This window comes from Glossina fuscipes, unplaced genomic scaffold, assembly GCF_014805625.2.
Source record: "Glossina fuscipes isolate IAEA_lab_2018 unplaced genomic scaffold, Yale_Gfus_2 303, whole genome shotgun sequence".
NCBI classification, from domain to species: Eukaryota; Metazoa; Arthropoda; class Insecta; order Diptera; family Glossinidae; genus Glossina; species Glossina fuscipes.
The window spans coordinates 1,270,191-1,342,279 of NW_023998646.1; the positions used below are offsets into that span (position 1 = coordinate 1,270,191).

The following is a 72,089-nucleotide window of genomic DNA, read 5'->3' on the forward strand; positions in this document are numbered from 1 at the left end:
AATTTTACATTTGTGTGCAGTTCTTTATTTCGATATTAATTGGACTGAAATAACAATGGTTCATCTATAAGTTCGTTACATTTGGGGAACGCAAGCATATACCCTTTTTTTTGCGAAATACCACTCAGGACTCGCCAGGAGTTAACGTATGTTGTCTTTATTTTATATGTTTTCTACACCGAGAAAAAAATCTAGGACGCCAGTGAAAAAAATTTTCCACCGAAGTCCTGTCACGCTCGCCATGTAGTGAAAACACTTATTACTTATTTTGTTTATAGATTCTTTATTGATTATATAAGTATTTATTCTTAACTTTACTTTTTAGTTTTTCTTCTTAGTTTACTTCTGTCTTTACTTTGTACGTTACTTCTGAGTTTACTTCTTCTGACCTGACTGAAGTGTGGTCAGTATAATAAATTATTACGCTATCTTAAGCAAAATAGTACAATTAAACTAGCTATTACTAAACCTACATGCAATATGTGTTATAGGTAAATTGGGTTATCTTAACTAGGTTATTGCTGGTGTTGCATTACGTTGAAATGTGCAGAATTGATCTTAACTAGGTTATTGCTAGTCTTGCATTGTGAGGATATATAATAAAATGTAAACTTAGCATAAGTTATTGATAAAGTGGTAGAGTGCGATAAATCGATAATGCTACAGTAGGCACCCATTTCTCCCTATCAGTAGTTATAAGATTAGACCAGTCTCCATACGAGGCGAATTTTCGGCCAAGTGAGTTTGGTGACTGCTATTTTGCTAAAACGTTATACGAAATGGTAATTTATATGGGGTTGTAGGGGATACGTTCCTAGCTGACAAAAAAAAAAAGAAACCGTGAATACGGAATGGTAATTTATATGGTATTATGAGGGATACGTTCCTAGGTGACAAAATAAAAAAATCAATATAATTGAAGTTTTTGAACATTTTGATTAATTATCTTAAAACTTAGGCAATGGTTTGAAGAATTTTGTAAGTTTCTCTTGCTTGGGAGTTTTTAAAAGCTCCTTCAATTCAAACTGATACGCACCAGTCGCATTACCAATTTGCCTCTTAAAAATAAGACTTCGTTCCATAGTCGGATCAATGTTCATAAAGAAATCGCCAAGCTCATTTGCCATTCCTAAAATTTCACTAAGACTTTTCAAATTATATGTCACCTTTCCAGTACTTGTTGAAGCCTCTTCTTCAATGGGCGGTTAATTAAACATTTACTCCAGTCAAATCTTCATTCTGCGATTCAAGCATTTCCTGAATGTCACTTGATTTTATCTGCTCGAACGCATCTCGTTCTATTCCATTCGCGATTTCGGCTATGTTTGGAGTCAAAGTTTGAGCTCGCACAGATTTTTCGTCATTTTCCGCAGTCAGAGTAGTCCACAGTTTTTTCCAGCAGGACTTCAATGTGTGTGGCTTCAGTTCTTCCAATGATTCTTTTATGTTTACGTTGCATTTTGCTATGTCAAATTTCTTCCAGCATTCCATAACATTCATATTAGGATTACATTCTATATTAACCAACATGATATTGGTTCGTCTAATGTAATAGAGCTGAAAAGGCCTGGATTATTCCTTGGCCCATAGTTTGAAGCAAAGCCGTCGTGTTGAGAGGTCAAAATGTCACTTTTATGTTTGGATGCATAGTTTCAAGTTCGCGAGAATGACCTGGCGCATTGTCCAAAACTAGAAGTGCTTTAAAGTCTAAATTTTGCTTTTTTAAATAATTTTCAACTTCAGAAACAAAACAATTCCAGAACCAGTCACAAAAAATTCGCGAATAAAGAAATTTATATCCGCGAATATGAGAATTGGGACGCATTTTTTTAATCCGCGAATGAAGGAAGCGCGAATAAAGAGCTTTTACTGTATTAGATTATATTGAAAAGTCTGGGCTGTTTTCCGTGGTTTCGACCTTCTTTTTGTAACTTGCTCTTTTCAAATAATTCCAAACTGTAATGTGGTTAACATTTAGCGGCTCCGTTACCGCTCCAGACAGTTTGCGTGCCTGTCATGCTTCATAAGTTGCAAAATTTGATCGACTTTCAGAGTCCCTGCGCTTCTTTGACATATCAATTTTCGGAACAGAATTGACCACTCCTGGGTCCTTCGTTCGCTTTATATATATACCATTCTCATTAATTAACCTCCGTCACTACCCTGATCTATTGACGATTGCGTACGTGGGCGTTCTACTAAATTTGAGGAATTTAAGAATTTTGTGGCATATAATTCCCCGATTTTTTCATTTTGAACTTCTAATAAGACAACGCTTTAGGTATGCTCGTGTGTCAATTAAGAAGGCAAAAAAAAAGTGATGAAGAGGTGTTGAAGTTGATTGACTGTCAAACTGAAAACAGATGCTAATGCAAGCAGAGAGATCGTCTGCAATGAATTAAGAAAAATATTAGAAAATCTTGGAAGAATCCATTAAGTGTGAATATATAAAAAGCTTTGTTCGGTACACTGCAAAAATAAAGCAAATTAAAGATTTATGAAATGTTAAGAAAAAGTATAGAAGAGTCTCCATCATTGCTGGAAATATATTGTTTCATATTACTGAACGACTAAAAATTTATGAATTTTGTGCATCCTCCATGCCATCATTTGCCTGGCCAACTGATATTCATCAATGAGTAGTTCGAGCATTATTTAAAGCAGGTAACTCAGTGCAGAGGATAGGATTTTAATTTTTCAAATTTTCTTTTAAATTTAATAGTTATTGTTTTTACAGTACAATTTATGAAACAAGCTATAAACGACAGAAGCGCTTCCGACAGTGTATCACGCACATCGTTACTATATTGTACAAAATGATTTTCTTTTTATCCTCTGTTTATTATCAAATTGCTTTTATTTAACATCAAAAAATGAATTAATTATTAATTAAATTTATTTAATTTAGCTTACCCATTAAATTTTTTTAAACTAATTTTTTTTATTATAATAAATTCTCATTCCTTTTGTTAATTAAATTAATTAATATGATGTATTTCGATTATATTTGACTCCTTTGATCTTGACTGGTGAGGTGAGATAACTCGCTTACACACACTTACACCTAAAAACCCAGTAACATTGTATAAATTCTGTAAATTCTATAGGGCAATTAATCCCACCATTTTTTGGCGAGCTAGCCTAATTTACTTTCCCGTGCCATTAAAATATGCTACAAATTCTCTTTGGCACCTACCGCAAATGTGTATGAAAATAATTGACTCCTCATTAAATGTACACAAGATTTATATACATATCGTTAAATCTGCCACTGATGTCAATCACAAATAAAAAGTAAGAAATGCTTAAGAAAAATATTTAGTTTAATTAACATTTATAAACGTCCACAAACTGGAATGATAAAATGTTAAAGTGATTCCAGCTACAATTAAAGAAAAGAAAAAGGACGTTAACATATGAATACAATCATGCAAGAAAATATAAATCACAAATTCTTTAAGTCAACAAAACCTTAAACAAAATCTCCACTGTTATCTAGTATCCCTGCAATTTAATGTCATTGGAAACTCTGTGAACTCTTATTAATATCATTTCTAAAATACACAATGACAACAATAATACCACAAAAGCATAAAAAACCTTAGTTTCAACGAAGTTTTTTTTTGTTTCTATGTTAACTGCCATAATTTAAAACATACGTTATAACATTTTACCATCAAAAATGTATATGAAGAACAACACCAAACAGTGAAACCAATTATTCGAATCCAGCAGCAAAGCCATGTGTAACCGAGGTCAATATTATAACGCCAACATTTTTTGATTGAAGGAACTTCAACAACCCGTACACAACATTGGTGCCAACAGGTTATGTATTCGATTTTTGTTCTATTATGAGTATTATGAAGTATTTATTTTTTTATAACATAATTATTTATATATGTATAACATAATTATTTCGATTATTAGTATTTAATATAGTATATAATATTTCGATTATTAGTGTATAACAGTGTAAGTGATATGAACACTTCTTTTGCTATTATAAAGGAAAAACAAGTAAAAAAGAAAATATCACTATATTTTAACGAATTTAAACGAATGAGTGCAATAATAAGATAAAAAGTGTAGTAAATTCTGTTTAATTATGAGAAGAAAGTAGGCTTTGAGGTGTTCTCGGATAAAAACTTCGGGTCTCTCCAATGCTAAATTCTTGGCGCCGAAAGAAAAGGTTAGAATTTCGCCCGTCTGATAAAACGGCAACCACGTGCAAATTCTGTGGTATAATCATTCTAGTCCGTGAACAATTTATAGAACACCTCCCAAATCTAACGAACGAGCCAGCTACGACACGATTATCTCAAAGGAATCCGTTCCTTTTCAAGTGGCGACGAAGAGTCGCCCTAAACTTTGCGTAAACAACAGCTTTATACCTCGGAGGACTAGCAGGAAAAATTTTATTTTGTTTCATATAAAAATAGCGCCCAACGTTAGACCCGAACCAACGTGGGGCATCTCTAGGAGGATGATAGGTAACTTGTGCCGCTGCAGATAAAATCTAAAATTTACTATTAATTATCTACAACATAAGTTTTGGCGCTTGTTTCCACTAACTTTTGTTGTCTTTTTTTCTTCTGAACTTTGGAAAGATTTTTCGTTGATCAGCTAAAGAAAATTCGTTGGCTCAAAAGCCACTGAAGTTTTAGACATTTCCGTGAAACTGCATATTATATATATGGTTGTATCCTGTAATATTTGTTAACAGATACAAACCTCTCACTCGTAAGAAAATCATTCACATTGGAAAGCGTTTGTTATGGTTTCAGGCTTTTTTTTGTTAAGGTGGAGGAAAGGAGATAAAATTCAACAATAGCAAAAGAAAAAGTATATAAAAAAATGGTAGAAACACACTTTTAAATAATCGTGTGACTTGCACTATTTATTTATAGGTGCTACGATCTTCTTATCTTCAACCTTCTTACATTTGATGTCACTGAATAAGTGCATTGAAAACTTAAATGACAAAATGTTAGAGAAGAAAAAGTATAATTGCGATAAAAAGTTTAAACGATCAAATGAATTTAGAAATAAAAAAAGGGGATTTGGAAGTGAAAATTATTAAAGAAAACAATAGAAACAAATTAATTTAATTAAGTAGAACGTAAATAGAGTATAAAGAAAACAAACTTTCTGGAATGATACATCAAACATGCTCATATTTGCAATATTACTATAAATAATAGTTCGTAAGTTAATAATTGACATTTAGAAGAGAAAACTGTATGAAAATTTTGGTCACTTGTAATAAGCTACAAAATGGAAGTGTGTAAAAGAAAAACATTTGTTTGAGAATAATTGTTTCAATTACAATTTACACACTTAAAAATTGGTAAATTGGAATAAAAATTGGTGGAAGCACTTAAACATTTAGTCTAGTTTAGTTTAAACATTTTGTAACGTCCGCGAGTAAAATTCAGGGGAGGGGGTTGGTCAGTCTGCTTTTACCGCAAGATTCACAATAACGGCATGCCGTTATATGACATCGCGTGATTTTGCGGTTTGTTCCTTCTCTTTGGCAAGAATAGCGGCTAGCCGCTAGGTAGCAACGCAAAAGAAAAAGAGAAAAAAAAAGGAAAAAATAAATCATGCGAAGAGATTAGGTTTTGCCTTAATTGATTTTTGTCTGCTAAGGGGAGTCGCGTAAGAACAGCCAAACAGCGCAACATCGTCAATTCCGCAGATCTTTTTCAAATCGCATCTCAAGTTATAACTCTAAAATAAAAACTTTGTAAAGAATATGTTTAATAAAAATATAAAAAGAAAAAAACACAGTATGTTGTAAGTTATAGACGTTTTTACACATAACAAAAACAAAGTTAGTGGCACCTAAGAGGTATTGTGTCATAAACGCACGTACGAGCAAAAATGTTTTGATACAGTACATACACGAACAGTTTGATCTATTTACCATATGAGGCATTGAGCGAGATAAGAGCTGAGAAAATTTCGAAATAAAATATTAAAGAAAAGGAAAAAAAAAGGGGAAGAAATGTTTTAAATAACTCAGGTGAAAAGCGGAAGGATATATCTTTGTAATAAGAAAAGAAAAAAAAAGAAAAATGTATAAGAAAAAAGGTATACGGAATTGGTGGTACTACAAAACTACAACGAAAAAGATAAGCCTAATACGGCATTGAGTATTTGTTAATAACATTCTTAAAAAGAAAACAAAAAAGAAATTTTCAAGAGAAGAGAATTTCAAAGTTTTTCTACTGCTTTACTTTTCTTTCTCTTATGGTTTGAACGAAGAAGTAAACAAATGAAATCTAACAAATATTAAGATCAGCACTTTGTAAGAAATATAAAAAGACACGATATGTGTATATGTGAATATAATTGCAAATATTAGACGACCTTTTTACCATTACTCAGTCATTAAATGGACATACTTATGTACATGTTGAAAGAAATAAATAACATATATATTTATATGGGTATATAAATTAAATACCCATACCCTTAATTACAACTAACAGCACTAAGTGATCCAGTTTTTTTTAACACATATAAGTGCCTTTATATCATTAACGAGAAACAAAACGAATCAGAAGCTTTCTGCTTTGTAAAATTGTCAAAATTTGTAATAAACCAAAAAACAGTGATAATAAAATACTTGCAGTTTTATTACTACGGTTTGCTAGGAGCACGTATGTAAAACGGAACACAAAGCTATCAGTGAATTTGCCCATGAAATGAATCAAGATATGAAGAAGTGAAACATTCCAAAGAAACTAGCATACTTAAGGTGAAAAACTAGGAACATTTACAACGTTTGAGAAGAATTGCTAATGAATTGATTCTCGAGCAAACATGTAAAAACAAAGAAAAGTTGTAAAAGAAAAGCTGGAGGGTGTTTTAAAAATATTTGATAAAACCACTGCTTATGACCACACCATGTTCTGTTACTACCACTGAAAAAGGTGCTTACAGGAGGAAGGGTAAGAAAGCGTAGCGGTTCTGTTCGTTTGGACAAAATGCGGTAAGGGCCGGGGCTGCTACTGAATAAGGAAAGCGCAGGTATTTACCCTCTTTTTTTTGTTGGTATCTGTTTACATATGAACCGCGATGAGCGGCTAAAGTGAGCGTGCTACCGCAATAGCTAGGTGAGCGCTTGAGGAAAGGTAGGGGGACATTAGACGAATACAGATGGACGAAGAAAAGACCAACGGATGACGTCCCGGACAGACGACATAATTGTATAATGGGCGTAGAAGGCCTTTTGTTTCATTTTTTTTTATTTCTTTTTACCAGTTATTTTGGTTTTATTAATAGTTAATGTTTCCTTTTGTGATGCGGAATTACGGGCCGGGTGCAGCTGCCCTACCGATCAAGAGCTAGGTCGCGATACCAAAAAAATTGCGTTACAAATGGCGCCCAACGTGTGGCCAGTTAAGCGGTTTTTTTTTTCAGACTATACCATACAGCTGCACACGTCTGTACCGCTCGCGCACAAAAATTAAAACATTACAATTTTAGTGATACAAAGAAAATAGAAAAGAACGTAATATACAAAATAAACGCAAAAATCGTACTTAAGAACAAAAAGATAAGAACAGAAAAGAAAATGTACTGAAAATTCAGTGTGGAACCTGCTAAAATAACATAGACCAAAGACGAAAATTCAAAACCAAGCGGTCACTGGATTAGTATATGTCTTCTTTTTTTCTTTCTTTGAAAGTTCAAAAACAATTTTTGTTCAAGAAAAAAAGGAAGAATCTTAATACAAGAAAACAATTGTACGAAGATCTTCTTGCTTACAATTATTAATACTATTAATAAATCCCTTAACGTGTAGCCGTTTGTGGAGTGTCCGTGAGACAACAATTTAAAACCCCCCATATCTTCTGAACTAACTAGCTCAGCAATGACGAGTGCATCCCTCTCTACAGCCTTCCGTGGCACTTAAATGTGGCCCTAAAAATGATCAAGTCCCGAGTTGAATAATTAGACAGAGAGTGAGGACTTTACAGACGTACACGATTGTCGTGGAATCTTTTAATTTTTTATTCTTTTTTTTCTCCTTTTGTAGTTTTCACTGAACATAGATTGCTTATTTACACCATGTACTGTGAAAACAATAATAGGGTGCAATAGAATATCGGTGAGAAATGTTTACAATGAGTTCATATGACACTCATTGTTTATGAAACTTTATGTTTGTTTACTTTACTTATAAGGGTGATTCGTCAATTTGTGCTTTTTATTAGGATGGTCCTTAACTCTTCTCCCTTTAGAACCGATTGTCCTCAATAGAGATTAAAAATACTGAATGCCGTTGAACTTCAATAGGGTTTTATGAACCTTTCGATCCACAGTTCTCAAAAGTGTGTCGTCGGATCGGACTTGTTCCATTATTGAGTTATTTACTATTGTTTTGCTACTATTTTTCCTACTTTTACAGGCTAGGATTATGATCATTATTGTGATCCCGATTACGAATCCCCAGGTTGAGTATTGGTGGATAAAGGGCTCTGTCTGTAGATGCGATATTAACCTGGTATTGTTGATTTGAAATTCGTCTAGCATTTGCAGAGAGACGAGACGTTTGCGCTTCTTCTCTTCAGGCATTAACTGAAGTATGGAAAGTAGTGCTTTTTAGGTGGGTATTTCCTTGAATATGCAGGTCTTTCCATTAACACGAATTGAAACGTTATGGAACCTTATTAGGAACGTTCCGTTAAGGAGTTGTTGTTCCGTTTCTACCTCGAGGGTGCCGGAAAACTCGTTTACTATAATTACACCGGGAGATGATTCATCTGTAATCGGAAAGTGCTGACTGTTTACAATATTGCAAATGGGTTTTTTACTATTTACTAAGTTTGGAATACAAGTAGTGTTTGTTATGTTAATAAGGTCTTGCCTTTTATAAACAAATAGATTTTGATATGATTAACATTTATTAAGTATCCTGAATATCTCGTCCTTCGACTTTATGATGATTCGTGATTAAAGACCAGTAGCCATGTTATCATTTCTTTTCACGGCTTTTAGAAGAATAGTTTCGTACGAATTAGTCAATATTTTTATTTCAGATAGATTTAATGCCTCTTCTATTGTTTTAAATAGTATTTTCTCTCTATTTATTGCTCCTATTGATACCTGTATTTCCTCCTCAGATAAAATAAGTGAGTTTATTACTGCGGTCTTGGCCCAATGTAAGGCGTGGTTTATATTCTCCAGTTCCGCTTTAAGGTTTTTTACTTGGTATTGGGTATCGGAAATTAATTTTTCTTTATTATTATTTTTTCCAGATTTAAATTCTTCTAGCAAGCTGTTAGTGATCTTGGTTATATTGTTATACCTACTATGTTTCAAGGGCTCGGGCGTCGTAATAAATTTTCGATTTGACCCATTTCATGCTTGAGATAAGGGAATAGAGAGTGAACGCTGTTGTTGTCGACTATCTTTCCCAATTCAGTGATTTTTGTTTCGTATTCGTCCAAGTCAATTACGTGGATTAATTTGAAGTTTCCAGTTTGTATCCGTGATTGTCCGGTACGAATGGGTACTATTTGTGATTTGGAGAAGTCCAAAATTTGTATGTTACCGCTAATTATCCCAATCGAGAACATTAATACAATGGGTTTTACCATAATTGATGACTCCTTTACCTTCTATCCGCTTTTCGATCCTTTGTTTCCAGTTGCTGCAGCCTTTGCTCCTTCGGCTTGGCTGCTCCTCGGACTGGTGCTGCCTTTTGGTGATTTCTACTTGGGGGCCTTGCCGCTTACGGTGCTGCTTGAAGTCGACCAGAACTTACGACGGGTTTCTTAGAGCTTTTCTTATCACTTGAAATTTTTAAATTTTTAGTTTATTTTTTCTCTAAGTCCTTTTACTTATTAGAACTTCTGAATTTTGTTTTATAAAATTATTGCTTATTAGAACTTTTGAATTTTATTTTATAAATTTATTATCTCTTTTTTTTAGGTTTAATAGAATTTATTTTCGCTTAATTTTTCTTTAAATTTGAAACCCTTCGATTAAAAGTCTTTTACCACCGTAGTCCGCAGTGTCCCGGTTCTTCCTTTTCTGGAAAACTGCTCGGGCGCCAGTTATATAAGTTTTTTTTATTTATTTAGGTTTATTGGGTTTATCATTTCTTTCTTTTGATTAATTAATTAAAACACAATATTTTCATTCCCTATTTTATTTAACTAATTTTATTTTCAGGAACTTTGGTGTTACAGCTGTTTGCAGTTTGGCAAAAGACTTTTCTTAACCAACCATCTTAGAGGAAACCTCGGGTTATCCAATTATCGACAGCCAGCACTTATGTTTATAGTAGGGTGCAATAGGATATCGGTGAGGAATGTTTACGATGAGTTCATATGACGCTCATTGTTTATGAAACTTTATATTTGTTTACTTTACTTATAAGGGTGATTCGTGAATTTGTGCTCTTTATTAGGATGGTCCTTAACTTATATTATTATCAGAAATTTAAGAGGTTTATTTGCAGCAATGGAAAACATCCACGTAGTCGTTGCATTTGCCTTTAATAAATATCGCAGCAGATGCTTTGCTTTATTAAAATTTATTTGATTGCGCTTAACATTTTTACTGAAAGGAAGCCTATTTATCGCAACCAATTAATTTGATTTGATTAATATATTCTCTCTAACTAGGGCACTAATTATGTATGGAACTAACTTCATTTCATTTTTGACAGACAAAAGTGCTAAAAACGCTCTCTTAAAATTGTTGTTTTGACTTTGTATGAGTTTTTTACAGCTGGGGGTAATCACGTAGTTAAAAGTTAGAGGTAATCATATAAAAAAGCGACAATCGCCAAGGGAATCTAATTATGTGGGAAAATTTTCTAGTGATTGTTGCGAAATGCGCTCTCTTAAATTTGGCAGTAATAAAGTTGCTCTCACTGAGAACAAATTTGTGTTATTATTGAGTATAAGCTAGGCAAAGTTACCAAAAATCTTTCTTTTTCTCTGCGTTTGTAAAAAAAAAACAGTTGCAAAGGAAAAATACAAACAGTTGTTAGAAATTGAATTATTAATTCAAAAATTTATATAAATTGAAAAAAAGATAGTATGTCCGAAATTATATTTGCGAAGGAAACGAAAAAAAAATTTGATAAAAACAAGTATAATTTACTTTTAAATATCAAGGTAAACTAATATTATTATTATATTTTTTCTTTTTGGATGTCGAATTAAGATGAAAAATAATCTAAATATAATCTAATACAAATTCTACATCTTTTTATATTCATTCCACTTTGTTTTGTTTGTTATTGTTCTTATTAAGTAGTTTGTTTATACAATGCAAATAAACGTCAATTTGGCTCTCAATTTTTACGTTTCTTTCAGTTACAATGGAAAATTCGAAGGGAAGTATTTGAAACCTGGCAGCGATAGTACCTGATAAGCCCCTTAGCGATAATCGATTATCTCCCAAAAAAAGCCCGGCGATAATCATCTGGTGACATGATTACCCACCGAAGCTAAATTTTTCATATATGATTACCCCCTGCATTCATAAATGAAAAAATCTGTAATTTTAAAATAGAATACATTCCAAACAGTACTGTTTACTTAAAGACAACTCAACCAACGCAAAATATTTGAGATATGTCAAAAGTAAGTAAATTAATTAACATTTTTTGGTTTTTTACTCCGATTGCCTGATTAGTAACCTTAATTCGTCAAAACTTATAATCAATGCTGCGTCATCAATCTTTGCATACGACATCAGTGAGCGCATAAAGAGAATCTGCATGTCCCAGATCATACGTTTTGTCTTTACTTTAGAGTTGTTGGGGTCTGGAGGTTCTCAATAGCGATTTTTAGTTAAGCATTCCATGCAGCACCCTTGTTCTGTTTGTATCTTCTTGCTCAGAATGTAAAACCACAGAAAGGTGTGCTAATTTAATAGCTTTGCTTCTATTGCATTGAATGTTGCATTGAAATACTCAACAGAAGTACTATTTTTGTACCCTACACCACTTGTGGTATAGAGTATGTTAAGTGAGTGCGTAACACGCATGTAACACGCAGAAGGGCTTAAGATAGACTCACCTTTTATTGTATCGATCGATTCAGAATCGTACTCTGAATTGATTTAAGCCACAACCTTCCTGTGCTCAAGCTACAGCTTGCAATTTTTAAGATATTTTCATGAAATTTGGCATACTGATGTGTTTTGACCCAAGGACGGACATGGTGCATCCAATTTTTCGCCACTCCCCATATAACGCCCTATTTTGAAATATCATTATATGGGAATGGGAAATGGGGCATTCGAATTTTTAAAATTTCTCGGCGAACGTGGCTAAGTAGTAGTAGTTCGGCATTCTAAATTGGTATGAAAATTTTGGACATACTGGAGCAATTTTAAATACCCTATCATATAAAAAAATTAAAGACAAAAAAGTATAATTTTCAATGCTTTATGATTTATGATTATATCATAATTGTAATTCAACATAAAACAAGTAAGAACATTATAGTCGAACAAGGACGATCACTAAATACCATACAATACATAGTCTAACACAATTCTTACTTTTGTTACCGAGCAATATAAAGGCATAAAGGCGTTCAAACGTTTACGCTTGAGCTTGCAAAATGCGGAAATTCAGGACTCAACTTTTGCAGCGACCGCAGCTTATTTTCATGATGGCGTAGACGTTTCACTAGAGCTCTCCCAGTTGACGCCAATAAGTGCGATAATAAGATCCAGCATATCTTCTACACTTTCAAATTGAATTGTAATGAAATAAGATATAAGGAATAACAATTTTATTACCCTATATAAAAAAATCAAACGATTAAATCGTGCTCGATAGGTCCGCGTATACCTTAACATCACTCGTTAGGGAAGATCGCCTCTCGTTTGCTCGTCCTATTTTCCTTCTCAGTATGGCTGACGATGAGTGCAATAGTGGAGACCTAACAGGCATCAGCGTCAGAGCAGAAATGTAAACTGACTTCCTCTGTCCTAAATAAATGCGGACAACGGCGAGTGCAAAGGTAGAGACCAAACACTGTCGGGATAGAAATGTCCCTAATCTTATAACAATAAGATTCTAAACTAAAAAGCAATTGTAGACGATCGTCTCCACTTTGTGGCTGAGTATCACCTTACCTGTATAAGGCCGGTCATCAGTATTTGTATTCGAATACAAGTGCATGACATTCTAAATAAAATGATCCTTCTTTAGACCGCCAAGACGGGGAAATGCTTATAAATGAGATGAATACACGGTCCTAATATTAAGTATGTATTCATGGAGGTTTCCAATGAGTATTATGTGTTTACGTATTGTGAGGACCCAAAGTTGTCCCCCGTTTTGGACACACGGGTTCTCCGTAAATAAGCTAGAATAAGAATAGAGTAAGCTAGCATAAGAATAGCATAGGCATGGCATAAGAATAGAAAAGACATAGAATAAGAATAGATTAAGAATAGAATAGCCTAATTTAAGCGTAGGCTAAGGATAGGTTAAGAGTAGAGAAATAAAATAGGTTGAAGGGAGTGGCGTTTGAGTCTTAGACGTAGGAAGTCGACGTTCAGCGGTGAGAAAAGAAAGTAAAGGGTAAGTGAAATCTACAAAATAAAGACCCCTGCAACCAATAAATATTCTTGTAATTCCTTCCCTGGGCCGCTGAGCTGCCCCAGCCATAAGGAAAGGGACGAAACGTCCTCACAGTATGTATGGTGTAGAATAAGCACTGGACTTTTACATCAAACTTTTAAAAAGTACCTTAAATCGTATAAAAAATTAACAAAAACTACGCTATTTAGTGGATCTAGACCACTGGAGTTTTCATGAAACTACCGGCGGATATAGCGATAATCAATTAATTAAAACTGATTTGGCAAAATTATGGATAAATTGCGTATGAGTTTGGAGAAAATGAACAGGGTAAGTTTTTATATTTACATATAGTTTGTAAAGTAAATATAAGTTTTATATGTGGTATAACTATAATAATTCGTGATTGTTGTGCGGATATCCGAAGTTCGTGATTGTTGTGCGAATGTCCGCAGCTAGTTGGTCCCCAATCAATTTTTTCTGCAAGTAATCTTCTACGTCTTTCAGTTCTTTTTTCAGCTCTGTCCATATGTCGATGCTGATGGTTCCCCGATGGAAGACGTATGTGAACTTCGTAATTATCGTGGTTAAGTCGCAGATATTTTGCGCTTTTCCATCATTGTCTTCAAATTCTTCGTTGTCGATTGCCGCTTGGAGTGCCGCGAACTGCACATCGCCCATCGTCTGCCTCGAAAGGGCTAATCCCAATGTCTTGCTGTAGGCCGGCATACAGCCTCTCCGTTGCCAGCAAGAAGAACTGCGCGGTCTCATTTCTGACACTATCGACAAGACATTGACGTCAAAATGGTTTTTGTCTTCCCCCATTTTATTTAGCATTGCTTTCACTAAATGGGGATAGTGGTACAAAAGCCGGATGCAATGTGTGCTGCCGTCTGCCCGCTTTCTATTGTATACGTTGTTTTGAAATATTCGGGTATGCGGTATGTTTGCTCGATTTCGATCGCAGACGACCGCCCTCACGTCCAGCCCCATCTCTTCAGCTGCTTTGATGTTTTCTTCCAACACCGGCCCCATTTTCTGCTGACTTGTTGTGCGGGGATAATTGTTCAGCAGTACGTTGAATGGAGTGAGAAGACTACGTGCTGCGAAGACCAACACACTTTGGTGTTCCATTGTCTTCGTTTTCTCACCCTTTTCGAATCCATAAAATTTTTCTTTCGCCAGACGGATATCTTCTTTAGCAGCTTTTTCACGTGATAAAAGTCTCCTCATGGTTTTAGCTGCCTGCTTACATCCCAGCTCTTCAGCAGACCATACACATACGGTAAGAGCGGTATGGGCCAACCCTGCCCCAAGTTTTTTGAAAGCATCTCTGACTGTTAGTAAAGTCCTTATAAACGCATTCTGAATAGTTTTAGTAAATTTTTAGAGACCTGCCGTTCGATTTTCGCATATTTTTGAATATTTGGTGTTAATTTTTACATATATTCGTACAGGTGGTTTATAAAATTAGCAATCTTTTATTTAATTGTATGAAAAAACAGCATTTATCTTCCCTTAAACGCATATTTCTTGGCTTACCCTGTATGGCGCGATGATTGCTTTGATATAATATATGTTCTGTATATGGGTGTACTAAGCATGTAAAATATTTGTATATATATGTATTTGTTTTGCACGGGAAAACAAAAACAGATGGAGCGGCAAAATGAGGTGTGCCCGAGTTTGCACGTCACAAGTTGTTAAAAAAAAAATGCATTTTAAAACACTTTATACTCTTTATAGATAAATGCTTATGTTAATGCGTAAATATATAAAATAACAACAAAAAGACAAAATTCAAAGTTTAAGGTCAAAATAAAAATACTGAATGAAAATTTAGTCGGCTTGATCTGAATTTTAACTTTCGACTTCACGCGATCGAGTTAACTAGTTCTTTTCCATGGCCAGCTGTAATTTGCTATCACAAAACGGCCTAAAGTCATCTTTAATCTCCGCTAACGCTTCTTGACTTTGAAATTTTTTTCTCATCGTAACGTTGACTATATTTAACGTGCCCCCGAAGAATATTTTAGAGCTCAGAGCTTTTCCAAACTTTTTTATGCTCCCACTTTGGTTTCTTACTTGGCCTCGCAATATATCATGTTATGACTTCTAAACATTTATAAAAAACCAACAATTTTACGTTACGATTGCATTTACGGCTGCGTGATTTTGTTTTTATTTACGTTTGTATGGCTTCGTTACTTTTGTATCGTTCTATTTTCACGAATTGAATTTCGTATGATGAAAACCATACATAACACTCAACAAAATGGGTTTCAAGGAACGCCTTCTAAATGAAAGCTAACTAAAAGATACATAATCAGGGCATAGACTTCACAAAACTGCTTTTCCCAACTTTTACAGCACATAAATCAAATTTTATACACTATATTGTATGGTATTTGAACTTTAAATCTAGATCTTTTATTGTAAATATGAAAATTAATGGTGTAACCTCTGCATACTTTTTGTATGCTTATTATAAACGGTTCATATGGATGAAAGATAAATGTTACCAACTCCCGCTGCGACATTCTCAAACCAGAGTCCTCAGTTGCTCTCTGACCATTTTTGAATGAAGTTTCCAAAAATAACCGAAATTTAATATCGTTAGCGATGCGATCTCTAAAGCATATAGGAGTTAATATGTTAACTTTCGGCCTTTCCCATGCAGATATTAAACGATCATCATAATTAAAAAGTGAATAATCCAAGTAGGGACTCGTAGAGAAACTTTGCGAAGTAATGGGTAATGTTGAGTTAAAACGTGAAGCAGCTTCCAACTGACCGCCCGGTATTGACGAAATTGCTCTAAGGAAGAACATCTTTGCTTTAAAAATTCTTTGATCTTCATCAGTAAGGCACTTACAAATCAAAAGCAGCCCGAAAATAAACGTTGTTGTTAGGAGAAGATGACGGTAACTGATTTTGGAGCGATCGAACATTACGAAAATCGTCACAAAAATTGCGCAGAATGTATAGTAATTGGACAGAGTTTTTAGGAAATATTTTTAAAATAGTTTGTTCTGAAATATTGTATATTACGTATAATGGAAACGAGATTTTATTTTTATTTAACGTATCTGCCGAAGATCGCTCTTCTGTCAATAGAGTTGGCCGACTTTCATAGCGCATAAAGATATTGTTATTGTCCAGCAATTGCATTTTGGAAATTAACATCCGTTCAACCTTAGAAAAAGGAAACGTTTTAAATGTAGCCCTTCGACTAGTATTTGCTTCGGAATGCAGACGTTCTGCTATATGAGACTCATGATAATTTAAAAAGTTTACAAACCTTCCAATAACAGGCAAATACTAAATTTGTAATTCCATTTATAACAATTTATAACAGTTGTCGCATTGTCGTAACTAAGTCGTTTTGTAACATTGTTGTGTGTGATAGAAAACTTAAAAATGGCAAGACACAGGTACAATTCAAGCGTGAGAATTCACGCTTTGCAAATATTAACATGTCGATTCCCCCACCCCCCTTCATATATTTAACATTTCATGTGTGTTCGTAACTTACGTGCGAAAAATTGAAGTAAAAATCCTTCAGCTTTTTCAATCTGATCGATTTGTCTTCAGTTTCCATTATATTTCGATACATGTATGATAATATTTTTTGTTTCAGATGTGACAGTGGCAAGGTATCAAAACTCTCAGTGCTGATATGATAAACACAGGAACTTGGTTGTTGGGTACTTAGAATTCTTTCTCGGTCCAGATCACTTCCAAATGGTCCCAAGGTAAAAAGGCGTTTAAATTTCCCGTTCGAATCTATTTGAGTCAAATCTATGCACTGGCGGCAGTTTGATAGGATAGCAAGAGTATGCTCATACACCGAAACACTACGATTATGTGACAACATAAGAGAATCGTCGTTATATATTAATTTGTCGCTAACAATGCCTGACTTCAAATTCACTAAAAAAAATGTGTAATTGAAGTGATCTATATCATCCCATAAGTCGGCATATTCCACTAGTCTTTTAAAAGAATCAAACGAAGAATATGATTCGGAAACAGCCGCCAACAACACAAACGTACCGTCTCTAAAAAATGCACTGAACTCCCTATTTATATGTGATTTAAATGGTCCACTTTGTTTTACAAGCCGTAGACAGTAAACTCTTTTTAACATCCGCTCAAAGATGCACTGTCTTATATGTAAAGAGTAAAGGCTACTATCAGAGGCAGTAACACACTCTCCTTGTTGTGTTAACAGCAAATCCATAACATAACCGACACCTAGAAGAAGAAAAATGCTAATGAATTCAGTGATTTCTACTCAGAAATTCGAATAAAAACCTGAAAATGACCTTGATATTTGAAGACTTCCAAATGACACTGATCATAGGAAAAACCGAGTAGTAGTTGACCATCAGGAGTAAATTTACGCAAATATACTAAAGGCTTATCCACATTTTGGATTGTTAACGATGGCGTTATGGATTTGTAAAATTCTCTTTGATAATTAAGATATTGAGACGCTGAGGGATGACGTTGGCCTCTAGGATGCCAACCAGAAGCGCGATTAATTAAATGATGGTAAAGATTCTGCGATATCATTTTTATTTTTGTTTAACAAATGGTGGCAAAATTTGCATTCTTTCTTCTTTCCCTTCTTCTTCTTGAATATTCAGCGAGTCAATGATAGATGATAGCCCTGGTATAAAAAAAGGCGAAATGTGAACACAAAGTTTTTCAGTCTCAGATGACTGTGAATCGAGGTTGATTTCAGGCCCGCTTTGGGTTAACATCAGAGTCTTCTATTTGCTTGTTGACGTTAGTAATAGCCTTCAAGTCTCGCAAGTGTTGCATCCGGCATTATATATATTTTTATTTATTTTCCAAAAATTAAATCGAAATGTCACATATTAGAAATGGGCTATAACAATATTAGCAAGTTACCTAACGCCATTTAAAATGCGAAAGTTGTGAATAACGAATCTGATGGGAATGAATGAGATTTATTGGTAACTATCACGACCCGCGCACACTAGCATTTTTTTATTGCTGATATACAAACGCTTTTCAGTTGTTTTAGTCAAGGAAATCTTACTAAAATATTCTGCTTTTAATGAAACAATTTTTCCCATAAATCGAATATTTCTATTATCCCTATATCAAGATATTGTCGTTAAACTTAGCAATATTATTTAGCATATGTTTATACGCACTTCTTGGCCGCTGAATCTGCTGAATAATACGATGGTATCAATGTGGACAGGTCTTCGAATTTTGTTACTTTAGAGAGTAAGTAAATGAGCGAACTTCGAATTTTGTTGCTTTAGAGAGCAAGTAAATGAGCGACCACTTGTTAGAATGTACTTTAAACGTACAAATGTTTGGGTGGTTCTGTTGCTTGAGTGTTTTTTTTTTTTATTTCGCCTTAAATCATATGGTTCATATGGTTTTCTTATTTGTTGCTTTTGTTTCAACTTATAAACGTCACTTGTTCAGTTGCTTTCTTCATTTTTTCTTGTGATTAGAGAGTTTGCGGATTACGTTTTTTTTTTTCTCATATAAATTTCAATCTTAGAAAATTCAAACTCGTACAGTAATTTGTTTTGAAATATAAAGAATGTAGGATTTAGTATAATAGAGAAAAATGCCATTTAGCGAATTTATAAGCAGTTTGTCAGATAACCCTTATTTCGGGGCTGGATTTGGTTTATTCGGAATTGGCGCTGGTGCAGCTATATTACGTAAAGGATTGCAAGGAGGTATTATATTATTTCGACGTCATATGATGATTACCTTGGAAGTACCATGCCGTGACAAATCGTACCAGTGGCTTTTGCAATGGATTACCTTGCGAGGAGCGCGCGAAACGCAGCATCTCAGTGTAGAAACATCTTTCGTTCAAAAAGAAACTGGCAAAATTGAAACAAAGTATGAATTTATTCCCAGCGTTGGTAGGCATCTTATGCGTTATAAAGGCGTATGGATTCAAGTGGAGCGTACACGTGAACAACAAACACTTGATCTTCATATGGGTGTACCGTGGGAGTCAGTAACATTGACAGCATTTGGGCGAGATAAACAACTGTACTTTGATATGCTAGAAGAGGCCCGTCAATTGGCTTTAGATGCTACAGACGGTAAAACAATTGTATATACTTCCATGGGACCCGAATGGAGGCCTTTCGGACATCCCCGTCGTCGTAGACCTATTGGGTCAGTAGTTTTAGATAAAGGAGTCAGTGAACGAATAATAACAGATTGCAAGGAGTTTATAAAAAATTCGCAATGGTATGCGGAGAGAGGTATTCCTTATCGAAGGGGTTACTTGCTGTATGGACCACCGGGCTGTGGTAAATCTAGTTTTATAACCTCACTCGCTGGCGAATTGCAATATGGAATTAGCTTGTTGAATCTTTCGGAGAGAGGTTTAACTGACGATCGTCTCAATCATTTGCTCAATGTTGCACCGGAGCAGACAATAATTTTATTGGAAGATGTTGATGCTGCATTCATTTCACGCGAAGAGAATACACACAACAAATCTGCTTATGAAGGACTCAATAGGGTGACTTTTAGCGGTTTGCTTAACTGCTTGGATGGTGTAGCTTCCACAGAAGCTCGCATTGTTTTCATGACTACCAATTATCTGGAGAAACTGGATCCCGCCCTTATTAGGCCGGGTAGGGTAGACGTAAAAGAGTATATCGGATATTGTTCAGCTCATCAACTAACTGAAATGTTCAAACGATTTTATAATCAACAAAACCTCCCGACGCATGTTCTTGAACAATTTGCAGAAAATGTATCAGCTCTTGGTTGCACCGTCAGTCCGGCACAAATCCAGGGATACTTTATGAAGCACAAATCCTCTTCACCAGAAATTGTAGTTGCAAATGTTGATCAAATACGTGAAGATAGAAGATAGGCCAAATATGTCTACGTCATACACTCGATAATTAGATAAAAAAATTTCTCTAGCAAAGTTGTTCTAATAAAAACTTCGAGCAAAATGAAAATATGGCAAAAGCAACTGTAATTGATAGTTTTGATCTTCGGACCAGCCCGGTTATCCACTTTTGTCATAAACATTTTAAAAGAGACTTTTAAGAAAATACATTTCTATAAAATGAGAATAGTTGCAAATAAACGATGTAAAAATATGGCGCATTACTCTACAAATGTCAGTGTGGACTCAAGAATATGACTGGTATATAATTGCGCGAACTTTCCCCATGGCTTGCTACTGATTTTGCATAAGATATTCGAAGTTCTTCGGCTTATTTACACGTAAACTACGCACTTTCTTTTTGCAATTATGTCTTTGGCGTTTAAAATTCAATACTATTCTCATTGTTGGCAGTTTCATTTGAACATAAACACAAAATATGTTTTTTTAATCTACTACTGTTTTTACGAAAGTTTACTTTGTCCTCGTTTTTTATAATTTTTCATGTTGATAAAAATTATTTTTACACATACCAAACATTTTTTAAAAAGTTATATCGAAAAAACGCGACCGTCCACACACCTAAGTCTTTATAGATTAACTTAAATGAAGCGGACCTATTTTTCTTCCACTTCCTACATAATTCCTTATTTTGGAAAGTCATTATATGACCGGCTGTATCTTGGTGCACGTCCATCGCAAGATGATTTCTTCCTTTTAATTCCGTTGGACGGATATTTCCCAAAAACACTGCGAAAGTTGTAAAAGTAAATAAAACTTTTCGATGCTTCATTACTAACATAAATTTCCTGAAAATCAGTTAGGAATGAACATTAATTTAATGGAATATCTAGCAGACAAGATAATTAATAAAAACATCAGAATGAAATGGGATAGGCGTGAACTGCTTCGAAAAGTTTACGGTAAAGAATTTGCTCCAGCCGGGAGAAAAAGAGAAGTTGAACAGAAGAAATGAGTGGTCGAGAAGAATTGATGTTGAAAGCGCGTGTCTACAACTCGCTCAAACGATTTTATTCATATTGTTCCAACTTTGCAAACGTCCACGGTATTGTAAATTAGCAATCTATTGGTACGAACGTAATCTAAAGAATGTTAGCAAAATCAGAACGAAGAAGATACTTCATATATTACGAAATATAATAGTATGTTGAGCAATGTCAGACTTTGCTTTAGTGGTAATTTGTCGTTAAAAAATATTTGCTTTTGATTTCACTTTAACTTTATTAAACACTTGAGGAAAGAAAGCATATGCTCTCAACGATGATCGAGTGTATCAAAGTTGTATTCATATATTTATAAAATTCAAGTTACAAACATAAATTTATAATTAAAACACTAAAAAAAGATTTTACATTTCATAAATATAAATAACTTTTGAATTTTTTTCTAACGCGGATAATGCTCAAGGTCTTATATAACAGAGAGTGCACTTCACCATTTTATACATTACATCTTTTCTCCCTTTTTCGGAATCCAAAAAAATCTGCCTCACTGCTGGATTTAAATCGCATATAAATACCAATGACTGAATGAATGAAAAAATTAACTAATAAGATATAAAGCAACAAAAACTCAGAATTGATTATAAGTAATTTAAAGAAAGTAGATTTATTGGAGCAAGTTTCATTAATAAAGCCCGAAAATAGTATGTGTAACCGAATTTTTATTGTTATTGGGAAAATGTCTCATTCAGTGCGATTTAAAAACTTCCATAACCGGTACGAATCGCAAGACAGGGTATATCCGACGCGAATAAAACTAGTCAGGAGACGTTCAAGGGGATATAAATGCTCCTTTTTTATACATTTATATATATATAAGATTATATATTATATAAAAGCGCTTGTACGAATATATGCGACGTATATCCCATTCGTGAAAGCAATGGAAAAATATCGAACTAACAATTTTTTTATGTCTACTGGCTAGCTTTGAAACTAGAAGGGTAAATGTCATGAATACTCAGAATGTCACATCTACTGAGAATGAATAATTTGCCAGTAAGTTTTTAATGGCTCCTGCGTGGATTTCTTAGTTTTATTCTTTTCCAAAGTTTAAAATAAACTTAGGTTCACCACGTGACGGATCTTTTAATACCCGTTTTTTTGTTTTTTTAAACCAATTGCAATTTGAAAATTATTTGTTAAGTGAGATTATAATGTAATAAGAGCAAAAGTTACGTTAATCGGGATGTAGGCTCTTTCGCTTACGTTTTAGACTGCAAATTATTAGGTCGATGGCTTTAAGGTCCACTTTTTCACTTAAGTATTACTTGGTCAGCATAAACGTATGCACACACTTGGTAATATTTATGCTGTAATACATGTTTTGGTTCTTTTTTATTCACGGGGATTACGTCCGATTATTTTCATCTCTTCAACTTCCAACAACGGCCAACCGACAGATCGACACGGACGTCCAACCAACAACAACATTCGTACGTCGTGGAAACGGAAAACAAGCTTCACTGATGGGCGCATACTAAGTGCTAAGCACACATCATTTAATTTTAACTACTCTTTGTGAAGATTGCGTAAGTTTAAATCCTGCCTTCAACATTTAAATTATTCCCAGGAGTAGAGATTGTTAACTTTCCAAAGTCAAAGAAAATGAATATATTAATTTGAATTTAGCTCAAACAGACGAAAAGTCGCACATGGTATTTTATATCTGCATGGCCAAAAACAAAGAGAATTGGATCACTCTACGAAAGTGATTCAAATCTATAATTTTATGGTCGATCTTTTAAACTGCTTCCTGTCATTCGACTTTATATAAACAGCTGCTATGAAGAGTTTAAAGAAAGTTTTTTTTTTTAAATTTCCCATTTTTCCCATATTTTAGAATCCTTTTTCATATCAACACAGATTTATAGATTTCTAGAATTACCTAGATTAATAAAATTCCCTTTTGTACGATTCGTTCATTAGAACCAACGGAATGCTAGCTTTTAAGGCGTAGAACATGTCAATAAAATAAAGGGTAAGTGTAACACGAAAAAATAATTCCATGTGTTGCAGCATTAAATTGTAGAAAATAGTTTTTGGCATCTTGCTGTTTGCATTTTAGGATGTCAGATCAATTGATATTATATGTGTGGGAAGCACTGTAGGCAAATTATGTGATATTCTTTCAGTATCTAGCAAAAGCGTAGATGCCGGTTCGACTATTTCGCAGTTCACCTCATCGTGAGAATTGTTGCCAGCAGAACTAAACCACACAGAATTTGTAGATATAATTGTGTTTGAAGTGCTATTAGGCCGTTTAGAACTAGATTGCTTTTGAAAGCTACTTTGAGTTTCTTTCGATGAAGTTGCATTGAGTATTGCAGCAGCTAATGGATTAGGTACGTAATTATGTAATATGTAAACGGAAGGGCGTAAGGGTTTAACCGCTTTTGGTTCTGCAGTGACACATTCTTTAAATGAAGTATTGTCATTTTTGTGAATTATATGGCTTTTTTGCGAAGGATGTGCTTTGTTTATCGAAGAATGTGGTATCGGCAGCAATGTGACATTAGGAGCAAATTCACTTTTTATCTGTGCTGGCGACGCGGCGTTTACGTCTAAGTTGTTGTAATCACTCAAGGTGGGCGATGGAGACATCGGTCGCTTGCTGATATTCTCTTCTTCATCAGACGTACACAAGTCTATCGTGTCTACAATTATTTCTGTAGAGGGAGAAGACGATATCTTCCAATGAGAACTACGCGGATTATCCCGAGTTAATTTTATATTAAGTTTGCAATTAGAAGAATTGTGTTTCATTTTCAGTTTGGAATCACCAATTTTTTTCAACCTTACAGATATTGGGCGACATCTCCTCAATAGCGTTGAATTTAATAAACGGAAGTTTTCGCTTCGGCGTTTCTGTGAGAACTGTCGCCGAGGAAATACGTAGAGGTGATTACTGTATTCAGCGGGTTTCTTAAAACTGCAGTGTGGTGTACCCAGAGCAAACTTTTTCTCCAAGTATTTTGGCCGGGAATTCGTTTTCGATAATATTGGTGCATGGCAAAACCTTTCAACGCGTTCCAAGCGTTCGCTAAGATACTGACATGTTACCATACTTTTTGTAGTACGTAAAAGTAGTTGTCCCGCTGGAGATGATAAGGGTATGGTTGAGCAGCGCGACATTGAATGCACTGTACGATTTCGTCGTGATATACGTCTATTTTTTTCAGCAATTATTAATTTGTTGTCTTCTTGACTGCAGTGCGATAATGGCTTTAAGGCCTCATTCTTTTTTGCTGATCCCACGTCAGACTTGTATTTCAAATTAAAGTTCATTAAAAATCCTATGCGAAGTTCGTTATTTTCAGCAACATTATGTTGACCAGATTTAGTGTTATCAATATCGGCAGGTTCTGGCGTGTCACATAATATTACCTCGTCTTCAACGCTACAAGTTTTTTCATGTTCCTTCCAACAGACAAGAAACAAAAGCATCGTTAATTATAAACAATTTGCAATTAATTGTTGTTGTGAAAAATTTCCCCTCGATATACTAAAGTATAAACTAAAGTATAAACATATGCGAAAATAAAAACAAATCATAACCAACGCTATAACTTTCTACAGATGTATACACCAGCGGGATAAATTAATTCTCAATAATCAGATCGCTTGCATGATATTTAGAATGATAAAACTTCTGCAAAACAAGTCGCAAATAAAAAATGAAACCCAGTTTACTATTTCCTTTTTCCTATATCCGCCACCAAAAGGATGGAGATATTCATTCTTCCAAGAAGATTCTAAAGAACCTCGAAAGTATATACATTGTCAATCAGCATTAAATTTTGATGTAGACATGTTCGTCTGACCGTCTGCCCGTAATGTCTTTGGGGAATATTTCCGAGTATTGCGTGTCCGATACGGCAGAAACATTGGACGTTCTTGCACGCAGGACACGCACAACATATAACGTGAACTAAACGCACTTTTGTTTCTAAACGCAAAAAAAAATTGGCTTTTTTGCTCATTATTTATGAAAAACAGATACGACGGTAGTGCATATATGTATGTTTTTCTATATGTATATATTTGAAGTCACACTTGAAGTCGTTGCGATAAATGAAGATTAATTGGCCAAACGGTAAGTACCTTATGAAATCAGTCTTTTAATGTTTTGTTAATAGTGCAATAACTATTTCACATTCGTAGTACACAGCACATATAGGGAATTATGATAAGTATAAAGTTGCAAATTATATTTAAATCAAAATTACCAGTATTGCTTCTGTAGAATATAATTCGGCATCGCAATTATCGCATAGGTATATATCGAAGGGCGCCGGTTCAACCATTATTTGTTGTTGCAGACCACTATTTGTGTGCGGACCATTTTTAGATTTTTGTTGCAGAAGACACTTACGTAGCCTTTGTGGTTGATCATACGACTATAAAAAATGTGAAAATAAGAATTGCCTATCATTTAAAAAATAAATAAAACGAAAAATTAATGAAAAACAAAAATTGCATGGAAACTCTCGCGGTATCCGCACTGATCGCTTCCCAAAAATAAAGGAACCATTTAACAAAGCGAACCCTTCACCTTTTTTCGGTCATATGTACAGTTGAATGTGTTCATCACTGTCTATTTGATAGAAATAGCTAGTTTTAGTTCGATCATAGAAACGATGAGTCGCCTTTTACAAAGTTGATATAATTAAAAAATCGAATTTAACGAATTTTCAAGGGGTTCCGTTTATAAGCCTTGCGACTCGGTATGTTCTTTATCTCTTAGTCGATCAGGATATTAGCCTTTTAAAGAAGTTGAAGATTAGTTATTCAGTATCTAAGCGACCAAGTCTCACAAGATGAAATTAGTAGCTACAATACTTTTTCTTTAAAGCCACCAATCTTGATATGGACGCGATTACATTAATAACATCCACATGAATGTGATTTTTTAGGAGAGATTAATTTTCATTAATATATGAATCGTAATGGTAAAAAAACTCCAATCAGCGTATTTTATCGACACATACATTTACATGACTAGGGAGCTCGAACAATGTTGCGATATATGAATTAGAGAATCCTTACAAGATTTGACATTATAGTCTTCGATTACAAGTCAAGACAACTATATAAAAACCCTTTGTCAACATTTTCGGGTATACATTTTAACGAACATACGTGAAATAAATAACGAAGAAATAACAAATTCGACATATGCAAACCATGTTCTTAAAATTTTTTTTTTAATTCACTAAAAACAAAAATGTCCTTGAAAATCGTCTAGTCTTACAACTTGTTCTCTACAAAATAAAATTAGGGAAAATAAGGAAAGCTGGCGCTGTAGAAACTTGGAAGATCTATATATTAACCTCTGTTGTGTCAGTGGATATAAAAGTAAGCATTTAAAATAAGTCAGCCTAAAAGTAAATGCTGGAATACAGATGTTCACTTACCATATTTTCATTTCTGAATGTAACGAGCAGTTTGTTACTTCTTCTGTCAAAAAGAGATGTGGTGGAATTGTAGTTGTTGATAAATCTTAAACTCGCGTGTTCATACAATGATAAATCGTTACAAAACCTCAGGAGGAAAACACTTTTATGAAATTGGTAGCAAATTAATACGACGTCCTTAAGCTTCGCGATCCAACTCTAAAATCCAATAAGTAAAAAATATTTTGTATATTTATTTATATTTGTTTTGATTTTTACGTACCCCTTTGAATTTTTTTGGTTTTATTAGAGGAATGGAGAATGATAAGTCTTCGGGCCACCATTCTGGTTCACTGCAATCTATTTTACCCTGCAAGTTAATATGGCCCAAAGAACATTGTACCATGAAAGGTATAAAAGTCTCCAGCTGTGACTCCGTTATTTTTTCTAAGGACGTCGGGTAACCGTTGGCGAACAGCAATGGCAGATTTGATATCATATTATTCTGCTGTAATTCTTCGTGTTCATCCATTTCGCTTTTTAATGTCTAAAATTAAAAAATGTTGTCAAAACTCGATATGATAATGAATAAAACTGAAAATAAACACGTTTGACAAAATATCCTACAACTTCTTTTAAGTTCTGCTTGAAGCTGTTTGAAGGTAATAATCACCATAAAATAATTAACCATCTAACCATCTTTTTTAAAAAAAAAGAAAGGCATTGATTGTTAGCGCTTATCCCAAGTAAAAGTAGGACTAAAAGCACTGGAATTTTTTTCTTTGGTCTAACTAAATTGTAATAATAAGTTGCGCTTTTTTTATACCTTAATACATTATCTGCTTTCACGTTAAATATCAAGGACAGAGATATAATGAATGATATTGAAAAATGAATCCGCACATAGCAACTTAAAGCGGAATAAAAGTTCAGTAAATCAAGTCTTTAATTGACCTTTTTACCGTACAGCGCAAAATTTAAGGAATTCCAGCAACTTTTTATCAAATCCATAAGATCCCAAAGAAGCAGACATATTATTGCACTTTGAAAAAGTTCTCGCTGGAAGTACTGTAACCAAACACGAAATTCAATGCATGTCATTTCGTTGAAGTACATACAACTTTATTAATTTTAGTATCAAAAATACCAAACATTATTGTAAACAAATGTTTGCGGAAAAATTTACTTTTGCTTCAATCATAGAATACTGTTTCCGAGTCGTTATGATCAATTGATGCGCTACAAAACTCAACTTTGATGCAAGCTAGACAGACCATTAACATCGATGACAAAGCTAATATCGACGCGACGCAAAAAGTCAAAAATGAATACACGATGATTTTTCCGATCTGACTAAATTTAGCCGCACAAAGCAAAACTGTCCTTACAACATCATCTCTAGGTTGGAACATGCCACCTTCCTGTACCCACTCGATATTGCCGCTTCTGGCAAATAGCCTAGTTGAGCGGCATATAAATTCCCATGAAAATGTCAAAAAATAGGTTGATTCTTGAAAATTCTCAAAGGACGTGTAATTTTAATGACATGATATTGAAATGATGCCAACGGGAAAAGAGGTTTGGCAAGGGATGGATGATACTTTCAGTAGCAGGCTTTTTATTGTCTTTTTTAGATGAAGCCATAATTTTCATGAAAAAACAGCGAGGAGTTATTCAACAAACCAATAAACAGCATCGCCTTTCTGCCCGAAATCGGAAAATCCGCGTTTTGTTAATGTTTTGAAGCTCTGAAACTCAACGCACTCAAGCTTTCACGGTAACACCTGTAAATTCATAATATGCTAAACCAATTAATTAATTCTTTAGTTACATTCATCATGATTCGAGCTTTTGCGCTCTCTTCACCGGAAACGAAACAAATAAACAGACCTGTAAGCAAATAGGGTCCTATCACAAGTCTCCTAGCGCATTCTGTTTGTTTCCAGGATTTCTCTATGCTTTCTTTTCTTTTATAAATAATGAATACCACATTTATAGATTGGAAAAAAAAGACTTAGTAAAAAATGATGCAGAATCGACAAAAAAGAAAATAAATGCTCCCTCCTACTCCCGCACTTGGTTGAAAAACGGGAACCATTTCATAATCTTTACCCTTATTACATAGAAAAAATTTGGAACTAAAGAGGATTAAGGAAAGTTAATGCAATCTTTAGTTATACTAAAAGGGTATTTAGCATTTCCGAATGCTAAGAAATTTTTTTCATCTTAACTATTTTTAATTTTCCTTCCGAGTATTCGAGCTTAACACGCTTAATTAAGATAAATTGACCAGCACAATGCCGTAAATACGTCTGCATTTGGTTCTCTACATAATGTAATAGAAAACGATTCTATTTTATTTTTATTGTCCACAAATTTGTCCGTATATTGGGGCATATGCTGGAAATACAAAGCAAAACTCACATTTTAGTTTAGTCTTATCATTTGCTTTTTATAGTTTTCTAAGGGAGACAAATGACGGCGGTTGTCTTCAATTCTAAAGCGATATCATTTAGAGCGCAATGTGTTTATATCTGTATATATATATTTTGCGAAGCTTAGCTTACCAAAAAGTGTAGATGAATTCAATCGTATTTAACTTTCCATATAAGCAAATCACTAACAAAGAATGCAAAATTATTATTATACGCATTTCATAATCTTCATGATTTTCATTATTTTCACTTGAAATTTTCCAAATTTGTTTTAAAATCTTGTACTGATAAATAGTTTATCAAATGTTATCCTCTTCTTATTTTTTTAGATTATGTTGATTACATATTTTCTGTTTGGGAAAACGTATTTATTAAATGTTCATCATAAAGTGGTCTCAATTTCCATTAAAAAAATTTGTAGCCACACAACGTTGCTACAATCTGTATTAAAAGTCAACCCTCAAACGACAATGACTGTGAATGAATGTCATGAGTTAATGCTAGAGGGCGTGCAAACATAAAGCAAGAAAGTATCTTTTGTTAATCGAAAAAGTAATTTAATGAACATTTTTAATGGGGTGACAACTAGTGTCGGATATATATATGATATTTGAAGCATTTTCTCACTTTTGTGAATCAGCGTTATAATTTGCTGACATTATTTTAACAAGAAAAATGCGATTTCTACATACTACAAGTATTTCATACGCCACGTTACTCGTTTATTTTCATTGTTTTTTTTTAAAGGTGAGAAAAAGTTGAAATTGGGTGGTGAAATTTAAACTGGGAACATATGATCAAGTTAATTAAAAGTCTAATCAATTTCGTTTCATATCATTATTATTGTGATATGAAAACTAAACAGCAAATTCCATTTATATCAAAAAGAGAAAAATTTTGACATATAAGCCACAAATCTATTGGCTTAGTCCATCTCCACTCAACATACCAAAAAAAAAAAAAAAAGAGAAAAGTTTATTTTCTTTTCAATACTTGCAAATTGTTTTGCATTTAAGAAATAATTATATTGTGCAATTAAATAAATATTAGTGCGTTTTCTTAAATGACGTAATAAACGATTCTTTAATTGAAAAATGCAGCCTGAAAATTGAATGACAAATACAGTAGTAACTTCGAGACATTTCGATAATAAATTTAGCAATACCAGATGGGTGTACATTTCCTAAAAGAATAAAGTGTACGTATAAGTTTTTAGCCTGGTGATTCACAGATGGCTTGAATATTCAAATTCCTTATTGAATTCTTTAAATTAATTTATGTACTAAATAGTGAAGTTAACATCAACGATCTTCGAGTTGAAGGGGATGTATGGCCAAAGTATGAATATTATCATTACATAGAAGAAATATTGGGTATCATCAGCTCGAAAATTAGCTTTGCAAAGAGCTGACGGAATTTTGCTTTTAGCAGCTAGACTTAATTGGATTTTACATTTTGGACGTCCACCACTTTTTCGCAATTATCCATTTCGTACAATTTTCTTGTGCACTTGTAAAATGGTTCTGATTTTTCACTAAAAGCTGTTAACTAGTTTTTTCCTTTACTAGGTTTTTAAAAAAAGTACCATGTGTTGAGAATAGAGAGAGATTATTATTATTATTATTATTATTATTTTAATTTTAGACTAATTAATTGAATTCTTAGACTAAAAAAAGAGACATTGAGCACTAGCAACACAGGCTATCGGCTCTAATTTAAAAAAATGGATATTAGATAATAAGCTTAGTAGTATTAATAAAGTAAAATATTGAATTGATATTCTGTTCTGAAGTTGATTGTAGAATGTACAAAGGGTTAATCGTTCCAAATGCAATACTTCTAGCCAAGGAAAAGTTGAGGCAGTCGCAGAGAATATGCTTTATAGTAAGAGTTTGTCCACAACAGCAGATTGGGGGAGAAGACTTCTTTAGGATCCATTGGTGAGTTGCAATTGTATGACCAAGGCGAATTCTCGAAAAACTTGGATCTTGGTTTTCTCAACATTTGTTGGATATAGAGGTGGAGTTAAGTGTTGATGATGGTATTGTAAATTTCCTTCTGCAATTTTCTCTTTAACTTTTCTTCCAATGTATCTTTGAAGATCCAACTTTTCCTTGACATCATCCATAATTAGAGGAGCAGAAGCAGCATACTTTGCCGCTCGATCAGCCTGCTCATTTCCCAGTAAACCGATGTGACTTGGTACCCATAACATTTTAATTTTTCCGTCGGGTGTAGTAAATTATATTCCTTAATTTGTTGATGGTGCTCCATCTCGAAGTCGAAGGGTTCCGGGTAGCTAGTAATACAGACAAACTGTCAGTAACAATGACGGTTTTGAGTTTATTTTTATGGGCAAGGTTGGCAGCGTGAAGGATAGCTCTGGCTTCGGTTATGAAAGTTGAAGTGCTTTTGTGAAATATATGGTTGAGAAGAACCCGTCCTGTAGCATCTACCACCGTACAAGCAGGAGGCAGACCAGGAGATTTTGAGCCGTCTGTGTACAAAAGATTCCAACCAGTATTGTCCAATACTTGGGTATTCTCAGCTATTAGATTCCTGAAGACGTAATTTGGAGTATCTTCTTTCTTGTGCATAGACAGTGAGATGTCAAAAGAGCAGTCTTTCAAAATCCAGGGAGGTTTAACACCAAAAGAGCGGGCAATTTTTAAGGGACTGTTCAATTCCTTTGCGATGCACAAACAATGGTCAATTGCAGATGGTGACTTTGGAATTTTCTTCGCAATAATAATCTTTCTTACGTCATCACCGAGAATGGATTTGTTTGAATTAATAAGCTTAGGGACTATTTTAGCTTTTAACTCATACAGTCTATTTTCTAAGGTTGGGAGACCAGTTTCAATTATAATATTATTTATGGGCGTCGTCCGAAAAGCATAACAACTTGCTCTAACGGCTTGGTGATAGACCGGTTTAAGGATGTTGATATTAGATTTGCAGCTATTGCCATAAATTATCAAAGCATAGTCAATCTTGCTTAACACAAGCATTTTGGTAAGATAAGCAATAGTGTTAATATGCGCATGGCTTCTCCAAGCAACGTACTGTATGAAATTTACCCTTGTTAAAAGGGAGTTTTTTAAACGAAGGCAGTGTGCTTTCCAACGATAATTGTTTGAAAACGTGAGCCCGAGAACATGGAGCGTCTGCACATTTAGTACTGGTAAGCCGTTAATATGCATCAGTAGGTTTCCTGCATCGCACATTTGTTTTCGACAAATGTGCATTTTTTTTGATTTTTGTATAGAGATTATAGCTCCTGACGAGTTTGCCCATGTGGAGATCTCACATGCAATAGATTCGAGGATGTTGATTGCTTTCGTGTTGTCTTTTTCTTTTGTAAAAATGTATACATCGTCCGCGTAGAGACAATGTTCCACTCTTGGTACACGGCAAAGAATTTCGCTAATTTCGTTGAAAGCAATGGAACCCTAGCTCGTTTAAAAGAGGTGTTGGATTGAGGAATAGAAAGATGAGCAGCCGTGCGAATCGATTTAGACATAATAGCAGCATCATGGTTGCAGTTTCCGTTAAATAGCTTTGAGTTCAAAAATGACTCCACCTGTTTGGAGTAATTGATCCAATCCGCTTTATCTAGGAGGAATTTGGCCTGTTTTGCTGGAGTAGCAGAGGACGTTGAAAGTTTAAGATCGATTATGATTGGAAAGTGATCACTATTATGTAGATCATCAGAAATAGACCAGGACACCAAAGGAAGAAGTGATGGAGAGCAACATGTTAAATCAATATGTGAAAAAGTATGATGAGTTGAGAAGTGTGTTGGTTTTCCATCATTTAAAACGCAAAGGTTGCTTTGAAAAAAGGCCTTTTTTAAAACAGTACCGCGAGTGTTGTTCACTGTTGAGCCCCAGATGGTATTCCAGCTGTTGAAATCGCCGCATATAATTAATGGGGGGGAAAGTACGGAGAATAAACTGTAGAGTTCTTGCTGAGAAAACGATTGCGAGGGTGGAATATAGAGCGAAAGCACTGTAAATTTTATATTTAACATTATTTGTATCGCTACGGCTTGTATATTTGAGCTTAAATTTATGCGTTTGTGAGGTATACTTGATTTTATAAAAACACCTACTCCTTGTTTGGAATATGAATTTTGATCAGCATTCGTGAAGTATCCAGTATATGATTTGGGTGGAATAGGATTAAAAGAGCTTCTACAATGGGTTTCTTGAAGCGATAAAAAGGTTGGATTAAAATCATTTATGAGTGTACGGAGTTCATCAAAATTATTAATAAGTCCCTTAATGTTCCATTGTAGAATTTTAAAAACTTTATTTAATTGTAATGACATGTAAGCAGAGTGGAGGGAGGGTTAGGTTGACATGTCAGCGTCTCCGTCGAGAAGGTCACTATAGGAATTTTTCGTGAATGATTTATTCTTACCAGCAGAATAATCTGTATTTAGGTGATTTGGTACATTTGAAGCGCAACGGGTTAGCGCACGTGAATAATTTGAAATTGAAGGTTGATTGAGGGATGAAAGAATGGATTCATTAACACTTGTGATTTGTTGAGTAAAGTTGAGAGCTGGAGATTCTGGAGGATTTGGTATATTAGATTTTAGCAAATGTGTTGTTGTTTTAATTTTTTCAATATTTGCAGTTGCTTTGGTTTTCGAAGGTTGATTAATGGATGAAAGAATGGATTCATTACCACTTGTGATATGTTGAGTAAAGTTGAGAGCTGGAGATTCTGGAGAATTTGGTATATTAGATTTTAGCATATATGTTGTTGTTTGGATTTTTTCAATATTTGCAGTTGCTTTGGTTTTTTCAATATTATCTTTGGCAAGTGATGTAACTGGTTTCGCAATATAATTTTTGGTTAATGGTGGAACAGGTTTTTCATTGGAAGCAGTTGCAGTTAAAGTCTTACTAGGCTCGATTTGCGAGGCAACAGCAGCATAGGTATTACTTTTGCCAATTCCATGGGCTACTGATGGATTTCTTTCCCGGTATGTGCGTCGCGCTTCGCCCATGCTACAGTAATTTTCTGTTTTAATTTTTAATATTTCACGCATCTGTACAAAACGTGGGCATTGTTTGTCTAACGCTGAGTGTTGATCATTGCAATTTATGCAGAAACTACGGGTACAGCTTTCAATATGTGGAGGATGACCACAGTTAGCACAAGATGCAGCATTAGTGCATCTTTTTGCCGTATGACCCACGCGTTGGCAATTTTTACACCTCATAGGATTTGGGATGTATAGTTCTACTTTACATTTATACCACGCCACATCAACTGTTCGCGGTAATCGATAGCGATCAAAAGTTAAAATAATCCTTCCTGTAAGAGAGCGTGTTTTTCCGTCATCATTCAGTTTGGTTAATTTATATGCTTCAGTCACTCCTTGAATGCCCATTTCGCGAACAATTTCATCTTCCGGCACATGCTTTAAGCAAGGGGCATAAATTACGCCTCGAACCGAGTTAAGTTTCTCATGTAGTTTAGCTGAAATAGCACATAGATTAGCTAAAGAATTGGACTTTATTAGTTTTTCGGTTGCGCGCGGGTTCCCAGCGAGCCCCAGTAAATTCCCATCGCGTAGAATCGAGATCGAGTCGATGTATGTTGTAATGCTATCTAGAGCTTTTTTTATAGCAAAAGGGCTAATTTGGGAAATTGTTATTCGAGCATCGGTTGAAGAAATAACAATATATTTTTTATCAATAGGGATTATATCGCTGATCGGCAACACCGGAAAATCTGATATTTTACTTTTTTTTTTTGGGGGGATGTATAACTTAATAGATAAAATCTATTCGGGTTTTTGTCTGGCGGCCCCGGGGCCATTATGCCTTATTGTTGTCTATTTATTATTATTTTTGAAATAACCACTCACTTGAAAAGGTTTGGGAACTGTGCAAGAAGGTTAGGAACTACTAAAGAAAAGTGTCAAATGTTTTCAATTTTTTTTATTTTTTTTATTTTGTTTTTTTGTTTTCTATTTTTTATTATATATAGACGAAACAAAAGCACATACGCGATATCCGCGTTAACCAGTTTTAGCAATAACACTGAAAAGACAGAAGTTAAATACACAAAAACACCGAAAACACCGAAACAATTGAAAAAACGCAGACGAATAGAAAACACACACTACACTGAACACAAGTCGACTCGTCTATGAATATAGAGAGAGAATAGAGTTGCTTTCAATGAATTGTATCGCTTCGATTAAAGTGTGAGAAACCAGGATTACACTCTTGTTAAATGAGAAAGTAAGATCGCATTTCTGTTAAAGTGTGAGAAATCGGGATTAGACTTCCTACAATATAGTTTGAAGATTATCTTTTCACGAGATTTGCAAAAATTATAGTTTAAACAAGAATACAATTTCTCAACCAAACTGTGATCAAGATATTTAAGGTACATTTTCCAGTCCTCTTTATTATGTTTTCTTCTCGAAGGTGAAAAAGGAAAATTTTGGAAGCGAAATGACAGCTAAAGTGCTTTACTATAAAACCGACAACTTTTGGACCTCAATTGTGGCATAAATTTCCGCTTTCCGTTATTCTGAGATGTGCAATTAGTTTACAAATTCCTCAGAACTTGATAGGCACTACAACCGGCTGCGAGAGAGATAATGCGAGATTCACTTCAAAGACGAAGGTAATAATTGATAATAACAATTGCACAAAATTCGATAAAGGCATGGTAGCTCATGGAGTCTTGGTATTGGACAACTTCTGCCCTATTGCTGTTTGTACCATAATAGCGAATTCTTCGCATTTTATCAAACAAATTCTCAAGTTGGTGTGGCTTTTTTCATTTTTATACAGATCTAGTAGTTCATATACGTGGTGAAGAGAGCGCGATATACACACACAAATATTTATTTACACGACATATATATATATATATATATATATGTAAATACATGTGTATAAAGTGTGAGAGATATTGGTTATGTAGAGTGAATGAGCAAGCGAATGAGAAGAGTCTCTAAATGTGCTTGTAGTCTTAATCATAAACACAGTGTTGCTACCAGAAACAACAAAAGCAACATATTGTTATTGTTGCTATTTGTATAATTACAAACGTTTTACGTATGGTGTTGTTGCCACCGGCTGAGGTTGGTTGTATGTTAGTAGCTTTTAGGGGTTTTCAAAACTGCGAAATGCTTTTTTTAAAACCTAAAGTGCATAGATAAATAATAGATAGATAAATAATGCTAATTGTTTAGCAAGGGTTCTTTAAAAAGTTGAAGGATTTTTTGAGATGCCCAGTTTTTTTCTTTAACTTTATATTTCATCTAAGTATATTTTCGGCGATGAGATGTACTTTCGGCGGTGTCATTTACTTTCTGCAGCTTCGTTGTGTTCGTTTACACTTCTTTACTTATGTAAGTTGCATTATTTTAGAACGTATGAAACTGTGAAAACGTTGTATATGCGTTCTAGAGCTCTTGTGTATAGCTCATAATTTATATAATTTTATATGATGTAGTAAATTCCTCATCTCTTTCCTGCCTTCTCTCAATGAATGTTAACGCCAGACGATTTGGAGAGAAAGTGATGAAACAGTAACTGCGCAATTTGTAAAACATATCTAAATCTCATCTTCTCCTATGGTCGCCTGTAGTTTCAAGTCGATCTGTCAACTCATTCCCCACAAAAAAGCAAATTTAACTTTCCTACATCACAAACCATTATCTCAAATTGGAAAAATGTTTAAAATCACTTAAAAGTGATGGAAATTTGTAGTAACATGCATGTATATATGTATATGCCTGCACATCTTGCATATAATATATACATATATACATGGATGTTATTCATGCTATTTTCATTTAAAAATGATTTCGTGTGAAGGACCGCTTCTGGATTTGTGTAAAAACTCAATCCTGGAACATAAATTTTTGCCACTTTTGCATATATGTCTACCCCTATTTCACCATTGGTACGAACAATCTCGGTGAATAAGGTGATTGAGAGTTCGTTGTTCAATGCAGTAAGCCAATGATGATTAGTGATATTAAAACAAATGTTACAGTCAACAATAATAATGAAAAAATAGTACCAAGAGTAACTGATGACCCCAAGAATCCGACAAACAATGGATCGACAACAACTGTGGCTCCTGCTACTAATTCTACGCAGAATTCGACATCAGCAGTAACCGAACCGCCTTTGCCTGATCACCATGCAGTGGAACAGGAACACAACTCGTCCCTCTCCTTGTTTTTCGTTATTATGCTGGGCATTCTACTGATTCACTTTATGTTACAAACTGGTTTTCAATATCTTCCCGAAAGTATTGTTGTAGTATTCCTAGGCGCTTTAATCGGTCTCTTCCTTAAAGTCATGACAGGGGAAAATGCCAGTTGGAAACGAGAAGTATTTTCGCCTACCGGCTTCTTTTTGGTTCTACTACCACCAATTATTTTTGAATCGCAAACTCGGATCGACGGCTTCGGTCGTTTAGATCGTAAATATTTTATACCTTTTTTACGCGCCGTTTCAACAGTCAAGAATTGCATGAGTGCAAATCCCAAATGGCCGATTTAACTAATAAATGGTATGAAGCTATACGTGTCAGTCCTATTGATTCCGATGATTCAGATGAGGAAATGGGTTTATCGTCAAGTACAAGTCAAGCTACAAGTGCTCGCACATAAATATGTTCTTAAAATAAACTGAAATTATTTTTGTACACATACACGTGCTCATGAGAGCTGTGAATAGAGAAAATAAGTGCAATATTTTAAAAAGTCAAGTGGCACTTTCTGCTAATTTAAATGATATTGGATTTGCCGAATTTTCAAGGACGTCTTTTAGGGTTTAATAATCAAGAAAAACAAAAAGTCTAAGTTAAAATTCAAAAGCTTGGAAGTTTTATTTAAAAAAAATACCTCTTTGATATGTGAGTTTTATTTAATTATTTATAACAGTCAGTATTTTGATATTTTGAATGTTTCATAAAAAGTATTTTTATATTTGCACAGCACCTATTACCATTCCTGAAATGAAAACGATTGCTTAATTATCATCACAATGTGTACTAAAACTTTTATATTGGCAGTTCTTCGGCATTTTGACAGTATAGTTAGTAAAAGTGATTATTAAACAAATTTGCAATTTTCGTATAAAAACAAAAACATATTTCACGACAAAATCAATAAAAATCGAAGTGAAAGATATTAAAGAAATAAAGTTTTAAGTTTAATAACAAAACCGAATTCCTTGCTAATAAAAAAAAAAATAAATAAATAAAATTATTTAAAGAATGTAAGTAAAAATATAATGTGCGGGCTCTAATAATAATCATTAAAACAAAAATTAGTGGAGGTTCAATCACCTATCACGAATAATGCTAAGAATATTATTACGTTTCTAGGTGACGGCATGTCAGTGCATATAGATGCTAAGATAGATCTATGTACTTAGATACGTTTAAACCATTGACCGATATTAAAAAATCACCTGATAGCAAACCAGCCTGGGCACAGAATCTAGCGATTCGGAGATAAGTAGCGACATTGGGGATGAACCGTACAATTACTATGGTACATGTGACCTGGTCCGTCGAAAGAATCCCAAAAAGAAACCACGTGTGGATGAGCGGTAAAAAGTTTATAATAAAATATATTTTCTTTATTCATCATAATGTACATGCAGAAACAATGAAAATCCATGATTTATAGAAAAAATTTAAGAAATGTTTCGCATGTTCCGTCAAAATAACTTTAATCTGAGAAAAGCATAAAAAAAATATATTAGATGTTGATATTGGCTTCATGAAAAACTTACATTAAATCTGAAATCCTGTTTAGAATCTTGCAATTTTTCTATTAAAACTGGCAATTTTATGGGAGGCAGTGACCGTTTTGAATTGCTCCCGAAAGATGGCGTACAATGCGCAAAGCCAAAACAATCCTTAAGGAGGGCTTTTTAATTGATAGAGCGTCTATAGATAACCCATTTAAAACTTTAACCGCAACTCAAAGGTTTGGTTCGACTTCTCGCTGACCTCTCCTTCAAACCGCAAACCGATAAGAAGATGACTTAAAGAACACTGCAATTCCTCTAGGAACTGCTGATGAAAAAAAAAAGGGAATACCAAGCCGCAAAATATTGAGAATGTTGAGGTGCCACGCCCATAGCAGCCCCGTTGGGTCCGCGGAATACAATTGGGACATTGATCTGCTCCCCCGACATGTAGAATGTTTTAGCCGCTGAATTTATAACCTTGCATCACATTGTTTAAAGATATAAAAATTCGTAAAGTATTTAGAGATCTCAATTACAACCGTGCAATAATATATTTTATTTTTTTTCAGACGAAGGAAGATGTTGTGGAAAAGTAGGGCGGTGAAGAACATTGAAGAACATTTGCAAGCACCACCTAAATCGCTACTGTTGGCCCAAACCGAAGATTATATAGAGTATTCGCGTAGCGACAAAGAAATGGAAATACCAAAAGCTCGTAGTATGTATGAGGATATTTATCTTAGTAATATCTTAGTAATATCTTGGTAATGTATATACTGGGATTATCTGGGAAAAATGAAAATCTCATATTAATCTCATGTTAATTCTTTCCATATATTCATACAAGTGCTTGAAATATAATATATAATCTTGTTTATATAAATGTATAAAAAATATGCATTCATCTCCCCTTGTACGTCTCCTCAATAGTTTTATACAATTTTTAAAGGCGTGGCATTCGATTTTATCCTATTTTCAAAAATAAAATGATAATTCTTTCAATATATTCATACAAGTGCTTGAAATATAATATATAATCTTTTTTATATAAATGTATAAAAAATATGCATTCATCTCCCCTTGTACGTCTCCTCAATAGTTTTATACAATTTTTATAGGCGTGGCATTCGACTTTACCCTATTTTGAAAAATAAAATGATAATTCTCTCCTTATATTCATACAGGTGTTTTATTTCCTTTATGATGGTTGTTGAATTTTTTTCGCGACAAATTGATTTTTATCACAAAATGTAAGGCGTGTTGCATCATTTAGTTGAAGCCACATATTGTACAAGTCGAAATTATTTAATTTTCGCCACGAAAGATCAGTAATGACGTTTCTGCAGCATTCTGGGTTGTACCCAAAAGTTTTGTTTTATACACGCACAAGTCCTTACAAGCATCAGATGTGTTTTGAAATGTGAGCTTCATTTCACTTGCATGAAACTTGATCATGTATTCGTAATAAGCTACTTCTATTTCTGTACGCTGTACAAGTACACATGTAGCGTATTCCATAAGTAATGGCAAACTCCTAACAATATATTGGAAAAAAATTCGGTCAACATTCAATCAAATTCAGAATCATTTATTGTAAGTAAATGTACTTTGTACACATTTAGATCACTTTCCAACACATCCTTTAATTTCTGTAAAATCATTTGAAGAACATTACTGTTGACCAGTCTGATTAGTAATTAGGCACAACGAATTTTTTCGATAAAATACGATTCCTTCAATTGCATTGTTATTCGTATTCAATATTATGGCAACACAGTTCATTGTCTGGTTTGTACATACCCAATTAAAATAGTTAGCTCAAAAGGCTTGGCATCATCTTCATGCTATTCGTACACTTTGACACTATAAATCATTCTTGGACTATCCATTCCTTTTTCTTTAGGTTTTCATTTATTTTATTCATATGTGGTAGTAAAATTCTTCTGTTTTATCAAGTCTTTCCGGGTGTTTAACCTACTTAGGCAAAGATGTTCCATTTACTGCTATTCTAATATTGTTTTATTAAAGCAAATTTAGTCATTTCATATTTATCGTCGATTTTTAATAACGTAACTCTTATATGTGGTCACGTACCGTCAAAACCATCCGTAGTTATAGAGGTTCAATTATCTATGTGCATATTGACTGTGACCTTTTAATTATAAAAAAAAATTTTAATTATTCTCAATTGTAAACAAATGCAGATTAATTTTGTCAATATTTTCTCAGATGTAGCCAAATTCAGACTCGTTTTTTCAATGCAACAGGCGGTTGTCAACAAATATAGACTAACTTCTAGCTTATTTATTACACAGTTAATCTCTTACAAAAATACCCTGCCAATCCTTGCTAATTACGTGAATAAGAGAAACAATTTTTTTAAGGTATTTTTTAAAATCATTTAACGTCCATTATATTTGTATATTAATATAAATTATGGAATTTTTTGTACACTACTAACTATATTGAATTTTTTTCGCATCATTTCTCTAATAATAAATCAAAACTCAATATTTTCATTGCTTACTTATTACTTACTATAGATTATGATTATATACCTTTAGAAAAAAAAAGTTAATTAATTATTAATGTTATGAGATAAAAAAATCTCTAAAGCTTACATTACTAGGATCTTGCTGAATTATATAAGCAGAGGCCTAATGAATTACTTAACTTAGCGTTAAATTATTTATTTATTTATTTTTTTTTTGGTATGTTGAATGGAGATGGACTAAGCTAATAGATTTGTGGGTTATATGTCCAGCGTTAAATTATATCGAAAATATTTTTATTTACATGTGTATGTAAGTTTGTAAATTTTAAAACTATGAGTGATATTTCTTTTTGTCTCTTTCGTTTTTTTCCTTTTGTTTTGTTTTATTTACAATATAAAAAAAATGTATATAAATGAGTAATATTATGTGTATAATGTGTGATGCGTTTGTCAATTACAATGTAAAATCATCAACTACAATCGTAGACATACAAATTAAGAAATTTTAATGTTACCAAAGCACTTAGCGTCAATAAGAACGAATGATCTAATAAACAGCGTCATCACATAATGTAGAATCGCATATCCTACCACTTTCAGCAATGAACAGGGTCGTGTTATATGCTTCTGTTTTGTCTACGCGCTTAGCTCATTGCTAACATTGCTAACATTAGTACTCCTGCTTGAGTTAAAGTTGGCAAACATGTTGATCCCTTGCAAATATTCGATTTCCTTTCGTTAATTATTACCATTTTACCGTGACTTTTTTCTTGCGTTACATTTAGTTGATTACATCTTTTGTTATTAATTTTCTCCAAATATGTTTTAGATTTATTCAGGGGTTTTTTAAATCGAGGTTTAACATTTAAATAAATTAACCTCTTCTTCATTTTTTCAACTTTTTAGGTTTTGCTTTATCTCTGCACTTGCTAATGGTGTAAAACAGTAGCTGTATTAGATAAATTGTGAATTTATATACATGTCATGTTGAAAGAAATTGCATATCCGAACAATAGCGGAAATCAAAAATTTTGACACCCATAATTTTAGTATTGTGTGGGCATAGTCAAAATTTTCTCGACTTTCACATATTTAAAGGATTCATTTTTAATGCGACATGATCTTAAGATTTAATCTCCTTAACTGTGAGATTTAAACTGAAGTTTTTAGATTTTTTAACAAACAATTTCTATTGAAATTTTTAATTTTCTTAACAAAAAATTTCTTTTGAAGTTTTTAGTTTTTTTAACAAACAATTTCTTTTGAAGTTTTTAGTTTTTTAAGAAACAATTTCTTTTAGTGTTTTTAGTTTTTTTAACAAAAGATTTCTTTTGGTGTTTTTAGGTTTACTACTTTCAACATCTATGTCCACTTTTAAAATGAATTTCAATTTTTGTAAACTTCGATTTGGAAAATTCTTCTCTAATGACCGTTACCTAAGGTACATCTAAACTTAACGAATTCTCTTATCGTCTTTTAAGAATATTAAAACATGTGCTCGCCATTCTGGCGGTATTATATCTTACGATTTAGTTAACGAAGTCTTGATAGACTCTGATGTATTTCCTTGCAAGTTGATTTGTTTTCCTGCCACAAATTATATAGCTTAATAATAAATCCGCCCGCACAAATGCCTACTCTTAGACCCCAAAAACAGTCAGTGTAGCCATCATCCCTGAATGACTAATGAATTCTCTCTAGCGAAGTGAAACGATTAGGGACGGATGAGTGGCCCTATAGGTCGAGGTTGGCTGCTGTAACATTCGCGGCGTATTCCTTTTCAAGACAGGTTAAAAATAAAACTATGAAAGACTTATCATTTCGAAAGTGATATTGACAATAATTTTACGTGTTTATTATGCACAAATTATATTAAGTACGAACGTTAATTCTGGGACAGCGGGAAAATTACTATATAGGCCTAAAATATTTTTGGGGAAGCAGCTATTTAAAATAAATGCTAACGCGCCTTTTGCAATACTTAGAAGGTGGTGCGGAAAATTGCAATACATTGAAATAAAACATTGATATTGAATTGAAATGAGTTTAATGTAAATAAATTAATATAATTTCCAAATTTTATAATCCCTCATCATTTATGAAACAAATTGAAATAAATCGTCAAAAGTCTTACCCAAAAGTCATAAACTGAATTTTTAATCGATATAAATAATAAGAAAGAGAAAGCAGGCAGTCAAGTGATTGCTAAACGTATGCACAAACGCACACGAACATTTTTGCGATAGCATATATTCTATTAGCTTATAGAATGTTTTGAACAAAATTGTACGCGATTCATATTTAGAAAAATGACGACAACTCAATACCATACATATAACTTCTTAAGCAAGTGTATGGACAAACGCGTTACTATTGCAAATATATCCGTGTAACGCATAATCTTAAATATACATGCTGAAAAAAGACAATAACATTATGCGTATAAAATCAAACATATCATTAGCAAGTAGAGTAAAAACATTATGTATATAAGTTCGAACATTACATTAGCAACATTATTGTCACATTTTGCCTTTAAGGTCTTTTGTACAGAGAGGACCGGTTTTTGGCGACTTTCGAGGTGATGTCCCCTAACCAGGGTAATGAAATTAGGTTTTTTTGATAGGTTTTAGCATTTTTCACGACATATCAAAAATCTGTAGTCAAAAAATGGTTATAAAATGATTTTAACATTGCATTCTTTCAGTATTTGTAGCGTACTTTTGCGTGAGATTTACTAGCAATAGCTTAGCATTTTAGCTTTTGCGTTCGTAATTAGCGGCTTAGTATGTTTTGTATGTTGTGACGAGTCTTCTTGGGCAGGGTAAGCTCAGCCACTCCAAGACTCCTTTCAAGAATATTTATTAAATAAAAATTACTTGGACCTTCGGGTGACTCGACTTTCTGTTCCATCAATTATTTTTCGTACACGGGGTTAGAGATTTTTTCCTTCCGATATCGCGGGTTACTATAAAAAAACGGATACGTTGCCAGTGTCATAGTTGCCTTGCCACTCCGGTCCACTCGTCTGTCCCTACCTGGCCCTATTTGGCTTTGTAAAGAAAGAATATTCATCGGTCCTTCAGGGATGGCGATTAAGCTATGGCGATTAAGCTGACCCAATCCATCCCCCCTATCCGTAAAGTCAAAAAAAAATTACTAATAAAAGTCAGCTTGTCAAGTTGTCCGTGTGATGAGACGCTCTTTTATAGTCGAAGTCTCGCTCGCTTGTTCCATTACAAATATGTTCTGTGTATTGAGGTATTATTATACTTATACGTATGCTTAACTTAGGTTGGACGCTGTCGCAACCTTACTTACGACTTGCATGAACGACTTATACATAACTTAGTATTAATACTCTCTTACGTCCCATTGTAATACTATTGTAATATTTGTTCATATGCTTAACCTTCTGCTTGTTCTATTGCCCTGCTCACATGCATTTCGTATTGACCCAGATAACAAAATTATTGTACGACCAGAAAAATTATTGTACGACCAGAAAAATTTATTGTACGACCAGAAAAATTATTGTATGACCAGAAAAATTTATTGTACGACCAGAAAAATTTATTGTATATATATATACATTGATTAACCATCATTTAAACTTTTATAATCACCATTAGAAAAAAAAGTATTTAAAAACTATACTTTTACACATGCATTTGGGTGGTATTGACCAAATATACCAAATCGCGTGATCTGTTGCCCGTTTGTGAGTGCTAGACTCGCTATGCTTAAAATATTTTTCTTCGACACGGTTTTTTTCCTTTTGTTTCTCACTATGTGTACATTACGCGTTTCTCTACCTACGAATACTTTGCATGCGTTTTTACAGTGTTATACATTTTATGTAAAGTTAGTTTATTTTTCTGTTTATGTGTGTTTATACATGTTTATACATATGTGTTTGTATATTTGGCATGTGTGATCCTGCATCTCTAACAATTTGGCATGGCCTATGCCTTTTTATACATTTTAGTACAATTTTAGCTGGTCGAGTTTGATTACACAGTTTATATATTTTCTCCATGATCGTATGTTTTTGTGCATGTGTGTTTATCCCTGTATGCCTGTTTTGCATGGCCCCACGGCGTTATAGATTTTGATATACATTGTTATATGTTTTTCTACAGTATTTGTGCGGGAGGAGGCTGCTCATGTATCCGTTGATGGCTGCGGGTAAACATTTTAGGCGGACGGACCTGTATTTCGTAAGAAAGCAAAACGCTTCCTTACAATGTGCAGGTTTGCTAAGATTATTTAATCGTAATAAATTCTAACTTAGCAAAGACAATTTTACTGAAGACCCGAACCAAAACATGTGAGTTATCTTGGGGGCTAACTTCACTTCAGTAAAAAAAAGAATTTTCTGAGAATATAAAGTGGCATAGGATCGCGACCAACTACTGTTATGGCGGCTACACGTCGTGGTAACCGCTTGCCAACAGAAACTGAGGCATTTGTGTCGATTTTATCGATCCCGTCTCACCCATAATTGACAAAGTATCCGATCTGTAGACTTCTTGCATTAAGTTTTTTGAACTCGTGTTACTGGCAATGCTTGACGTTGTTCTTCAATTTGGTTTTTGGGCGACAATTTCAAGGATGATCTGTTCTGCTTATTCTGGAGATGATTTTCTGTTTCATTATCCTCTGTAACCGTCGAAGAATCTAGTCGATTGTTATTCTTAAGAATGCACTCCAATTTTGTTACTTTTGCGCCTCCATTCTCTTCTATTCCCGCATTTCTTGAATTCTGCTGTTTTCCTTTGACAGGAGACTTACCGATGCTGTTATATGCACCGCAAAATTTTGACAGAGGTTTATTGGTTAACGCGTATTTAGATTCCATGATTATTTAAGAACTACAAGAAAAGCTTATTAAAAATTGTTTAAAAAAAAGCATAAAAAAACCTGCCCATGAATAAAACTAAAAACATAAGATAGTGTCATCAACTTTCCATATTATGCTAAAGAATCGAAAATTGCTAACTTTTAACCATGTTTATATATACTAGTTCTTCGTAGCAACATCCGGTGTTTTATTCCATTTTTATATATTTATTTTAGCCACAAGCCGCATGACATTTTGGACACAAACCACGCAGAGGTGCGATAATAGAACAAAATGGAATGAATGGAATATAAGTTAATCACCTCAAATTTTACAACAACAATTTCATCAAAGTCCGATGACAGAAAATTATATTCGATCCGAATCTTTATGGGCATTTTGATCATAATTCATGCAAGTGCGATTATGACAGGTTTCTGGAGGGTATTAGTGTGGTTTTGACAGGTTTTTGGAAGGTATTAGTGTGTTTTATGACAGGTTCTTGGAATGTATTTTGATCATAATTCATGCAAATGTGTTTATGACAGGTTTGTGGAAGGTATTAATGCGTTTATGGCAGGTTTTTGGAAGGTATTAGTGTGTTTATGACAGATTTGTGGAAGGAATTAGTGTGTTTTGACAAGTTTGTGGAGGGTGTTTGCTTCTTCTTTTCTACTTGTTAAAGATGTCTTGCAACTTTTATTTTCAGACAGAATGCTTTCCTTTTTTTGTAGAAGCTAATTCTTTTATGTGAAATTCAAAGCAAATTCAAATCAAAAGCAAACAGCAAGATATCTAATAACTAAAATAAAACAAATTTTCAAATAAATCTATTAAATAAAATTTTAGTTATCAAAAATACAACAATAATTTATAATTATCAAATATTTAAAGTGTAAAAAATTTATAGTGTATTTTTCACAAAAAATATATATTGCATTAACTAGTAAATGAGTTTATTACCTCGGCTACTGGAAGATCATCGTTGCTTTCTAAAACCGGATTTATACGTCCGTTACGTTCATCTTTGCCCACCATTGTGGCGGCGCCGTATGATTGCGCCAAGAGCCCAGCCATAATGGAAAGCTGTAAAAATAGTTTCAAGTCATTTTATAAAACCTCGCAAGTTTTAAGTAATTCTTTAAATTCATGTCAGAACAACTTGAGAAAACTGGAAAGAAAGCGATTTATTCCAAAAAAGATAAACGGTTTTGTGAAACTTTTTTTTTAAAGCTTCTTAAATCGATCGTGGCCTACTTCTTTTTCCGCAAGTCGTTGTTCTTGACCTGTTTACGTTATTGGGGACGTTCCATGAGCGACTGATCAGAAATCCAGGCAGTTGCATTTTCTTTCTGTTCTTTCTTTCTATACTTCTTAATCTCTCTATATTAAGTAATATTACCCTTAAAATATCATACTCAAGGATGAGGAAGATATACGAATTTAATTATCTTCTATTTTCTTGGAATAATTTAACGCTCTACACTCAACCTGATGAATGGTTTATTAAAAAAATTTGTTACTCTGCGTCCAAGATCACATACGTTGGACAAAGATATGTTCTTTCTAAAGCGCTTGATATTAAAGTGAAAGTGCCTGCCATGGAAGTGTTGGATAAACGGATATTCAGAAGGTGAAACAAATTATTAACGCATCCATTGACATAAACGAACATTCTGCTCGTAAGTCTTTGAAAACAAAAAGCAAAGCAAAAGACTAACCAACTTCAGATTTCATTCAGATCTATGCAATTTCCAGTGAGATGGCTCAGTCTTTAGGCAATTATGCTTTTTACACTGGATTGCTATTGACATCTTCATCTAAGTACTTTACTTCCTCACTTGCTGATTATCAACCTATTATTTGTCTCATATTTTAGAAGGTTGTTATAGAAAAAAAAAAGTTTTAAGCCGAAAAGTTTGTTTTTGTTGTACACTTGCGAGAAATATTCCGAACGAAACTCTTATTCCTATTGTTGATGGTTTATACCTATCACCGTTATACTAAAGTAAACTAAAAATAGAAGGACAACTAAATTGTCATACTTTATAATCTTGGTTGGGCAAGGCAGATTTTTTCTTTTTTTATGTCTATCACCGAATGATGAGTGTTATATCCATTTCTTTTGGTCAATGGTCCCGGGTTCCAATCTCAACGATAGAGTTTTCAATATAAGCGAGCGTATGATCTAAGGTAAAGGGCAGCCTTTAAGTCCACACTTTGTAAATTTATTCACAATATTCACAAATATGTAGACAATAAATAAAGTCCCTTACGTACAATACACACATACTCTCTATCACAATCTATCAAAGTATTTCAAGTCTTGTTCGTTTCCATTAAATTTTCACATTAATATCTTCATTCCTCAATGCTTTCTAGATCGCCTGGAAGAACCTATAAATCTTTTGCTTTGGAAGAACGAAAGTATTCCGGCGTCGCGAACTGAATGGTCATATTTCATCGATTTGCAAATAGAACCTACTGGTATGCTTAATTATATATGCTCATATATATATATATATATATTATTTTATTATATAAACATTGTAAATACTTATAAAACGTTCCCAAAGATTCTATTTTCATTTTATACAAACCAGGATAGCAGGCTTCATGGAAAATACCACGAACTCTTTATAAACAATTAAATGTTCGATTCCCCATTGTTGTTCTTGGATTTGTCCAACTTTAGGGAAATTAGAGCGGTGTTCAAAGCTGTGCGAGGCGACATTGTTCACTTGCCGGAATTTTATGATGTGGCTCTGGAAGATATATGTCCCCAAGAAAATGGGGAATTGAACGTTGAACGTACTGTTGACGCTCTTGACAGACGATTTCTGGATGCCTTGGGATAATGAAAGTGACGATGATATCAAGTGAGTAAAGCAGACTTTGGAGTTGCGTATACAGCTTATATTCGATTTACGTCAATGTAACACAGAATGATCGTTGGCCGCCTGTCTTCGATCATTAATCAGTGAATAAAAATATATTCAAAATAGACTAGATTATTTGGAAACTGATGTCAGTGATAATGAACAAGACATTGTCGTTGATTCAGTTTCAGAAAAGGCCCGTTTAACGGATGTACTTGAGTTACTTTTACGATTATCAACATTTCGCACTGAACTTGAAATATCCCAAAGTCCCGATTTACGTCATATATATCAAGAAATGCGAACAAAATGTAGGCGCTGTTAATATCAAATCCGAATGTAAACCACTCTGCTATGTAGTTATCAAATTCTGTCGAATGTCAGATAGATAGAGGTATTGCAGGCAGTAAAAGAAATGAATACGGCAAATTATCAGGTTGTATTAAATCATTCGTTGCAGGTAAGACAAAATATTTAGATTAGAAACAATTTTATTTCTAAATACACGGAGGTATAGAAGGAACGATCGCTGTAGCATCCAGATATACAGTACGTATCTCTTGAATATCGTGAAATTCTAAATCAATTTCATATTCATTTACTATTAGAATTCCTGATGTCACGAAAATTGTTAAATATATTACAAACAAAATTCGACACTTGATTTCGTTTCTTATAATGATCAAATTCGAGGTTTTAGCAAATTTTTTTCCGTTTAAGATTTTGACACAAAAATAATGTCACGGAAATACAACTTTTATGTATTACTTTTCAGCACAAAATATATTTGGCACGGCACGCACTTAAGTTAGAAGAATACTTAGATGACGATGGCATTATAAATGCGGACTTGCTTTTGTCGTTTCTGAGGAAAACACAATCACTTTGTATTCACGTGATGATGACGAAAGTCTTTTGATATATTAGTTTGGGGAAAAAGAAATCCATTATTTTTATATGAACTTCAGGACTTTATTTAACATGCTTCGGATTGTCCGATTTGGGTCAAATATGCACCGTTTTGTTGTATGATTTGTTGCCATTTAGCAACATAGAAGTCCTGGTCTCTATTTGCAAAAAACTCTAGTAGTCGATTTTCACAATCCTCCCTAGATTCCAATTTTTTATCATTAAAGAAATTTTGCAATGCAAGAAAAAGATGATAATCGCTTGGTGCCAAGTCCGGACTGTATGGCGGATGCATTAAAACTTCCCAACCAAGCTCCCGAAGTTTCTGGAGAGTCACTGTAGATGTGTGTGGCCTAGCGTTGTCCTGGTGGAACACGACACCTCTCCTATTGGCCAATTCTGGCCGTTTCTGGTCAATCGCTATCTTCAAACGGTCCAGTTGTTGACAGTAGAGATCAGAATTTAGCGTTTGGCCATATGGAAGCAACTCATAATAAATAATCCCCTTCCAGTCCCACCAAATGCATAGCTGGAAAATGTTGTGATCGACTGTAAAAATTTTCGTACTGGAATTATAGTGAAAAGTGGGAACATAACGCTAAGAAGCTGTAAGCTTATACGTAATGGGACATCAAGCGTACAAGAGGGATTTTTACGGTCATTTCAATATAAAATTGGAACTTTGCTGGATTGAAAATTTTGCCACTGGCATTGTGCTTCAGAAAGAGCGTCTATTAATTTAAGCAATTCGTCTACCGTCTTGGTTTGGGTATGAGTGAATCTGGTCAATCGAAGCTGCGGCAAATATATTGAACTCGCAAAACCACGGAATATTGTTTTATCACGCCATCATTGATAAAAGCGACCAAATGATGTTAACTCTGCAAGCGATCGAAGATTTAAGAAGGAAATAAAGAATCGAAAAATACATTAGATCCACAAAGTCATATGTAAAAGTGACTTTAGGTTCGTAAAGAAAACCCGTGACCAAATTCCTAAACGTGTAATTTTCTTGAGGTTAATGTGAGCTGTTGAATTCGGATTTGTTTGTTCATTTCTTTAACACAGAAATAAAAAATCGACCCTATATATATTCCGTGACATTGTAAAATTCTTGATTTAAAAGTCGCAAAGTCCGCGAACAAAGTTCAGGGAGAGTGTCTGTTAGTCTGCTTTTGCCACGAGTGTCATAAGAACGGCATGTCGTTATATGACCTGGCATGATTTTTCTGTTCTCTGCAAATTAGCGGCTAGTCGTTAGGTATGTAAAAAAGCAGAGAGAGAAGAAAATGATGCGAGGAATTTTGGATTTTTTAGTGGATTTTTTCTGAGTTTTTTTGAGGACAGTTGAAGTTTCAATGAAGTCAAAGAGTTAAGAAGGGTACAAGATGTGCACAAAAAAAAAAAAGAAATGATAATGTAAACAATCGACAGAAAGAGCTACAAAAAATGAAAAAAAAATATATTAAGTGATTTAAAACGAGAGTAAATGAAAAAAAAGGAAATTAAGTAATTTAAACAAAGAAAAAAGAAATTTAGAAAAAAAGGAGAAATTAAGTAATCTAGGAAGAAAGAATTTAGTCAGGAATTCTGGAAAGGAAAAAAAGTGGTGAAAATGTCCGGCCAAAAAAAAAAAGGAAACGGAATGTTTGAACAATGACTGAATTTTAAAGTTTTGCTTGCGGTACAAAGACGAATGAAGGTCAAAAAAATCGCGGACACATAAATGTATAAACAGCAGAAAAAAGAAAGAGAAGATTGGTTTTGCTTGTGGAGAAGTGTGCACAATAACTAAGTAAATAAATTTTAGTTTTTATTGCAAATAAAATTGCAATAAACAAAGAAAAAGGAAATGTTACTTTGCAAACAAAATATAAAAATGTAAATAGTTAAGAGAATTTTGAAAAGTTTAAGTAAAAGAATGGTTTTAGTCGAGTTAAGTAAGAAGAAAAAAGAGGGAATTTTGTTTTTGATCGATACGGAATAATGTAGAAAATCATGGACAAAAGGTGATTGTTTTGTTCTTTTTTTAAACGATTGTGTAATATTAATAAAGAATCTCTTTTATCTTGCCTATCAAAGGTATTGGAAAAGATTATGGCATCTAGATTATCTTGGTTTCTTGAGTCCAAGAACCTGATAACAAAGCAACAAGTTGGTTTCAAACGGGGTAGAGGGTGCATCGATACTCTGTTACATATTGATTATCTCACAAGTAAAGCAATTTCCGAACGAAATCACGTAACAATTCTCTCAATTGATTTCGAAAAAGCATTTGACAGAGTTGGTTTTCATGTTATTTTAAGACTCTTGAAATCATGGAATGTTGGACCCAAATTCTTCAAATCATTCATGTCGCATCGGCGATTCAAAGTTAGAATCAACAATCATCTTTCTGATTCCTTTCCGCTAATGAATGGCATTCCCCAAGGATCTCCTCTCTCTGTCATGCTTTTCCAGATCGCCTTCAACAAGATTAGCAAAATTCTTTGCCGTGTACCAAGAGTGGAACATTGTCCCTACGCGGACGATGTATACATTTTTACAAAAGAAAAAGACAACACGAAAGCAAATAACATCCTCGAATCTATTGGACGAGAGATCTCCGCATGGGCAAACTCGTCAGGGGCTAAAATTTCCATACAAAAATCTAAAAAAATGCACATTTGTCGAAAGCAAATTTGCGATGCAGGAAATCTACTGATGCATATTAATGGCTTACCAGTACTAAACGTGCAGACGCTGCATATTCTCGGGCTCACTTTTTCCAACAAATATCGTTGGAGAGCACATTGTCTGCGGTTAAAAAACTCTATTTTAACAAGGATGAATTTCATACAGTACGTTGCTTGGAGAAGCCATGCGCATATTAACACTATTGCTTATCTTACCAAAATGCCTGTGTTAAGCAAGATTGACTATGCTTTGATAATTTATGGCAATAGCTGCAAATCTAATATCAACACCCTTAAACCGATCTACCACCAAGCAGTCAGAGCAAGTTGTTATGCTTTTCGGACGACGCCCATAAATAATATTATAATCGAAACTGGTCTCCCAACTTTAGAAAATAGACTTTATGAGTTAAAAGCCAAAATAGTCCCCAATTCAAACAAATCTATTCTCGGTGAGGACGTGAAAAAGATTATTATTGCGAAGAAAATTCCAAAGTCACCATGTGCAATTGACCATTGTTTGTACGTTGCAAAGGAATTGAATATTGCCTTAAAAATTTTCCGCTCGTTTGGTGTTAAACCTTCATGGATTTTGAAAGACTGCATGCAGTCTATGCACAAAAAAGAAGATACTCCAAATTACGTCTTAAGGAATCTGATAGCTGAATAAATCCAAGTATTGGAGCGTACTGGTTGAAATCTTTTATACACAGACGGTTCAAAATCTTTTGGCCTGCCTCCTGCTTGTGCCGTGGTAGATGCTACAGAACAGGTTCTTCTCAATTACATTTTTCATGAAAGTACTTCAACGTTCATCACCGTAGCTAGAGCTATCCTTCACGCTGCGAACCTTGCCCATAAAAGCAAACTCAAAACCGTCATTGTTACTGACAGTTTGTCTTTATTACAAACTATTCGGAACCCTTCGACTTCGAGATGGAGCACCATCAAAAAATTAAGAAATATAATTACTACACCCTACGGAAAAATTAAAATGTTATGGGTACCAAGTCACATCGGTTTATTGGGAAATGAGCAGGCTGATCGAGCGGTAAAGTATGCTGCTTCTGCTCCTCTAATTATGGATGATGTCATGGAAAAGTTGGATCTTCAAAGATGCATTGGGAGAAAAGTTAAAGTGAAAATTGCAGAAGGAAATTTACAATACCATCATCAACATTACTCTTCCATTAACCCTCAATTAATTCCACCTTTATATCCAACAAACGTTGAGAAAACCAAGATCCAAAAATTTTCGAGAATTCGCCTTGGTCAGACTATCGCAACTCACCAATGGATCTTGAAGAAGTCTTCTTCCCCAATCTGCAGTTGTGGACAAACTCTAACTATAAAGCACATTCTCTGCGACTGCCTTAAGTTTTCCTTGGCTAGATGTATTGCATTTGGAGCGACTAACCCTTTAGACATTCTAAAATCACCTTCAGAACCGAATATAAATTCAATATATTACTTTATTAATACTACTAAGCTCATTATCTAATGTACATTTATTTATATTAGAGCCGATAGCCTGTGCTGCTAGTGCTCAATGTCTTTTTCTTAGCTAAGAATTTATTTCATTAGTGTAAAATTATAATAATAGTAATAATAAAGAATCATAAATTCATTATGCATTACAACTACAACTACCCTATTGGTAAAATTATGTACGTTTAATAAGAACAAAAAGAAATGACATTAATAAAGCAAAAAAAAGAAAATGCAGCATTAAGAAAAGTTTTTCTGTAGATCCTAAGATCTAAAAACGGAATGCCCTTTTTATTTTTATATGTGGAAAAACTGTAGAAATATCAACTCCACTGCGAAGGCGGAGCTTGGCGAGGGAGCGTGCGTGAGTGAAGAGTAGGGAGACTGCGGACTGGACAAACGGACTAAGACAAGAGCAACGAATGTCAGACAGGACGAACCACAGTCCGACGTACTAGTGAAGGTTAGTTAAAAGGAAGATATATATATATAATAGTTTGTTTTATATTTCATATTTTGTTTTGTTTTTTCTTCTATTATTGTTATGCGATACGGCGGGTAAAGGATAAAAGAACAATTGCTTTACCGCTATGAGCCAGGCCGTTCATGACAAGAGGGTATAACTTCCAGTCTTTAACAAATAACGATGTGAAAAACCGATCGGCGAGAGAGGTTGGCAATTTTCTTTCTTCCTTTGTTTTTTTTTTGTTCGAAGTATATATAACGTGAAAATAATGATTTCTTCGAGACGTTTTTAATAACCAGAAGGAAGCTTCAAAGGCGCCATAACGCATACATATGTATGTATATATTACTGTATGTATTGAAATTAATATATGGCTTTCAAATTGTTATTGAAATGGTCCATACCGAAGGACAACATGAACTTGGAAAAACTGCGCTTTTGAAAGTAAAAACATGAGGTCTTTTGCTATGACTTATAACCTACAGCAGGAGACCAAAATTTCCACGTAAATTCTATAAGTACAAGCATAAAACATTGCCCACGATCGCATCTGTACGAGACGTTTAAGTAAAAGACGGTTAAAAGTCGAAAGTTCTTCCAAGTCTACAATAATTTAAAAGCCAAACAGAAATAAGTATCTTTCTAGGGAAATTGGGTGAAAAGATTGATTTCAATATAATATTGAATATGACATAATATTAAGTATGGAATTAAATCTCAGAGTTAAGGAGATTAAATCTTAAGACCATGTCGCATTAAAATGAACCCTTTAAACATCCGAGAGTCAATAAAATTCTGATTATATCCACACAATACTAAAATAATGGATGTCAAAATTTTTGATTTCCGCTATCGTTCGGATATGCACTAAAAGAAATTGTTTGTTAAAAAAAATAAAAACTTCAAAAGAAATTGTTTGATAAAAAAAATAAAAACTTCATAAGAAATTGTTTGTTAAAAAAACTTAAAACTTAAAAGAAATGTTTGTTCGTTACTTTATTTTCTTCCATCAGTTAAATACATTTATTTTGTTATATATTTTTTAAATAGGCTTTTTGGAATTCCCAAAAATAGTTTTTGAAACAGCAATAATGCCGAATATTAATTAATATGGCGACGAATGTCTTGTCGAAACATTGTCGGAATCATTATCCAAAATCCAAAAAACTCATTTGGAAATTTTTTTCGGTTCGTTACTGTCGTCCCCAAATTAGCGGATTTTCCGCACAATGATGATTAAATTAAAGAATTTAATAATGCATGTTATTTATAAAATGGTAAATTAATATATTTAGCATGGAGAAAATTTTCTCTATTTTCATTAAATTATATATTATAATATTAAAAATTTGTTTTTTAATTATTTAAAAAGTTAATTATTTATAGTGAATTAAATTTCGTATTAAGTTCATAGAGAATTATTTTTTACCTCATGTATTTTAACATATTATTAAGCGGAAGCATTGTTACCAAGTGCTGAAAGTATGCATTCATCAGAAACGTGCAAAATTTGATTTAAGGAATCCTGATGGATACATGCTTTCCTTAATATGTGAAGGAAATAAAGAAAGTGAAAATGAACCGAAATTTCGGGAAGAAGGAAAAAAAAGCGTTTTTTCGTTTCATTGAAGAGTTATTAAAAATCACGTTATGCAATAAAAATAAAATGATAATCACGTCGAATTATTTAATTTTTTTATTTATTTTTATTTTATAATTTTTAATTTTGTATTCTCGTCTAAAAATCATATCGAATTTCCGATATAAAATTTTTGTTAACGTCATCTTGTTTGGATGCAAAAGTCTCGTAAGAATACAATAAAGAAGTGTTTATATCAGGTTCTCGTGAAATATCGTTCGCGGCAAGTTCTGACATTAGCATTAAGTATTGATCATTTCGTAGGGAAATAAAAAACAAACTCGTATAATGGATGTTCTTCCTATTTGTGTCTTTTCTCTGCGTCCTATCAACGAACAGACGTAATACCGCTCTAATATTGTGAAGAGCATTCTTTCTTGATTATCCGGGTCCGTTTTCAACATCTTATGTGCTTCTGGAAATGGTTGTTATCGAACTACGATTTCGACCACCTATCGTATAACGTCTTATTTTAAATAGTCCTTATATGAATAACTGGAAGGTAGTTTAGGATATTTTACGGTGGACCGTGGTCAACTATTGCCTTTCTACTTGTTTATAATCAAAAAATTTCTTTAATAATTTACCTTGACTTACTTTAATTATTATTTGACATATTCCAAAAAATTTCTCAGCGAACCATTGTTTGTGAACTCGATCTGAAATATTGCATAAAGTATGTTAAAACACAATATCTTCAGGCAAATATATCTTTAACATTTCTTTACGATTTTTAAAGACTGACCATTGCCACACTATGCCTCCAATCATAGTTCGACGATTGTCTATCGCCTTTTACTCATCTAGAGTGAGAACTAGGGTGAACGGAAGTCTAGCTTCAGTCAAGAAAGAGTAAATTTAATAAATTTTTGCAAATTTTATTAACATTTATCTCTTAAGACGCCAAAAACTATCCTTTGGTAATTCTCAACGGTGAGTTATCCCCGATTCTTTTAACAATGCAAAAATATTATAAATTGTCAAATAAAAATAAGTACGAGCATTACAGTGTCATAGTCGAAAAAGTCGACCGATGCAAAACTTTCTCAATATCTTGGTTCCAGTGAGCGTCCTTGAGTCAAAAAACGCACAATATTTTTGGAAACATTGAAAACTAGGAAAATTAAAAGTAATAAAATTAATTCTGTGTATAGCCTGGGCATCTTAAAATCAAAGTCCAATGCAGATGTCGATTGACGAGGACCTAAAAATTAATAATTATTAATTAATAATTTGAAGATATTTTAATAATTGCTCACGGATTATATATGGGTATAATATATGCGGTAGAAATTGGAGTGAAACGAATTTGCGATTAGACATAGTGTTGCCAAAAGTGTATATACCAGCTTTGGAAAACGTTTCCGAGAATTTTGAAGATGCGGCCAAAGCATTATTACATGGTTTATGGCCCGTAAATACCAGTTTAACCGTCGGCTCATTTCTATTTATGACAAAATGTTTGGCTTGTATTAAAGGTTATGAATATTATGAATTTGATCATTGGCCCGGGGCACAACGCGATCCCAATCAGCATCTTTACTATAAAGATTTAAATTGGTGGGATCGTTTCATCGTATTTTAAAAGCTTTATTTTTCGCCTTTCTACCTTTGGACTCTTACCTTTCTTCCTTTTGTTCAATTTTATAATTTCATCTGTAAATAATAAATATACATAATTTGATTAATTGTATTAAATGAAAAAAGCTTACCGGAAGATATGTTTGCTTTTTGATAAGTTCCTCTGTTAAGGGAAAAAATATTATTTATATATATAAATATTATTTATATATATAAAATATAAATTTAAAAAAATTTATAAAATATACCGATTATTATCTTGTTGTCCATTACTGTACGTTTATTTTTTTTTTATGAGTTTGAATAAAATCTTTTTCCTAAGAAGTTCTGCATAACAGTAACTTACTGTTACATACATATCTAGTAACTTACTGTACATATGTATCAGTACATACAAGTACATACAAGTAAGTATGGCGCACTTCTGTTGCCGCCAATAGGAAATCGCAAGAGATGTAAATGAAAGTAGTAAAAAATTCAAAAAAAGTAGGTATTTAGATGCATTATAGAATCATATTTTATTAAATTTTAAACGAAATTCATGCAAAAGGTAGTGAGATTTTATTTTCACAATTATTCCTACTTATTCGAAGCTACTCTGTGTTCTCTCCATTCTCCATAGATGGTGGTTTTTCTGTAAAGCATGTAAACGATTTTGGAAAAAATTAGCCAACGATTCTCACTAACTCTTCTCTAAGCGATTAAAATTTCAAAAATGGCCCGTAGTCGAAAAACTACCAAACTTTTTTTAGCATTGTAAGGACCAAAGTTACAACGATCTTTCCCGTCTTCTCCAGTCAGTCTACCAATCAGAAAACCTTCATTTTAATAATTTAAAAAGAAAATAATTGTAGTTTATATCTCAAGAAAAAAAAAGAAAAGTTTTAATGAAGATAATATCCCATCGGCATATATTTATATTACTCCGTGGGAAAGTGTCGTGAGACAGATAAAGATAGATATTTGTATGCGCAAGAACAAGGATATACGCTCGCCGCGGTTACGAGTACAAAACGAACTAACGGAAATGACTAACGGAAATGATACGTTTCGAAATAGAAGGATTCTGTGGGTTCAAGGAAGAGGGCATGGTGGATGAAGCTGTGTCATCTCTGAATGAGGTATTAGTAGGTCTGAGTACGGTTAAAACGGATAGAACTAACGCGACTAATACGCCAAGTGTCGAGAGAGCGTCAAGTGTATATTGTTAAATCCTCTCTATTTGCTGGTCCGAAATACTTTTTTAAGTTCGTTAATTCCAAAAGAAAAATCTCGATAAATCCCTCACATGTTTCTTTTAATGACTCTGAGTCCTGGGATGATGCTGAAACCCCAAATCTCTTTGCGGAATAATTCCGACAAAACTTTTCGAATGCTAATTTCGATTTATCGGCAAACTACCCATATCCGATTAGTAATTTGGGTTCAATTCCTAATTTAATTATTTCTGAAAATGACGTGTTTGAAGGGTTGAGTTCTCTAAAATATAATTGTGCGCCTGGACCTGATGGAATTCCATTATGTGTACTTACATCTCGAGCTTTGCGGTTTTATCTCAAAGATTTTTAACCAGTCCTTGAATTTAGGTATTTTCCCTTTATGTTGGAAGAGAAGTTTCGTTGTTCCTATTCACGAAAGTAGAAGTAGACAACTTGTGTTCGAGCGAATTGTGACTCAGCATTTGGCCTTTGCCAAATCGTATAATTCTCCATTTCAACATGGCTTTCGAAAAGGAAGATTTACGGTCACCAATCTGTTAGAGTTTACTTCTCATGTTTTCAATTGTCTTTCTAGTGGCTCTCGCACTGACGTCATAAACACTTCCAATAGGATTGCAGTCTATTATCAAATGACCACTAACTAAGTGGAATTCGTTATCTAAAGGCATACGTAAGTTAACTTATTATCTCGTTCATAGCAAACTAGAAATATCCATTAACAGCTTGATCATCCGTGGAAACTTCAGGACGACTTTTATTCGCATTACCAGCGAAACATTCAGAAGCGTTTTACAAAGAATTTTGTACACTAACCGAGGGAGAACAATACGCAATGGACTATAGATTGTAGTAAGCAGGCGGACAAGAAACCTGAGTATATTGAAGTGGAACTGTAGAGTTCTATCTTAAATTAAAATTTTCTAATAATATTCGTATACATATATTACAACCAGCACGTTGTCATCAACTTGTCTTTTTTAAATCAATTAAAAATACTTTTTTAGAACGGAAACGAGTTCATACAACAAATAAACTTCAAATTCATGGACCATCTTTGTAATGAAATGTAAACAATGCCAAAAGATATCTACAAAAATTACGCTATTTTTCATTTGTTGCTATCATAAAAATTTATAAGTTAGATTTTGTCGTCATGTAAAGACTTGATTTTCATAGGAATCCCAATGAGATCTATAGGAGTCAAATTTCTTTTTAACTGTTATGCTACATTTTTACTATGGGTCAATTTTTATCACGAAAAAAATTTTAAAAATGACACATTTTTCTAAAGACTCAACTGTCACAGTTTTTACCACTCAATATTGAAAATTGGACTCTTTTATCCTATAAAGAATTAGTTTTCGAAGCACCGGTTATACGCGATTTAAATTTTTCACAAAAATTTAGAAATCTGATATAATGCTACCAAGCGGCTTTTGCCGCTGTTGAATTTTGCAAGCTTTTTTCATATAACGACCTTTCAAAATAAGTGTTTATATGGGAAGTGGTCGCAGATGGAGTCGAACCATTTTCACTAGCCAGTCAGTGTAACAAATTTCTTCAAAATACCTTAAAAATTAAGGCCTGCAAGTTGAACACAAAATTATATGGATGGATAGACGGACAAAAAGTGATTCTGAAAGTGGTTCTAATTCGATTGGCATTATAAAAGTTTGGTCTACCTTAAGTCCTTCTAAGTGTTGCATACATCTTCATAAACTTAATATCTCCCTTCCAGTAAAAGTGGTGCAGGGTACAGCATGTCATTATCAGCCTTCTAACTTTTATAATTTCTGAGCATCGAGCAAAACCCACAAATTTTTGTTAAGAAAAACGAAGTTGCGTTCAGTCTACGCTCGAAACTGCCTTTAACGCATGTAGCGGTTGAAAAAAAAAACCCAAAAAATCGCTAAGCAGAATGTCACGCAAACGGAAATTTTGAAGTAGAAAAGAGTTCCTTAGAAAAGAAAACAACTTTGAGTACATTAATACTTAATAAAAAGGCAAATAAATCGTGGACTTAATGACAATTACTGATAATACTCCTTTTAAGGAAGAATGCACTTATGCACTTATGGCAGAAAAAAGGAGGAGGATGGTAGGATAAAATTCTACATTGATTTTCTACATTAACATAAAAATTAATGTAAAGATTTGTCGGAATATAAGCAACTTTAGAGAAAACCTAGTGAACTGCATGTAAAAAAAGAAACTTTGATATTAAGAAGAACAAAATAACAGTGACGCGATTTCCGGTGAAGTGTAATTTTATCAAATTGTTGCAGTAAAAAACGTGAAGATTATCGAAGAAATCAACGAAGAAAAACTAAATTGTTAATATTACAAGCAAAGGCGAAAACAAATTAAAAACAAAAATCACTTAAAATATTTAAAAGACTAAACGCGTTTGTAGAAAAGGAAACAATAATGTAAATTTTATTACCCACAATGTTCATGATATTAATCTGCCTTACAATTAATGGGTATATTGTAGTTAACGAAGGAATTCTGGAAATAATAGATGACTACAACGGCACCGTAAACAACAATGGAAAGTAGAAACCTTTAGCGAACCGCCGGGAGTGCTTCCCGGACTATATTTTGCAATTCTCGAATTTACATGTCTCAAATCAAAAGACATTCTTGTTTCGAAATGATTGTGTAAACACTGTTCATACTGTAATTACATGGACATGATAGACTAAAACGTATCGTAACTCTTTTTCTATTTCTTGAACCTTTTCAAGATAAAGGTTACCACCTTTATATATATATATATTGGCCGCAATGAAACATAATTTTCTTATCTGCCTTTTTTATGTTAGTTTTACTTCATACCCATCACCTTACTATTGTCAGGGAATTGCAACTTTCATTAATGTAAGTCGAACGTAATAACGTATAACTCCAAATCGTAATAATGAATAACTCCAAATCGTAATAATGAATAATTCCAAATCACTGATATCCACGAAAGCGCTCGAATATATTCATAACTTTTAACGAGCCTTATACAATTTTCTTGAATGAAAGGCGAGTGATTATTGTTATTTTGCCAAGTATATCTGTATTTTTATACCCACCACTGTTTGATAGGTCATTTGGTTTTTTTGCCATAATATAAGCAACACGCAAAAGGAAGCTTCAGAGACCCTCTAAAGTATACATATTTTTGACCAGCGTGAAATTCTGAGTTAATTTAGCCACCTCTGTACGTCTGTGTGGTGTTTGTTTTCGGCACTCTGCTTGTCACAAAAAAGAAGGCATCGACCTCAAATTTGGTAGAAACATTAGAAGTTTCTGCACGCAGGTTGGTATTTAAAATTGGCGTAGTCGGTCGGAGCAGAAGCGCGCAGTAGAGCGTAAACTGCAGAAATGGAAAACATAACCCATGCCGACACAAAGTCACAAGTGATTAAAGTTTGTTTTTGGGGTTTTGTACTTATTTTTCATAAAGCAAGCAAGACCGAAAACTATTTTGTGCACTCCTTAAATGAAGGTATGTATATTATCTGTCTAAAAATAGCTTAATTTTAAAATGAATTTGGTAGACACCACGATAAATTTTTTCTTAATAATACCAGCGGTACGGGTATCAAATAAAAGAGCTTGGAGAGTAGATCGCGAAAAACATAGTGGCGGGCATGCGAGATTCGCGCCGAATATAACTTCCTAATATAACTTGTTTTCTTATTTTATTGCGTATTTAATTTACAATTTATCCAAAATGATAATAAGATAATAAGTAATAAGGATAATAAATACCCAAACACAATACTTAAATAAATGAAAAGAAACTGTATGAACTTAGAAAATTTGTACCAATAATTTAAAGAACAGAAATAAATGAATTTTTGAATGGAAGACTCAGTGTATTATCTTTTTCAATTTTCTTATTCCATTGGATTCATTCAAAATAAATTTTGTCAAGGGATTTATGTGATTACTCAGTTTGATAAGATATTTTGAAGAAATACGTTGTCAGACTTTTGATGAGGAGAAAATGTTGAGGAGAAAATTGCATACTTTTCCAACGCGGAATACTGAGTATGTTCCTTCGATCAGATGTATTCGCTTATCATAAAAAGATATTAAAATTCGTAATAATGGAATAAAAATATACAAAAATCGTTTGCCAAACATAATTTGCCTACTCATAAGAAAAGAAGTATAGAGTACTTGAAAGCGACCTGCAACGTGGAAAATTTAATTTCAATAAGGGGAGTGTATGCGTATGATATATAATATTCTCCTCGTAAGAAACGGGCTAGCATATTGGTGTTCACAATTTAGACCCTTAAAGCAGATTGGGAGACAGCAACAAGTTTACTTAAAATGAGCGCAATTACGAAAATTTCTGAGATGGGACGTCTCCTTCCCACTTGAATTAAACAAACAAATTAAAAGTTTACATTTTACACTCACAAATCAAGAAGTTTATTTTTTATACGAACATCTAATTTTCCAGGAACGACACAAATTCAGTTAATTTTGACAATTGATATTCCGAACTAGTGTATATATTCTTTGTTCGAGGTAAGCGTTTTGGAAAAACAATCGCTTTTTGATTAATGCATTCATAATCCCATTCCAGGGCGGTGCACGCTTCCTTCAACTGATCCTTTGGCATGTTCATAATCGCAGATAGGTTATGCTCGAAAATTGAAGTGTACGCATTTCCAATTAAAGTAAGAGCATTTTTTTTTGTGTCCCCTGAAGTTAAGAAAAAAAAAAAATATAGTGATTTGAGAAAATCATATTTTAAAAAACCGAGAATTTTTGTAACATTTAATAGAGTATTAAAAATTACCGATTCTGTTTACAGCAATCAAATAATGCACATTCTACCAAGATTTACTGTCAGTTTTTGCCGCGTTTTCATATGAATTAGGATATACTGCCTAAACTTGGCAATGCATTTAGCGATAAAGTTCGCAGACCATGTTTTATAACATAAAGCAATTCATTTACAGCTAATTATTACATAAACGTGAGTATGTTTTCTGTATTAAAATCACAAGTGCCTTAAAAAAACCTAGAGAACGTATTGTCAATAAAATAATGAAAGTCTTAAAACTTCATTCATTAAAGGTAATTAAAAAAAAAATTTGCTGCTCTTTTCTCAGCTCCCTTTAATAGCAAATTCGTCTATCTGCAAGGCTGTATCACAAATAACGGAGGCTGTGTACTCCATCTAAAAATTGATCAATTGATTTCATAAGGGCCAATAGTCAACAAGCTGACATCTCTAAAATATACCAAATTATCCGGCGTGAATTACTTGCAACTATTTTCGTAAATAATTTTTACAGAGCCGATATTGTTTCTAAATGCCGACTGACTTTTGAGAAAGCTCGTACGCTTTGTAAAAGCATTGACTTTTGATATCTTATAGTTGATATGTTTCTCATGAGGTTGGAAAGTTACAACGATTTATCTGCCATGTTCATGAGCACACCTTAATTTCGATGCCATAAAACTTTATCTTCGATCTTTTAAGGAATTTAATGTACGTTTATTTTACGCAATTTTTTCAGTAATAAATAAATTTTTAAATTATTTTATCTTAAAAGTTTGCAAAACCGGCAAACATACCAAGATTTAATAAACCACATGAAATCATCAAGCAAAAAAAAATTAATAACAACGCATAGACGAAAAGTAAGATTTTACAACTCAATTTACTTGATTTTTTCTTTCTTGTGCGTTTTGTTTTGTTGCCGTAGTATTCGCATTACGGGTGCGTATAGAAATATGCTCTTCAACATAAACTAGTACCAAATTTATCATCTACTTCGTGTGAGTGTAACTTTGTACGTATGTAAGCATGTGACGTGGTGGCAGATTAAATTATCCTTATCATCAATTATACTCTTATTACAATCAAAGACCTATCCATAAAGAAAGTAACCTACACAGTACCAAAACGCCAAATTATGTATGTTTAACATAGATTTCAGGAGGTTTTTCTATTTTCAGCAGACATTCCCGGAGCCTTTTATATGTTTAACAAAAATTAAATGCAATATCGTCATTTTTATTATATAGTGAATCATTTTAGTTTTAACACTATTCGCGGAACTAAACTAACAAATTGGTGTCAAATTTCTATTGCCATCATATGATATTTTAAGGCAGGTAAACCCTTTGGCGTGTAAACCACTGAATCACCTTAAGAACCTAAACTGATCTGTGCGCGAGATGATTAAAATAGTATGATTTTGTATACGGAACCAAAAACTAAAAAATTGTAGGCATTGCTTTAAGAAATTAAATTAATCATCTCTAAAAATTGTAGAAATAAGGTAGTTTCTGCACTTCTTTTTTAGCTGATAGGTAAAAATTGTGAGGCTTACGATAATTGCTTAACAAAAAATCACTTACGGTGCAATTGGTCCATTACCGATTTGATGTCATCGGACCATTCATACTGTATATGTCTGAAAAAATTTGATAAATTATTGGAATGCAAGCACTGCGTCAATAAATATAATTTCTGCATCTCATCGTTTTCCTCTTTTATATGCTGCGGCACACGTTTCCACAAAAGGTTGGCTTCCGTCCTATACCATAGTAAGTATTTTTTACTTTAGTTTGGTTGTGATTGTTTATCAGTAAACTTACATTTTGTTTACCACTAGGTAATATGCACACAAGTTTATATATAGTTTGGCGCTGGCATCGGTTGGACGTGTCTGAACAGCAACACAATACATATAAATATATATTAATAATAAATTGTCTGAAGTAAAATGCAATCATTTATACGTGCCTCCAATTCTTCATTTTCCAAGCCTTCTATTATATCGGAAAACCGCTCCATACTCTGCATAACAACGCACTGCATGTTGTCCATAAACTAAAGCGTTACCGCTATTTTTCATTTCTCAGTAGAGCTTGATCTAACTTAATGCAGCACTTTGCAGTGGAAATAAAATTTATGTTAGAAATAGCCGCATTGTTATTTTGCTTAAGTATCGTTGCTGATTTGATTTTTAATTTATCTATTATTGGTGGTAAACACAATAAGGCCTTGTAGGAAAAATGAATTTATAAAATTATAGCAATTATTTTATATTATTTAAATTAATACATAAGTCTATTCAAAACTAACATAATAACCAACTTTTGATGTACATGCGGAGTCTTACAATCGTCTAATCATATCCTTTTTATCGGTCTGAATTTTACCACTTCTATTTGCCATTCCTTACTTCTCAAATTGAGTACATGTGAACTTCGTGACCACAGCATTTTGTGTTCTCGCAATTTAATAGCTTACGTCGCGATCTTTTTTTTTTTTAATCATATCATTAAGACTATGAGCGTTTACAATGAAATTATGAACCTACTCTCTTTTTCATTTATTTGCTCTCACCCTTATCAATTTGTTCATACGACACTTCATACACGTTGTTGTGTGCTATCCTACGGACGGACGAGTAATACGCATATTTTAATAAAAATTTAAAAAAAATAACGTGGCGGATGTACAACGCGCCAAACGGAAAAGACTTTAATAAATAATAATATTATATACCAAGTCTAACCCTAAATTTACCAAGGCCCAAACAAAAAACTCTATGTTCGCATTGGGCCTTTTTTGCACATTTGCTGAATAACAGAAGAAGAAGAAGGAGACTAAAAAAGGAAAATAAACAATTGTAAAAAGGCTAAATTCTCTACGTCTGAGAATAAAAGTTGAACATTTGGAGAACAATGTAAGCGAACACAACGAAGCTGCAGAAAGTAAATGTCACCGCCGAAAGTACATCTCACCGCCGAAAGTAAATGACACCGCCGAAAGTAAATGTCACCGCCGAAAATATACTTAGATGAAATATAAACTTAAAGAAAAAAGCTCAAAAAATTCTTCAACTTTTTATGATTTTGAGTGGTTTTGAATGTATATAGACAAAAGAAAAACAAGAATAAAAATACATAATGGGAAGTATAAATAACTTTTTTCAGAAATAAAGGGCGCTTATCTTATTTTGTATCTCATATTACATGAACTCTTTTTTTAAACTATATTATACAAAATTCGTAATGTTAGAGGAAATGGAAAATATATTTTATTAAATTCTTTATTTAGAATTTTTAATTATATATAATTATTTTTCGGTGTTCATATAGGTTTGCATACGTTTATTTTGGATAAGATATGGTAAGACACCCAAGCGCAATTCTTGTGTCAACTACTTGCTTACTTAATTTATTGAAATATAAGTTGAGTTTCATTATGATTACAGCCAATGGCTTGCGACCAACTTTAAGACTGTTTAGATGCAATTTCGTGCTTCTTTTATTCGTGAAATCAATTCATTTAAAACATTTATATTTGTTTTCTGCGGTCATATCCAAACGACAATCGGGATTAAATGCAACCTTAACAATTGGTCCTTTGTGTTGACTTTTCCATAATTTTCCCACTTTCCCATCTTCCAAATGCCACAATCTTAGCAAACTGCTGCGATGTTCAGTTAATAAATAATCGCTTCTGGGAGCCAAAGCAAAGCTGTAGATAACGTCTTCATCTTCTTCACTAAACGCTTTATCGCCTTCAGTATTTACATTTGCATTCAGTCCGTACGTGCGTTTAACCAAACCCGTTACAATTTCAACTAAATTTACTGCGTTTCCATTCATGCAATACATATATTGTCCATCATTACTCCAAGCAACATCACCACCTGTATAGAAATTGGTGTGAGATGTGTCCACTGTAAACTTTTTTTCACCCTCTACAGTAGACATGGTCAAATAAATTTACTTGTATTTTGTATAATAAAGCCGAAAGCCTTAGATGCTAGTGCTTTAAGACTTTAGTCTTAGAATTTATTCTGTGACTAAGTTTATAGTAATAATAATAATAATAATAATAAATTTACTTGTAATGATGCGAATTAAAAAAAAAAAACTTATGCGAACGATGATAAAAACAAAAAACGTAACGGAAAAGAAAACGTGAAGCCACAGAACGGAGAAAGTCTTGCGTTTAGAGCAAGACTTTGTAGATCGTTTAGATGGATAGATTTTTGTGATTATTGAGTCCCTTTAAAGTTTTTCTTCCAGGAATGGCAAACAAGTAGATCATAATTTTCTGTTCGTCAGAATACATAAGATTTTTGCCCTAAGTAACTAGATGTTGCCTAGATCAGATAATTATTTTTCTCTAGATCAGCGGTGGCGAACTTTTCCATCAACGGGAAAGAAAAAAAGAAAAATCAAATTTATGCACAATTATTAAGATAATTATATGCAAAAAGTGTGATAACATATTTTTCTCTAAGAAAAAGCTGGAAAAAGGAAAATAATTAATACATAATTGTAAAGAGTGAGTTATTAAGCGCTGCTTACTCGAAAACCGAACTGTCATGTTGATCACCCCATATTAAAATTTCCGCTATTCTTCTTAACGATTCTACCAGCAAAACCCTACAAATCTGTCTATCAGAAGCGGATGCAAAGGAAACATAAATTGCAGAACAACTTAAGTGAAGACGGCCCGAATGATATCAATAAAACATTGGTAATTCAAAAAAATATCGCTTTAGAAAAAAGTGCGGGTCGATACGAAGATGAAATTATGTCTTTAATGGATTCCCGGCCTTATGCGCAAACGACAATAGGCGATTTTGACAATTTGACAGCATCGCAAAAATTTACATCATGTCATGAATTGTTGTCACATTCTGCTTGAAGTGAATTTCATATCACTGATGAAGAGTTAATCGAATGTTGCAATGAAGTGGAAGTTATGATGAAAGAAGTAAACAACAACATAGACGCACCAGGAGGAACTCGTGGTGACAACAAAAAGAAGACAATAGTAGATATAATATTTGAGGACTTTTCCAAAACGAACCGCCTGAGAGAAATTCGGAGCGGTCCCCTTTATCCACAGCAATAGCTGCTTGCGGTACTTGTAATTATCGTATGTAATCGAAGTACAGATGGTATCTACTTTGAAACGCAAACACTAAATTAAAACCAAATGAAGGAGATGTAATGGCGGATATCAAATATAGAATGGAGTTGATGTTGTTCGCTTCTTTCGGGCGGCAAATTAAATTTTTCCATAAAAATACCTCTAAAAAATATCGAAAAATATGAGATTTAAACAATCCATTCTAGCATTCCAGCTTACCTGTCAAACGCTGTAAAGGGTAGAAAGTGCTATGTGTGGTGAATGGACAGAGCACAGACTTGCTTTTAATGAGTAAAAATAAATAAATAAATAAGAGAAATGGTGAATAAAAAATCTATCTGATCTGTTAAATGGGACGAAATTTAGCTTTCAGTTAGTTAACTACAGCAGCAGAACGAAAAAAAATTCCATAACATAATTCAAAAATTCCATACTCTCACATAATTCAATTCAAAATTCAATAACGTACCTCAAGGAAGTCATTTAGGTCCCATTTTATTTAGTTTATACATTAACGATCTTCCATCGGTGGTTAATTCCAGCCAGATCTGTATGTAGGCTGATGAAGTGAAACTTTTTTCTTCCTTTCCTGTTGAATCGCAATCACATCAGCTTCAAGGTGACTTGGATAATTTTGTTGCATGGTGCTCTTTGAATGTTCTGAAACTAAATCTGAGTAAATGTAAGAAGCTTTCTTTCTCAAGAAGAAAGTCATTCATTAGTCAGCATTTCGTAGATTCGCATAAGTTGGAGGACGTCGATTCGATCACAGATTTAGGCGTTCTATTTGACCATAGGTTACGTTTCAACTTGCATATTGAGCTCTCGATAAGCAAAGCTAGGTCCGCGCTTGGTTTTATAAAAAGGTGGTCCAAAGAGCTTGGTGATCGCTACATTACGAAGAGGCTGTACATGTGTTTGGTTAGACCCATACTCGAGTATACCTCCGTTGTGTGATCTCCTTCATTACTTCGTGAAATAAGCTTTAATGGCTCTAACCGCTTTTCTAGGCACTTTATCTGGGTTAAGCTTAGTCAGTGCAAATATAATTATGAGCTGTTAATCCGCCTGGAGTAGTTTGCAAGAACCTAAATGACGTCTATCACTTATTCTCTCTATCGGACTCTTTAAAGTCCATTAAAACAACATTGCTTAATACGCGTGATTTACCTATGTCGTACTTAAACTAGCTTTTATCCTTAGAAGTCGTTACGAGTCGAAAATGAATTGTTGTTAGGTATTATCGGTTGCCAGGCTTATGCATGTTTGCGATGGCTTAGGGGTTCATTTGCAATTTGGTCCTGTACCGGTTGTAAGTGTGGTTCTATGCTGGTTGTGTACATACTTTTTTCTTTTTTTTCCTTCTTATATGTTTTATTGTACTTATACTAAGTTTTATTATTAATTAATATAAGTTTTGCTTTAAGTGCCAATTGAACTCGACTGTTATTTGTTTAGTTGAGTTTCATACATAAGTAGAATTAAAATAAATAAATAAATAAACAACATAATGCAAAATTCCATACTCTCACATTATTCAAAATTCATGGCCAATTTTTATACAAATACTTGAACAATTATTCAACAAATGTAAAAAAATTCAGACGCTTATTCTCACATTTTTCGAATTATTAAGCGTATGCTTATTTTCGTATCTGGCTAATTTTTATAAATAGGGGAAAATCGAATGCCACGCCTATAAAAACCGATTGACCATTCCTTACTTATTACATCTTATCATACCATGGCTGAAAGATAGTTTTCATTTAATTATTCAATTCCTTTAGTAGATGCGGCATATGAAAACTTACATTAGTAACAGTTAAAATGGACATTTATACGCGCGAATACTTTCGCCCAGCAAACCAGCTAGCCGCTTTTCAATTCAATCATGCGCTTTTTAGTTTTATGATTTTATGACAAATATCTTTCACTTGTTGGGAGAATTCGTCACGTCTTTCACGTCTTCCATTAAGTACATTCCTAAGACTTTAATAAAGCCTCTTCATTCAATTTTTGAAAAAATTTTATATATGCGTATTTTTTTATTTGACTTGGACACTGTTTCCATCAGTTAATTGTCTCACCATGATCAGGCATAAAGAGAGTAATCTTCCATTTTGTAGTGGTTTTGTTCGGTATTGAAAAATGATCTCTCGAACTTTTTTCAAAACGGGTGATGGATCATCTGACATCACCGCCAGGTGCTTCTTTAAGGTCTGGACATGCCTTTCAGCCAAACTATTTGTTGCTGGATGCTCGGGAGCAATAGCTGTTTGGAAAATTTCCCGATTGCGGAAAAATTTTGCGAATTCATCACTTCTGAACATAGTTGGATTATCGGATACCATAACATCTAGATATTATTTTTGTCCATAACATAATTCATAAATTCCATACCCTGACATAATTCAATTCAATATTCAATAACATAATTCAAAACTCCATACTCCCACATGGGACGAATAGTAGAGTTTTTACAAAGATGTCTGTTAAATGGTCCCATTGAGAGAGACTTTTTATTCTCTTATGGATTGTGAAGAGTTACTAGTGCTCAGAGAATCGTTTTGTTCAAAGTGCAAGTACATACCACTTTGTTTTTAGTTTACAAGAAATACTAATCCATTAACATCTGAATTTACCTACAAAGATTGTATAACGTTTTAAAATGAATTGCAAACCAATCCCCAATCTTGAAAGAGCGTTTCACGCATCTCCATCTCGTAAAACCAATCGTGTAAGCAACGACGATTGAATAGCGATGAGAATAATATTTTAACAGATTTCGACTTATCTATTTTTCGCAATTAGAAATTAAAAATACCCCAAATCAAAATCAATGAGCAACATAAAAAATT

General features: G+C 33.6%; 5 protein-coding genes across 5 annotated transcripts; 2 read left to right on the forward strand and 3 right to left on the reverse strand.

Moving 5' to 3' along the window:
* Positions 1-15,670: 15,670 nt before the first annotated feature.
* LOC119642986 (DET1 homolog) lies at positions 15,671-18,387 on the reverse strand. The gene is made up of 4 exons (XM_038042326.1): positions 17,902-18,387; positions 17,109-17,830; positions 16,449-16,768; positions 15,671-16,390 (listed from the first exon to the last, which is right to left on the reverse strand). Exons 1-4 carry the CDS (start codon positions 18,149-18,151, stop codon positions 15,952-15,954), a joined length of 1,731 nt encoding a protein of 576 aa, XP_037898254.1. The 5' UTR covers positions 18,152-18,387; the 3' UTR covers positions 15,671-15,951.
* Positions 18,388-19,047: 660 nt separating this feature from the next.
* On the forward strand, positions 19,048-23,115 carry LOC119642971 (mitochondrial chaperone BCS1). The gene has a single exon (XM_038042307.1). It carries the CDS (start codon positions 19,194-19,196, stop codon positions 20,472-20,474), a length of 1,281 nt encoding a protein of 426 aa, XP_037898235.1. The 5' UTR covers positions 19,048-19,193; the 3' UTR covers positions 20,475-23,115.
* LOC119642970 lies at positions 21,211-29,752 on the reverse strand. Its single transcript, XM_038042306.1, has 5 exons — positions 29,481-29,752; positions 27,197-27,460; positions 26,935-27,132; positions 25,747-25,917; positions 21,211-24,937 (listed from the first exon to the last, which is right to left on the reverse strand). Exons 2-5 carry the CDS (start codon positions 27,443-27,445, stop codon positions 23,582-23,584), a joined length of 1,974 nt encoding a protein of 657 aa, XP_037898234.1. The 5' UTR covers positions 27,446-27,460; positions 29,481-29,752; the 3' UTR covers positions 21,211-23,581.
* A 604-nt stretch (positions 29,753-30,356) lies between these two features.
* On the forward strand, positions 30,357-52,319 carry LOC119642969 (protein nessun dorma). Its single transcript, XM_038042305.1, is given in 13 exon segments — positions 30,357-30,546; positions 38,341-38,623; positions 38,733-38,959; positions 39,169-39,616; positions 39,676-39,824; positions 48,826-48,930; positions 49,047-49,131; positions 49,133-49,282; positions 49,284-49,642; positions 50,098-50,117; positions 50,193-50,243; positions 50,761-50,891; positions 50,893-52,319. Coding segments are annotated over 9 exon segments (1,122 nt in total). The 5' UTR covers positions 30,357-30,546; positions 38,341-38,623; positions 38,733-38,959; positions 39,169-39,616; positions 39,676-39,685; the 3' UTR covers positions 50,975-52,319.
* An 11,381-nt stretch (positions 52,320-63,700) lies between these two features.
* On the reverse strand, positions 63,701-66,156 carry LOC119642995 (COP9 signalosome complex subunit 8). Its single transcript, XM_038042336.1, has 4 exons — positions 66,073-66,156; positions 65,925-65,995; positions 65,685-65,863; positions 63,701-64,013 (listed from the first exon to the last, which is right to left on the reverse strand). Exons 1-4 carry the CDS (start codon positions 66,154-66,156, stop codon positions 63,757-63,759), a joined length of 591 nt encoding a protein of 196 aa, XP_037898264.1. The 3' UTR covers positions 63,701-63,756.
* Between the last annotated feature and the right edge of the window lie 5,933 nt (positions 66,157-72,089).

Coding starts and splice junctions, on each gene's coding strand:
- LOC119642986 (XM_038042326.1), bottom strand. CDS start 18,151: ATGATATCGCAGAATCTTTACCATCATTTAATTAATCGCGCTTCTGGT. Junction 17,831..17,901: donor GGAAGTCTTCAAATATCAAG/GTCATTTTCAGG, acceptor TTCTTCTTCTAG/GTGTCGGTTATGTTATGGAT. Junction 16,391..16,448: donor TTTCGGGCTGCTTTTGATTT/GTAAGTGCCTTA, acceptor GTTCTTCCTTAG/AGCAATTTCGTCAATACCGG.
- LOC119642971 (XM_038042307.1), top strand. CDS start 19,194: ATGCCATTTAGCGAATTTATAAGCAGTTTGTCAGATAACCCTTATTTC.
- LOC119642970 (XM_038042306.1), bottom strand. CDS start 27,445: ATGGATGAACACGAAGAATTACAGCAGAATAATATGATATCAAATCTG. Junction 25,918..26,934: donor CATTCAGAAATGAAAATATG/GTAAGTGAACAT, acceptor CATTTTTTATAG/TCGTATGATCAACCACAAAG. Junction 24,938..25,746: donor ATTCTACAGAAGCAATACTG/GTAATTTTGATT, acceptor GTCTGTTGGAAG/GAACATGAAAAAACTTGTAG.
- LOC119642995 (XM_038042336.1), bottom strand. CDS start 66,156: ATGGACAACATGCAGTGCGTTGTTATGCAGAGTATGGAGCGGTTTTCC. Junction 65,996..66,072: donor TGGAAAATGAAGAATTGGAG/GCACGTATAAAT, acceptor GTTGCTGTTCAG/ACACGTCCAACCGATGCCAG. Junction 65,864..65,924: donor TACCTAGTGGTAAACAAAAT/GTAAGTTTACTG, acceptor ACTATGGTATAG/GACGGAAGCCAACCTTTTGT.